The sequence below is a fragment of the Panthera uncia genome, chromosome D1 (assembly GCF_023721935.1).
Source record: "Panthera uncia isolate 11264 chromosome D1, Puncia_PCG_1.0, whole genome shotgun sequence".
Classification (NCBI taxonomy): Eukaryota; Metazoa; Chordata; class Mammalia; order Carnivora; family Felidae; genus Panthera; species Panthera uncia.
In genome coordinates this window covers 75,333,819-75,405,907 of record NC_064808.1, presented here as the reverse complement: position 1 = coordinate 75,405,907, position 72,089 = coordinate 75,333,819, and positions in this window count along the sequence as shown.

The following is a 72,089-nucleotide window of genomic DNA, read 5'->3' as shown; positions in this document are numbered from 1 at the left end:
TTTCATGCCATTTCCCTATCTGCTATTTGCAGAGTTAATTCACACTGACTTTTAATAAATGATACTAATAACATAAGTAATATAATAAATTCATTTACATTATGAGATAATATAGAACGTATGTATCTTTATGCTATATATTATCTCATAATGTATATGAACTTATTACATGCCTATGTTAATATATATGCCTGTTAATATATATTAACACAGAGAAGTAAGTGGAGAGAGATGAAAAGGAATTTCAACTATCTGAAAACAGGGTCATTCATATAATTAACTGTCAATTTTTTTGATAATATATTTGATAATTTAATATTATTTCCAAAAAGCAGGGGAAATTACCGAGGAACTTCACTGCTCTTTTGATCCTCATCTGACCATCAAGGAAAAACTGTCAAAGTTGAGCTGTCAAGAATATTAAACAAAAATGACCACTTCATTTCAGAAATGTGATATGGAGCAAAAGATTTGATGGAGTCATATATGTTCCCTAGTATTTTGGAAAGCTGGCCTTAAGAATTCACACGAAAGAGAGAGATGGTTTTTGCTACGAGGTTCTGAAGATAAGATGGATTACATTAGAAAACTCTCATAACAACAATCTTGACTATGTGGTTAATAATAAAATACAAATTAAATCAAAGAGGAGTTGGGGAATGTGAATAAAGCACCATGTTTCCTTCATCCAGTCAATAAATAATTAATGACTGCTATATGACAAACACTGTTTTTAGTGCCACTGACATAGTACCTTTCCTCACAGAGCTTATGAAAAATGGGGAATACAGAAAATAATGCAGACAGTAAAATAATAGTGTCACAGGTGCTGTGTGGGGAGAAGTTAATGATAACATGGGGCATGTACGTGAACTACCTTACTTGTACTTGAAAGAAAGATATATTTAGTGAATGGAGTGTACATGAGGGTTTGAGGAGTGAGTAAGAGTTAGACAAAGGCCACAGGAAGAATGTTCTAAGAGAAAATAACAACATAAGTTCATACCCCAAAAAAATAAGGTTTCAAGTGATATTCCAAAGATCTCAGATTGTTTTTAAAAAAACATGTACAAGTAATGGAATCAAGGACATAATAAAGTTTGGTGTAAATACAAATTTTATAGTAGAATAAAAAGTAAAATGAATGGGTTGATTAAAACAAAATTTTAATAGTGGCCAATAGGGAATTGTTTGTTTGTAGTTAGAGTCAGAGAAAGATCAAAAAATGGAGAAACCTAACGATGGGGACAGGTTATTGAATACTGACACTGACACAGAGAAGGCTAAACTTTTGCTTCTATCTCAAAGGGAAAAGGCTTCAGAGTGGAAAGGCAAGAATAAGCTATTTTAGGCCAGGAGAAAAGAAACATACGATGGGTGAAAATACATTAGGGAGACTTCTAGATTTAGTAAATGTATTCAAATCTCTTGGCCCATTCTAAATTCTTGTCATTGCCACTAAGATGCAACAGAACAAGAGTTACAGCATGTGTGACTGCTCATTAAAAAATAACCTTCGGCTAGAAAGACACTTTATTCAGCAAAATTAATCAGACTGCCCTTGAAATGATCACATATTTCTGTCTTTTGGTACATTAATTAGGATCCCTATCAGACATATAGGGGTCAGGGAGATCTTGGTGGATAGAAGGAGAAGAATTTACAAAATTTGGACATGGTATTGGTAGGCCTTTCTTTGAGAATACAGAGACATTTTCATTTCATTTTTTATATTAAGAATTGGCAGTTTTACAGTTTAGCATAACAAATAGTTATGTGACATCATTTCCAATGTATGCAGCCAATTTCATGTATATTTGAAGATTTTCAGGTAAGAGTACAGCATGATGGTTGTGTATGCAATCTCTGGAACCAGAATGTTTGAGTTCAAAATATAGCTCCTCCCCTTTCTGTGTGACCTTGGACAAGTTCACATTCAGTGAACCAGTTTCCTCAACTGGAAAAAATGGTTTTGATGATGATAATTATCAAGAGATTTTACCCTGCTTTCCAGATAACAAGTTAAAGAATCACATTTTCACAGGTGCTGGCAGAAAACCTGAAACTCTTAGGTCAGAGACAAAGTATTAATCAGGGCACGGGCAGCAGTATGAACTTCACATTCCCATATATTTTCCTTAGGACAACAGAACAATGGGTCCAGGTAAATGCTATGTACACAAAAGTCTATTTCACAACTGAGAAAATCTAAACTTACGAAATTCCTCCAACTTAAAGGGGGTTGCTAGCAAACCTGACCATTTGAGTTTTACTCAAATGTAGATTTTTTTTTTCTGGACAGCAAACAAATCTACTCTCTGCTTGTGAAAAAAACCATTATCTCTATATCCCAAGGCTGTTTTCTATACTAACATGCATGAACATATAGTCTGGAACAAAAGCTTTCACCACACATACAGAAATATGAGAGAACCACAGAAGATTATTTCCTAACATATCCCATAGGTTTATTGAAAAACATTACATAAGTTAATGAGCGTAAAGCATCTAGAACAGTGCCTGACATAGGCAATTTTAGGTAAATAACATTACTTTTGTAATAATCCAGATTTGTCTGGATATTACTTTGAGACACTGAGAAAAGTAGAGCACTCTTAAACATTCCCTAAACTGCATATGCTGTTAGATTTATGGTAGACAGTATACTCCCTGGAATATAACTTTTATTTCTTCTGCTCAGGTCTCAGCTTGCTTAAAAAAATGTCTGAAATTGGCCTGAATTCCCAACTGTAACCTTAATTATAATAGTGGAAAAATATAGAGCATTTTAGGCTAGATGTTGTTTTAAGTGGTTTACATATATTAACATATTTCATGCTCAAAACAATCCTTTTAGAAAAATATTATTTTTTTTTTCATTTTCTCAGTGATGAAGCTGAATCACAGAGAAGAGAAATAACTTCCCCCTGGTTGTACCACTGTTGATGTTACATGCAGCATTTGTCAGGTTTATCCACTATACAGTTATTCTCCCCCCAACCTTTTTCCATACTCTACTCTGTGGAAGAAATTCACAATGCAGAGCCCACACTTAATGAGTATGAAGTTACGTTTCACCTCCTTAAAGGTGTGTTCTCTACATAAATTATACTAAATTTCCTTTAAAGATGTCTATTCTTATTGAGTTGTTTATTTAATCATTCATATCAATATGGTCCCATGTTATCTGTTTTATACTTTGTTTTGCAATGTAATACTACTTTACTGTGTTGCTTACATTGTTCTAGCTTTAGTCACTGGAGCTCTTTCAGCTGTCTCTTGTATCGCCCCCATTAGTGTGTGTGTGTGTGTGTGTGTGTGTGTGTGTGTGTGTTAAGTGCTTACTTATTTCATAGTACTGCAAGATGCTCCAGGCTTATCATGTGCATTTATTCCCCAATCATATAATTATCCATTTCTCCTAGAAGCCCTTGTTTCCTTCATTGGAAAATAGTATTAGAAAATAAGATTTGGATGTTAGGTGTGCTCACCGCTATTGCATGCCATTGCTTCTAGACTCTTTTAGCTAATAGAGCAAGGAGGCACTGTGACTATACTAATCCATGTATTTACATTTCTAAATATTTTTATAAGCAAACACCTGTACCCATATTAAACTAAACACGAGTTAACACTGATGTCTCCAATGCCAATCAATTATCACAGGGGCCAGTCTAACCTCTTCTTGTGTGTCTGTAACCTTCAACTCCATCAGTGAGAAACCTGGCTTCCATCATATGTCATCACTTCAATTAATAGCTTAACTCCAGTATACATGTATAGTGGCTTCAGAATCATTAGCCTATACTCCACAGGAAACAGTTTTATAGACTAGAGAACAGTGTTTACGTACACATCTTTCTGCCTTCAGCTTTACATACTTTATGTATCTCCAGTGACTTAAGTCAGCACCTTATTCCACCACTCACTTTGGTGAGTTTGTTTAATATACTTAGATTCTTTCGTCACATTCTGAATTTCATCCTGAGATCTCCTTACCTCCTAAATGATTTTTCTAAATTAGCATACATTAAAATTACTCTTTGTGCTATAAAGCTTTCTGATTTCTGACAGATGCTTACTGCTTGTATCCACAAAATACATGAGTATATAGAATAATTTGACTACCCTAAAGGTATCCCATGTGATCCATGTATTAAACAACCCTGCTATCCCAAATCACTGGAAACAAATGATATTTTTATTTCTTATCTCTATAGTTAGCCTTTTCCAAAACTATCATATAGTTGGAATCATACACTATGTAGATTTTTAAGACCGGATTTTTTCACTTAAAAATATGCATTTAAGAATTATTAATGTCTTGTGTTTTTGATAACTCATGTCTATTTCCAGATGTGTAATATTTCATTGTACAAATATACTACAATTGGTTTATTCATTCACCTATTGAAAGATATCTTGATTGCTTCCAGGTTTATAATTATGAATAAGGATGCTATAAATATTGAAATTCAGGTTTTGCATGGACATTTTTCAAATCAGTTGGGTAAGTAACTAAGTACATGATATCTGGATCAAATGAGTAATACTATGCTTCACATCCTTACCAGCAATTGGTATTATCCATATTTTGAATATTAGCCATTCTAATAGATGTGTAGAAGTATTCCATTGTTGTAATTTGCAATTCTCTAATGACAAATTGTATCAAACATCTAATGTGCTTAACATCTGGAAATCTTCTTTAGTAAGGTATCTGTTCAGACCCCTTGAATTGAGTTTTAAGAATTCTTTGTCTATTTGGGGCACAATTATCCAACAAATATGTGTTTGCAAGTACTTACTCTCAGTAATAGTTGTCCTTTAATTCTCTTAATACTTAACAGTATCTTTAGCATCAAAGTTTTATTTTATTAAAATCTAAATTATCAATTATTTTTCATGGATGCCTTGGATGTTGTATTTTAAAACTAATCACCAAACTCTTATTTCCTACTTTTTGTCCTAGAAGTTTCATATTTTTCCAGTTTTCATTTTGATCTATGACCTATTTTAACTTATATTTTGTGTATGCAAGGACTCTTTCTAGATTCTTCCTCCCCAACCCCCAATTTGGATGTCCAGTAGTTCCAGTACCATTTCTTGAAGATACCATCCTTACTCCTTCGAATTGCTTTTTTTTTCTGTTGTAACAGATGAGTTGGCTTATTTCTAGGTGCTCTACTTTGTTCCATTATTTCATTTGTCCATTCTCTTGCCAATATCATATTGATTACTGTAGCCTTATACTAATTCATGGAATTGGATAGTGTGAGTTCTCTAAATTTGTTCTTCTAAAGAGGATTGTGTTGATAATTCTAGGTCTTTTGTCTTTCTACCTAAGTTTCAGAATCAGCTTGTCAATAATTACAAAACTCCTTGCTTAAATTTTGATTGAGATTGTATTGAATATATAGACTAGGTTAAGAAGAATTGACATCATAATAATATTTTGTCTTCCAATCCCTGAACATGGAATATTGCTTCATTTATTTAGATCTGAATTTTTATTAGTGCATCATAGTTTTGGTATATTGGCTCTGTGTTTATCTTCTGATATTTATGCCTAAGTATTTCACTATGTGTGTTATTATCAATACTATGTTTTATTTTAAAATATTGTTATTCATTGCAAATATATAAGAAATTAATTTTTCTGTATTAACCTTAGATCCTGTAACCTTGATATACTTGCTTATTCATTTCACAAGTGTTTGTTAGTGGTGGTATTGGTGGTGATGGTGCTTTGGTATATTCAACATAGACAATTCTGTCATCTAAGAATAGATACAGTCTTTTCTTCCTTTCTAACTGCATTCCTTTTATTTACTTTCTTGTTTTTTTCACTGGTTATGACTTCCAATATGATATTGAAAATAACTGATGAAAAAAATAATGCTGCCTTTTCCAGGTATTACGGGAAAATGTCCAATTGTTTCCCAATGTGTATATTGTTTGCTGCTGATTTTATTTATAGATTCTTAATCAAATTTAGGAAGGTTCCTTCTTTACCTACTTTGCTGAGAGATTTTTGTCATGAATAGGTATTGGATTTTGCCAGATACTTTTCTTTTCATCAATTGATATGATCATTTGATTTTTCTAAATCTATTGGCATGATTAATTACATTGGTTAATATTTGTCGAATCAGCCTTGCATACCTGAAATAAATCCCACTTGGTCATAGTATATAATTTTTTTAAACAAAATTTTGGATTTGACTTTTTAACATTTAGTTGAGGGTTTTTGTGCATATTTTCATGAGAGATATTGGTCTTTAGTTTTCCTTTGCTACAATGTCTTTATCTAGTTTTGTTATTATGATAATGCTGTCCTCATTTCTCTCTTTCTATTTTCTGGAAGAGATTGCAATGAATTGCCATCAATTTTTTTTTTCACTGAATGTTGGAAAAAATTACCAGTATAACTGTGTTTGCCTGGTGATTTCTTTTTTATTAAGTTACTAATTATATATTTAATTTTTAATAGACATAAGGCTTTTTTTTTTCTTTAATGTTTTTATTTATTTTTGAGACAGAGAGAGACAGAGTATGAGCAGGGGAGGAGCAGAGAGAGAGGGAGATACAGAATCCAAAGCAGGTTCCAGGCTCTGAGCTGTCAGCACAGAGCCTGACTCGGGGCTCGAACCCACGGACCATAAGATCATGACCTGAGCCGAAGTCGGACGACGTTTAACCGACTGAGCCACCCAGGTGCCCCAACATAGGGCTTTTGAAGTTACATATTTCTCCTTTGAGAGTTTTGTACTTGGTATATCAATGATTTGATCCAGTTCATCTAAATTATCAAATTTTAGGGCACATGGCTGTTCATGTATTCATTTATTATTACTGTAATGTTCATAGGATCTATAGTAATAACTCATTTCTGAAACTGGTAACTTGTGTCTTACCTATTTTTCTTCATTGGCCTACTTACAGGTTCATCAATTTTATTGATATTTTTAAAGAACCAGGCTTTGGTTTAATTTATCCCTCTCCCCACTACCCTCAGAGTAGACTTTTGTTCTGGAGAAGTCTCTGGGAATATTTCATAGAGATTACTGTCTTCCCGTGTTATAGCCACAAGGGTTTTTTGTTGTTGTTGTTTTTGTTTTGTTTTTCATCATGAGAAACTATAGGCTTCCTGGAAGTAAAACTCACCAAATTGTGGGGGTTCCTCAGTCTATAGCCACCAAGCTAGTCCACATTCAGTCTCTAAAAATTTGTCAAAATGATTATGTAAGTACTGGTACCACTTAATGCCTGCAGCAGCTTTTGCTTCAGGTAAGCACATCTCAACTGTGCATCTCTGGATTTGCCTATTATTGCTTTAGACTATTGCTTAGAGGTGACAATATGACCTGCAAACTCATTTCCCTGTTGGGTCCAAGAAAATTCATTAATTTTCTACTTGTTTAGCTTTTTCCTGTCATAAAGATGAAAGTGACAACTTCCAGACTTTTCACATGTTGGAATTTCAGTGGGACCAAAACATGATTTTTTGACAAAGCTTCTTGTAAACCAGGAAACTATGGTAGATAGACAGTGGTTTTATTGAAAAAAGAGATTGACAAGGTCTTTCATAAAATCTTTAAAAGCAAGATGAGGAAATATAGATAGGGATAAATAAAATGTAGGTGAATTTCCAATTAATTCAACAATTATACTTGAAACATACTAATAGATGGATTATGCTAATCTGAGAATAAGGTACTAGGGGAATTCCACAATGTTTATTTGGAGAATAAATTTGAAATGACAAATTGAATATCTCATATCTTGATATCTTTGGAACATACTTAAACTTGCAAGTTGAAATCCAGTAATATTTTTAAAGGTCCTAAAATATCTTTTTTTTTTTTTTGGAAAAAGATACCAGCTTTGAATTATAAACAATTGGCAAGTCACAACAATAACAGAATTTGTCAATACAACTTAGATGTTTAAGGTGACATCGAGTTCATTATTTGTTGAAAGTTTTTTGTGATCATAAGAGGCTAATGTAACTGTAATGGAATAATGTGTGCCTTGATGGTCTTACCCTATTATAAATTGATCTTATGAAATGTGGACTAGTGCTCTCAGTTCTGAAAACACTCAGTGAAGAAACTAAAACATTCAGCAGAGAATGCCAGGATGGTGAAAAGGAAACAATGCTTATGGGAAATTTTTGAAAAAAATCTAGAATATAAAATTTAGGGAAGAGATGAAAGTGCATATAATTCTTCACCTATCTAAAAATGTGAATACTTGAGAAGAATCAGATATCATCCCATTAAGAAAAATTAGGAGTTAAGTAACAAAGATAGGAGTAAATTTTTCATTTCTGTGTGAGAAAAAAATATAAACACAGAATGTGCTATAAACTGAAAGGGATATTTTAGAGGGAATTTAGGCATTGTATGAGCTAATTAAACTAGAATTTCCTAAAGATCATTTTTCACTCAAAATTTTATTAATCAGTGAAAAAGATTAAAGAGATTTTATCAGTTAGCTTTTGACTAGAGCTCAACATAAGTACCTTTAAGATTAACAGAAAACTAAAGCTTATTTAATGGTATGAAGATAATAAGGCAAAGACATATCTGTGTCATCATTCCCCATTCTTTCATCTTCCACCTCTGATAAAAAATCAGAATCCCTTATAAAAACTATTCATTATTCCCTTTCCTACAAATGCATATTGAAAGGCTTCTTACAGTAAAAGGATAACAGGTTTCCTTCTTTTCTATCTCAGGGAAGCTTTCAGGATAGAAATGATGTAGCAGATTTTATTTTACAAAAACGAGAGCAACAATATCTCTTACCCCATATGTTCCTGGACAATGTGACATTGCTACCTCATTATCAGAAAGTAGAGTATTTTACCCCTTTCCCTTGGATTTGCACTGGAGTCTATTCAGTAAACTCTGACAAGAAGAAATTAAATGCAATAAGACTAGAAAGGAAGAAGTTGTCATAGATGCTTTGCAAATGGCAAGAGGGGCCCACATCCAAAATTTGGTTAGATGCTGAGGCTGGTGTTTCCACACACACATTCACACACACACACACGCACACGCACACACACACACACACACACACAGTAAGAGGATATGAGAAAGTTTATTACCTACATAATTGAAGACTCTGTGTAGGGCAGAGAAGCCCTCTCAAAGCTTCTTTGAGAAGACTAGAAAGAAAGCAACTGATATTAGCTCAGGGTTTTGATTGTGATTAGGGGGCAGAGCTAAGGTGAATGTTGCTGCATGAGGGCAGGGGACTGTTTGGTTTAAGTCTCCCACTTGGACCTAAGGAACCCTCCCTGAGACTGTGGGACTGATCTTTTTTTCTTTCTTTTTTGTTTTTCATTTTTTATTTTTTTTATTTGAGTATAATTGACACACAGTATGTTAAATTAGTGCCAGGTGTACAACATAGTGATTCAACTTCCCCATGTTCACCCCAAGTGTAGCTACAATCTGTCACCATACAACACTATTTCAATATTATTAACTATATTCCCTATGCTGAACCTTTTATTCCTGTGACTTTTTCTTTCCATAACTGGAAGCCTGTATCTTCCATACCCCTTCACCCATTTTACTTATACCTTATCACTCTTCCCTCTGTCAACCATCAATTTGTTCTCTGTATTTACAGGTCTGATTTAGCTTTTCGTTTGCTTGTTTATTCGTTTGTTGTTTTTTTTTTTTTTTTTTTTTGAATTCTACATGTGAGTTAAATCATATCAGACCAAGATTTCTTATCAGCTTGCCCAAATGGGGGACATAAAGAGAAGAGGGAAGAAGAGAAGTTAAAAGCACTCAGCAGTCAAACATCAGAAAATGGAGTCTGACTCCTTATTACGGAAGAATAACTATATTTTCAATGACATAATCTCATGTACAGAAAATATTAAAAATATTTAAAAAATACATTTGAATGAATAAGTGCGTTTAACAAGATTGTAGAATAAAAAATAATATAAAAGTAATTTGTGTTTCCGTACACCAGCAGTTAACAATCAGATATATATTTTTTTAAAGTTTATGTTATGAGAGAGAGAAAGAAAGAGAGAGAGAGAGAACACAAGCAAGGGAGGGGCAGAGAGAAAGGGAAGAAAGAATCCCAAGCAGGCTCCCCGCTGTCAGCACAGAGCCCCATATGGTGCTCAATCCCATGCAACGTGAGATCACGACCTGACCAAAACCAAGTGTTGGATGCTTAACCAACTGAGCCACCCAGGCACCCCTAATAATCAGATATTGAAAGAAGTGATAATATCATTCTTTTCTTATTCCTGATCTAAAGGCAAAAGCATTTATTCTCTTACAGCTAAGTATAATGTTTATTGAAAGGTTTCATAAATATTTATTATTTCAAGGATGTTTTATTCTATTCCCAGTTTGCTGAAAGCTTTCATCAGAAGTGATCATTGGATTTTGTGGGATGTTATTTCTTCATCTATTGAGATGGTGAAAGGATATTTTTTTCTTTTTTAGTCTGTTAAAAAGATGAATTGATTTACTTTTAAATATTAAGCCAACCTTCCAACTTTGGGATAAATCTCCCTTGGACATGATATATTATTATTTCTTACATATTATTGGATTGAATTTGGTAAATATTTTTAGTATTTTTTGTGTCTATGATCAAGAAGGATTTTGCTCTGCAGTTTTCTTTTTTAATGATATCTTTTGTTGGTTCAGTTATCAGAATAACATTGGCTTCATAGAGTTGTGAACTATTTCCACCATCTTTGTTTTTAAAAGAATTTGTATAAAATTGATAGTATATATTTATGTTTTTTACTCTTTTTTATGAATATAATTTATTGTCAAATTGGCTTATGTACAACACCCAGTGCTCATCCCAACAAATGCCCTCCTCAATCCCCATCACCCATTTTCCCCTCTCCCCTATCTGCCAACCACCCTCAATTTGTTCTCTGTATTTAAGAGTATCTTGTGGTTTGCCTCCCTTCCTCTCTGTTTGTAACTATCTTTTGCCCTTCCTTCTCCCATAGTCTTCTGTTAAGTGTCTCAAGATCCACATATGAGTGAAAACATATATCTCTTCTCTCTGACAGACCTATTTCACACAGCATAATGCCTTCCAGTTCCATCCACGTTAATACAAATGGCATGATTTCATTCTTTCTCATTGCCAAGTTGTATTCCATCGTATATAAAAACCACATCTTCTTTATCCATTCATCAGTTGATGGACATTTAGGCTCTTTCCATAATTTGGTTATTGTTGAAAGTGCTACTATAAATACACTGGGGTACACATGCCCCTATGCATCAGCACTCCTGTATCCCTTGGGTAAATTCCTAGTAGTGTTATTGTTGGGTCACAGGGTAGAATTATTTTTAATTTTTTGAGGAACCTCCACACTGTTCTCCAGAGTGGCTGCACCAGTTTGCATTCCCACCAACAGTGCAAGAGGGTTCCCGTTTCTTCACATCTTCGCCAGCATCTGTAGTTTCCTGATTTGTTCATTTTAGCCACTCTGATCAGTGTGAGGTGGTATCTCGGTGTGGTTTGATTTGTATTTCCTGATGAGGAGTGAAGTTGAGCATCTTTTCATTTGTCTGTTGGCCATCTGGATGTCTTCTTTGGAAATGTGTCTATTCATGTCTTCTGTCCATTTCTTCACTGGATTATTTGTTTTTTAGGTGTGGAGTTTGATGAGTTCTTTATAGATTTTGAATACTAGCCCTTTATCTGACATGTCATTTGCAAATATCTTTTCCCATTCTGTTGGTTGCCTTTTAGTTTTGCTGATTGTTTCCTTTGCAGTGCAGAAGCTTTTTATCTTGATGATGTCCCAACAGTTCATTTTTGCTTTTAATTCCCCTGCTTTTGGATTAATCTTTCAAGTAAGAAATTGCTGTGGCTGAGGTCAAAGAGGTTGTTGCCTGCTTTCTCCTCTAAGATTTTGATGTTTTTCTGTCTCACATTTAGGTCTTTCATCCATTTTCAGTTTATTTTTGTGTATAGTGTAAGAAAGTGGTATAGTTTTATTCTTCTGCATGTTGCTGTCCAGTTATCCCAGCACTATTTGCTAAATAGACTGTCTTTTTCCATTGGATACTCTTTCCTGCTTTGTCAAAGATTAGTTGGCCATACTTCTGCTAATGATTCCTTCTGCTTTAGTTTTCTTCTTCAGTACTACTTTGTCTATTCAGGGTCTTTTGTGTTTCCATACAAATTTTAGGATTGCTTGTTCTAGCTTGGAGAAGAATGCTGGTGCTATTTTGATTGGGATTACATTGAATATGTAGCTAGCTTTGGGTAGTATTGACATTTTACAATATTTATTCTTCCAATCCATAAGCATGGAATGTTTATACATTTGTTTGTGTCTTCTTCAATTTCCTTCATAAGTTGTCTATAGTTTTCTGCATACAGATCTTTTACATCTTTGTTTGGCTTTATTCCTAGGTATTTTATGTTTCTTGGTGCAATTGTGAATGGGATCAGTTTCTTTATTTCTCTTTCTGTTGCTTCATTATTGGTGTATAAAAATGCAACTGATTTCTGTACATTGATTTTGTACCCTGCGACTTTGCTGAATTCATGTATCAGTTCTAGGAGTCTTTTGATGGAGTCTTTTGGGTTTTCCTTGTAGAGTATCAAGTTGTGTGCAAATTTGATTTCTTCTTCGCCAATTTTGATGCCTTTGATTTCCTTTTGTTGTCTGATTGCTGATGCTAGCACTTCCAACACTATGTTAAACAACAGCGGTGAGAGTGAACATCCCTGTTGTGTTCCTGATCTCAGGGGGAAAGCTCTCAGTTTTTCCCCATTGAGGGTGATATTAGCTGTGGGCTTTTCATGAACGGCTTTTATGATGTTTAAGTATGTTCCTTCTATCCCGACTTTCTTGAGGGTTTTTATTAGGAAAGATGTTGTATTTTGTCAAATGCTTTTTCTGCATCTATTGATAAGATCATATGGGCCTTATCTTTTCTTCTATTAATGTGATATATCACGTTGATTGGTTTCCGAATATTGAACCAGCCCTGCAGCCCAGGAATGAATCTCATTTGACCATGGTGAATAATTCTGTTTATATGCTGTTGAATTCGATTTGCTAGTATCTTGTTGAGAATTTTTGCATCCATGTTCATCAGGAATATAGGTCTGTAGTTCTCCTTTTTTTGAGGGGTCTCTGTCTGGTTTAGTAATCAAGGTAATGCTGGCTTCATAGAATGAGCCCAGAAGTTTTCTTCAATTTTTATTTTTTGGAACAGCTTGAGAAGAATAGGTATTATGTCTGCTTTAAATGTCTGGTAGAATTCCCCAGGTTACCCATCTGGTCCAGAACTCATTTGTTGGGAGATTTTTGATAACTGTTTCAATTTCTTCACTAGTTATGGGTCTGTTCAAATTTTCTTTTTCTTCCCATTTGAGCTTTGGTAGTATGTGGGTGTCTAAGAATTTGTCCATTTATTCCAGGTTGTCTTGTTTGTTGGCATAAAATTTTTCATAGTATTCCCTGATAATTGCCTGTATTTCTGAGGGATTGGTTGTGATAAATACATTTTCATTCATGATTTTACCATTTGGGTCCTCTCTCTTTTTTTTTTGAGAAGTCTGGCTAGGGGTTTATCAATTTTTTTTTTCAAAAAACCAACTCTCAGTTTCACTGATCTTTTCTACTATTTTTTGGATCCTATATTATTTATGCTCTGATCTTTATTATTTCTCTTCTGCTGCTGGGTTTGGGGTTTCTTTCTTGTTCTGTTTCTAGTTACTTTAGGCATGCTGTTAGATTTTGTATTTGGGATTTTTTTTGTTTCTTGAGATAGACCTGGATTGCAATGTATTTTCGTCTTTGGACTCCCTTTGCTGCATCCTAAAGGGTTTGGATTGTTGTATTTTCATTTTCATTTGTTTCCATATTTTTTTTTTAAATTTTTTCTTTAATTTCCTGGTTGACCCATTCATTCTTTAGTAGGATGTTCTTTAACCTCCATGCATTTTGGAGGTTTTCCAGACTTTTTCCTGTGGTTGATTTCAAGTTTCATAGCATTGTGGTCTGAGAGTGTGCATAGTATGATCTCAATTCTTTTATATATATTGAGAGCTGTTTTGTGGCCCAGTATGTTGGAGAATGTTCCATCTGCACTCAAGAAGTAAATTCTGCTGCTTTGGGATATAGAGTTCTAAATACATCTGTCAAGTCCATCTGGTCCAATGTATCATTCAGGACCATTGTTTCTTTACTGATTCTCTGTCTAGATGATCAGTCTATTGTTGTAAGTGGAGTATTAAAGTCTCCTGCAATTACCACATTCTTATCAATAAGATTGCTTATGTTTGTGATTAATTGTTTTATATATTTGGTTGCTCCAAATTCGGTGCATAGACATTTATAATTGTTAGCTCTTCCTGATGGATAGACCCTGTAATTATTATATAATGCCCTTCTTCATCTCTTGTTACAACCTTTAATTTAAAGTCTAGTTTGTCTGATATAAGTATAGCTACTCCAGCTTTCTTTTGAGTTCCAATAGCATGATAGATAGTTCTCCATCCCCTCACTTTCAATCTGAAAGTGTCCTCAGGTCTAAAATGAGTCTCTTGCAGACAGAAAACAGATGGGTCTTATTTTTTATCCATTCTGATAAAATGTCTTTTGATTGGAGCATTTAGTCCATTTACATTCAGTGTCATTAATGAAAGATATGGGTTTAGAGTCGTGTTATTGATAGGTTTCATGGTTATAGTGATGTCTCTGGTCCTTTGTAGTCTTTGCAACATTCACAGAGTCCCCCTTATGATCTCTTGTAGGGCTAATTTAGTGGTGATGAATCCCTTCAATTTTTGTTTGTTTGGGAAAACTTTTATCGCTCCTATTCTGAATTAGAGGCTTGCTGCATAAAGGATTCTTGGATGCAAATTTTTCCTATTCATCACATCAAACTTCCTGCCACTCCTTTCTGGCCTGCCAAATTTCAGTAGATAGGTCTGCTACTACCCTTATGCATCTACCTTTGTAGATTAAGGACTGTTTATCCCTAGCTGCTTTCAGAATTCTCTCCTTATCTTTGTATTTGGTCAGTTTCACTATGATATGTCATGCAGAAGATCAATTCAAGTTATGTCTGAAGGGAGTTCTCTGTGCCTGCTGAATTTCAATGTCTGTTTCCTTCCCCATATTGGGGAAGTTTTCAGCTATGATTTGTTCAAGTACACCTTTGATCCCTTTCTCTCTCTTCTTCTGAAACCCCTATGATACAGATATTGTTCCATTTCATTGAATCACTTAGCTCTCTAACTCTCCCCTTGTGATCCAGAATTTTTTTATATCTCTTTTTTCACAGTTTCATCTTTTCCCATAATTTTATCTTCTATTTCACCTATTTTCCCCTCTGCCTCTTCAATTCTCACTGTCACTACCTCTAGTTTATTTTGCACCTCATTTATAGCATTTTTAATTCATCATGACTATTTTTTTTAGTTCTTTGATCTCTGCAGCAATAGATTTTCTGCTGTCTTCTATGTTTTTTTTCAAGTTCAGCAATTAATCTTATGACTATTATTCTAAATTCTTGTTCAGTTATATTGTTTATGTCTGTTTTGAGCAATTCTCCAGATGTCATTACTTTATAGAATTTATTTTCTAGAGAATTCTTCCATTTTGTCACTTTGGCTAGTTTTCTGTCCCTTATGTGTTTCAAAAACTTGTTATGTGCCCTGCACCTGTGAGCACTTCTGCATTAAAAAGGGTCGTACACTGTCCAGGGCCTGGCCCTTCAGGAGGTGTTCTTTGGAAGGGGTTACTTGCTTTCTCTTCTTGTGACTTTGGTTGATTTATCTCCCTACTCATAGTGAAGTTTTGAACACTCCACTAGGTGTGCTTTGATTTGTTCATTGAAGTAGCTGTTGATGCTCTTATTTATGGCATGGAGGCAGAGCCTGGAGAAGTCTTGGATCTTTTATTGAAAAAATACATAATTAGCTTGGCACTGTATTAGATGCTGAAGATACAGGAATGAACAAGAGAGATGATATTCTTTGTTCTGAAGCTTGTACCCCACGTGCTGCAGAGTAGTACAGAATCTCAGAGGCCTTGCCACTCATTTGCACCTGAGGTGAGTCTCTAGAATACAGCTGAGCCAGCTATGTCCCTTCTTCCTGTCGATGGAAATTTTCTCGCTGGGGTATTTGCTTCCAGAGGATCTAACTAGGCAGGGTTCCCTTCTTTTTCCTGTGATGATGTGAGATGATTAAAAAAATCGATAGTATATTTTTCATAGAAACTACCAGTGAATTTTTCTGCATATGGCTTTATTTATTTATTTATTTTTTTGGTGGGAGTGGGAAGGAAAGATTTTAAACTAAAAATAAAATGTGTATAATACATAAAGAAGTCTTTAGATTATCTATTCTTTCTTGAGTGAGTTTTGATAGTTTGTGTCTTTCTAGAAACTTGTTCATTTCATCTAAGTTTTCAAATTTTTGGTATAAAGCTTTTTGTGATATTTTCCTATTATACTTTTAAGATATATGTATATTAAATGTCACCACTCTCATTCTTCATTTTTGTAATTTGTGTCTTCTCCTTTTTTCTCTACTAAGTCTGAGTAATGTTTATCATATTTACTTATCTTCCACATGAATCAGATTTTAGTTTCTACTTAATTTGGATTTAGTTTGTGGGTTTTTTTTTCTGTTTTCTTAAGTTGGAAATGTAGGCATTATTTTGAAGTTTTCTTCTTTTCTTTTCTCCTTTATTTAAGATTTATTTATTTAAGGGTGCCAGGTGGCTCAGTTGGTTAAGCGTTTTACTTTGGCTCAGCTCATTATCTCACAGTTCATGGGTTCAAGCCCCATATCGGGCTCACCACTGTCAGCATGGAGCCTGCTTCGAAACTTCTGTTCCCCTCTCTCTATCCCTCCCTCACTATCTTTCTTTTTCTCAGAAATAAGTAAACATGAAAAAAAAAAAAGATTTATTTACTTACGTCATCTCTACACCCAACATGGGGCTTGAACTCATAACACCAATATCAAGAATCTCTTGCTCTATCAACTGAGCTAGCAGGGGCCCATCTTCCTTTCTAATATTAGCAATAACTGCTATAATTTTTTTCTAATCATTGCTTTAGCAGCATGCTATAATTTTTAAACAAATCTTCATCTTCATTCAGTTCTAAGTGCATCCTATTTTCTGATTTGTAATTAATGTTTTAAAAAATCTTTTGGCAATCTATGCCTTTTAATTGGTATATTTAGATCATTATACTTAATGTGGTTATAGTTATGTTTGTTTTAACCACAAATTTGCTGTTCACTTTCTTTATGTCACCTGCTAATTCTTCCCTCTCATTCAGCTTTTTCTGTCTCTTGTACTAAATATGGTTTATGATTCTATTTTATCTCCTTTGTTGGCTTATATGCTATAACTGTTGTGTGATTTTACCAATTATTTTAGTATTTCTACTTTACACCTTTAACTGGTAAAGTGATATATTAAAGTGAAATAATACTACTTTCTTTTTTTTTCTTTTTTTATGTTTTTATTTAAAATCTCCTTAGTTACCATGTTAGTTCCAGGTGTACAATATAGTAATTCAATACTTCCATACAACACCTGGTTCTCAACACAGCATGTGCACTGTTTAATTCTCATCAGTTATTTTACCCATCCCCCCACCCACCTCTCATCTCGTAACCATCAGTTTATTCTCTATGGTTAAGGGTCTGGTTCTCAGTTTGCCTCCTTCTCTCTCTCTCTCTCTCTCTCTCTCTTTTCCTTTGTTCATTTGTTTCGTTTCTTAAATTCCACATATGAGTGAAACCATGCAGTTTTTGTCTTTCTATGATTGACTTACTTTTCTTAGCATACTATGCTCTAGCTCCATCCATGTCACTGCAAATTAGCAAGATTTCATTCTTTTATGGTTGAGTAATATTGCATTGTAATGCATTGTTGGATCCATCTTACTAGCATTTTATTGAGAATTTTTGCATCCATGTTCATCAGGGATATTGGCCTGTAGTTCTCTTTTATAATGGAGTCTTTATCTAAATTTGATATCAAGTAATGCTGGCCTCATAGAATAAATTTGGAAGTCTCCCATCCTTTTCTATTTTTGGGAATAGCTTGAGAAGAATAGGTACTAACACTTCATTAAATTTTTGGTAGAATTCACCTGTGAAGCCATCTGGCCCTGCGCTTTTATTTGTTGGGAGTTTTTTGATTATGGATTTAATTTCTTTGCTTTGCTTTTTCAAGTTTTCTATTTCTTCCTGTTTCTGTTTTGATGTTTTATATGTTTATAGTAATTTGACCATTTCTTCCAAGTTATCCAATGTGTTGGCATATGTTTTTTCATAATAATCTCTTTTAATTGTTTGTATTTCTGTGGTATTACTTATTTCTCTTCTCTCATTTCTGATTTTATTTATTTGGGTCATTTCCCTTTTCTTTTTGTAAGTCTGGCTAGGGGTTTATTAATTTTATTGATTTTTTCAAAGAACCAGCTCATGGTTTCAATGATCTTTTCTACTGTGTGTGTGTGTGTGTGTGTGTGTGTGTGTGTACGCATGCATGTGTGTGTGTTTGTGTTTTGTTTTGTGTTTGGTTTTATTTTCTAGGTCATGTATCTCTGCTCTAATCTTTATTATTTCCTTCATTCTGCTGGCTTTAGGTTTTATTTCTTTTTCTTTCTCTAGCTTACTTAGGTGGAAGGTTAGGTTGTGTATGTGAGAATTTTCTTCCTTCTTGAGGTAGTCCTGTATTGGTATATACCATCCTCTTAGGATCACTTTTGCTGTATCCCAAAGGTTTTAAATCATCGTGGTTTCATTTTAATTTGTTTCCATGTATTTTTTTTATTTGCTTGTTGACCCACTCATTGTTTATAAGCATGTTGTTTACCTTCCATGTATTGTGGTCTTTGCAATTTTTTTCTTGTGGTTGACTTCTAGTTTCATAGTGTTGTGGTCAGAAAAGTTGCATGGTTTGATTTCAGTCTTTTTATATTTGTTGAGGCCTGTTTTGTGATCTAATATGACATTTATTCTGGAGAATGTTCCATGGACACTTCAAAAGAATATATTCTGCTGTATTAGAATGGAATATTCTGAATATATCTGTTAAGCCCTTCCCATCCAGTGTGTCATTCAAAGCTATTGTTTACTTGGTTATTTTCTGTATATATGATCTGTCCCTTGTTGTAAGTGGGGTGTTAAAATCCCCTACTCTTATTGTGTTATTATCATTTAGTTCCTTTATGTTTGTTATTATTTTACATATTTGGGTGTTCCATGTTAGATGCCTAAATATTTCTAATTATCACATCTTCTTATTGGATTGTCCCCTTCATTTATATGGTGCCCTTCTTTGTCTCTTTTTTTTTAATTATTATTTTTTTTTGAGAGAGAGAGAGAGAGAGCATGTGTGTATATGTGTAAGTGGGGGAGGGGCAGAGAGAGAGAGAAACAGAAAATCCCAAGCAGGTTCTGCATTGTCAGTGAAAGATCATGACCTGAGCCGAAATTAAGAGTTGGATACTTAACCAACTGAGCCACTCAGGCACCCCCTTTGTCTCTTTTTAGACTTCTGTTTTAAAATCCAGTTCGTCTGATATAAGCATTGTTACTCTGGCTCTTTTGGCATACATTTGTGATATAAATTTTCTCCACCTGCTCACTTTCAATCTGCAGGTGTCATTAGGTCTAAAATGAGTCTCTTGTAGGCAGCAAATAAATGGTTCTGTGGGGTTTTTTATTTATTTTTATTTTATCTATTTTGATATCCTATGTCTTTTGATTGGAGCAGGTAGTCTATTCACATTCAAAGTAGTTATGGATAGATATTTATTTATTGTCATTTTATTACTTGTTTTGTCATTGTTTCTGGAAATTTTCTCTGATCCTTTCTTATCTTTGTCAGTTTTGGTCTCTTCTTTGTACTCAGAGTCCCCTTTCATATTTCTCACAGGGCTGGTTTAGTTGTCACAAACCCCTTAAGTTTTTCTTTGGGAAACTCTTTATATCTCCTTCTATCCTGAATGATAGCTTTGCTGGGTAGAGTATTCTTGTTGCAGATTTTTCCCGTCCAGCATGTTGAATATATCATGCCTCTCCCTTTTGGCTGGCCAAGTTTCTGTTGAGAAGTCTCCAGCTAGCCATATGGGTATTCCATTATAAGTTAAGGACTTCTTTTGTCTTGTTCCTTTTAAGATTTTTCTTTTATCACTATAATTTGAAATTTTAATTACAATATGTCTTAGTGCTGGCCTGCTTTTGTTGATTTTGATGGGAGTTCTCTTTGTCTCTTAGAACTGGATTTCTATTTCCTTCCCCAGATTAGGGAAGTTTTCTCCTATTATTTCTTAAAATAAATTTTCTGCCCCCTTTTCTCTCTCTTCTTCTGGGATATCTCATAATATGAATGTTATTACATTTGATGGAGTCACTGAGGTCCCTAAGTCTATTCTCATATTGCATAATTCTTATTTCTCTCTCCTTTGTTCAGCTTCATTATTTTCCATCATTTTTTGTTTTCTACATCACTAATTCATTCATTGCTTTTTCCAGTTTGCTGTTCATTGCATCAAGCCTGTTTCCAATCTTATTTATTGCATTCTTTATCTCTGATGGATTCTTTTTAACTCCTTTATTTCTATGGTAAAGTCTTCGTGATTTCTTCTATACTTTTCTGAACCCCAAGGAGTATCCTTTCTCCATCAGGCATGTTACTTATACCTGTTTCACTAAGAGATCTGGCTGTGGCCTTCTCTTGTTCTTTCATTCGGATCAAATTCCACCATCTTGGCGTTTTGTCTAAGTTTCTGCCTTCTCTGTGTTAGAAAAGCCAGTAATGTCTTCCACTTCTGAAAATAATGGTCTTATGAAGAAGAGGTCTTGTAGTGCCCAGGGCCTGGTGCTTGAGGGAGTTTCTGAGGTGTGTGCTCTGCTGTTGTGTTGTGGCTGCTCTATTCTTCAGACCAATCATCAGCAATGGCTCTCATTGCCTACTCTGGACAGTGTTTTGTCCCTAGTCTGAATGTGGTGAGTTTTATCTAGGTGAGTTCTTATCTGCTTGTGAAGTGAGACCTGACACCAAATCCACCAGACCTGTGTCTCTGCAGAACTCTCTGGTCAGTAGACATGTTGTGGGCAGGGGTTTGTGCTGGTCTTTGGGGGAGGGGCCCACCATGCTGGTACTGAGGCAAGCCTGACTGAGAAGAGCAGTCCTACCAGACCACAGGGCGTGGGGTTTGGTGTAAGCAAGTTAGGCAGCCATTGTCTTGACTGAGCTGCTTCTCTCAGGTGGCTTTGTTTCTATGCTGAGGGGCAAGGAGGGAAATGGCACCAACCAGCTTCTTTGTTCCCAGAGACAGGTCACTGAAAGCTGCTTCTCAGGGAAGCATTCCTAGAATAGAGAATAATCTCCTCCCAATGTGTCCCAAGCATTTTTCAGATCACAGATTCCATGACATCTGCTCTCAGATTGTTGTCTGCCTTCTCTCCAGGATTAGCACAGTGCCCTCCTGGCTCTATCCCAGCCAAACCTGGTGACATTTGAAATTTCAGGCTTTAAGCCCTGCTCATTGCAAGAATTCACAAACTTCAGCTCCTCTCGTTTTCCAAACCAGTGGCTTTGGGAAAACATTCTCCCTGTTCATTTCTCTGTGCCCACTTCTCTCTCTTGCCCTTCTCTGCAAGCACAGTACCCTTGCCTCTTCAGAACCCTCCATCTGTTTCTCCCCTAAGTCTCCATACTTTCCCACCAGTGGTCTCTTCTCTCCCTTTACTTGTGCTGTTTGTTCTGTCAGTCTTTACATCAATTTCTGGGGTGTTTAGGATAATTTGTTAGTTATCTAGTTGTGTTTGTGAGACAAGACAAGCCTATTCCACCATTTCCTCTGCTCTGATCACTATTTTAGATGTAATACAAAACTTTACAACAGTACATTTCTCCCCTCTTGATACTTTACCCTCATTTTATCATACATAGCAATTCTATATACACTGTACTTCTAATAACACTATATCCCTTATTTTCCATTTAACAAGTCAATTATAATTTATATAAATTTAAATAGAAATATAGTTTGTATCCATTTTGTTACCATTTCCAGAGCTCTTTATATCTTTACTGATACAGATTTTCATCTGGTATTATTTTCCTTCTGCTTGAAAGACTTCTGATAATATTTCCTGTAGGACTGAAGTTAATGAATTACCTCATCTTTTATATTTGAGAAAGTTTAATTCTCCTTCTTTCTTAAAAGAGTTTTTCAGGGTTTAGAATTCTGGATTCACTTTTTTCCACTTTCAGTACTTTAAAAATGTTGTACTGCTGCCTTCTGGCTTTTATTGTTTCAAGCAAAAAGTATGCTATAATTATATTTGTGTCTCAGTATATATCTTTCATTTGTGTCTCAGTATATATCTTTCATATCTGCCTGCTTTACATTTTTTCTCTTTATCCTGACTTTAGGCAGTTTACTTATGATGTATTTTTATTTGATTGTCTTCCTTTGTTTGTGTGTCTGAATGGGTGTGTGTGTGTGTGTGTGTGCGCCTGTGTGTGTGAGGTTTAGCTTCTTCTATATGTAGGTTTGTAATTTTATCAATTTTGAAAATTGTTGCTCCATTATTTTCTTAAATAATTTTCTGAAGCTTCCTCTATCTTCTTGACCTCAGGCATCCAAATATACATATATTAAATCAACAGCTCACTGAAGCTTTGTTTATTTTTTCAGTCTTTTTTTCTATGTTTCATATTATTTACTTTTAATTCTATCCTTCACGTTCACTCATCATGTCCTCTGTAGGGTGTAATCTGCTGGTAATTCCAGCTAGTATAAATTTCACCTCAAACATTATAGTTTTTATCTTTACTAGTTTAACATAAAGTCTTTTAAAAAGTATCATCTATATTTCTACGTGCTATGCTCACTTTGTATGTGTTTAATGAATATATAGAATTATAATAACTGTTCTAATTTTCTTAATTACCAATTCCATTAACTACATCATTACTGGGTCAGTTGCAGTTGGCTGTTTCCTCGCCCCCCCCTCCCATGATAGGTTTTCTTTTTTCCACTTTGTATGCTTAGTAATTTCTTTTATTGGATTTGAGTGAAACTTTAATTTTACTTTGTTAGGTGTTGGACATTTTTGTAATTGCATAGATATTCTTGAGCTTTATTCTTAGACATAACCAAATTACTTGGAAGCAGTTTTTAGATCTTGCTTTTAAATTTTGCTAAGTGATACTAAATTAGTTTTGTCTAAGGTTGATATTCTCAACTACTGAGGCAAAACTGGAGTCTTGTATATTATGAGGTTTTATACTCTAGCTGGTAGAAACATCTAGTCCAGCTCTGAAAAATTTCTCCTCATGCATACACTGATTCGTTCTCAATTTAAGACACGAGAGTCACCCTCTGCAAATCTCTGAAAAATTCTCCCTTTGAAGTTTTCTTCACTTTGGTACTCTGCTTTGAACCCTTCAGCCACTATGACCCCCGCCTTGATCTTTCATCTCTTCAACTAAAAAAGACCTATGATCCTGCCTAAGTGTCCTCCCCTGGTACCACGGCTTAGAAATTCTCCAAGTAGTAAGCTAGACAATGGAAAAATCTTATTACCTTTTTAGTTTTTAGAGACCACTGATTTTCATTGCCTCGTGACCCATATCTTCACATTTGCTATTTATATATTCACGTGGACTTCTTTTTTTGTTGTTTTGCTTTTTTGTTTTGAAAGAGAGAGAAAAAGAGAGCACAAATTGTGGAGGAGGAGAGATGGAGAGAAAGAGAGAAACTCAAGCAGGCTCTACACTGTCAGCATGAAGTCTGATGTGGGGCTTGAATCCATGGAATGTGAGATCATGACCTAAGTTGAAGTCAAGAGCCGGAAGCTTATCTGGCTGAGCCACTCAGGTGTTCCTCTATTTGCACTTTTATTTGTTTGGAGTAGAAGAGTGAATCTGGATGCTATTCAGCTTGGCTGGAAATAAAAATAAATATGATTTTTTTTCATATTGTATAATGCAGTGCTTTAACATTTGGAAATCTGCATAACTCTGCAAACCCATGTTTTCTCAATGGCTAAAGCATGTTGTGTCAAAACCATGCAAGAGGCGCCTGGATGGCTCAGTCAGTTAAGCGGCCGACTTCGGCTCAGGTCATGATCTCCTGGTCCGTGATTTCGAGCCCCGTGTCGGGCTCTGTGCTGACAGCTCAGAGCCTGGAGCCTGTTTCAGATTCTGTGTCTCCCTCTTTCTGACCCTCCCCTGTTCATGCTCTGTCTCTTCCTGTCTCAAAAATAAAAGGTTAAAAAAAATTAAAAAAAAAAAATCATGCAAAATATCCATTCAGATTACAAGATAGCCTGACTGATTTTAGGCGGCAGAGTCTGAAATATTAATTCCTCTGGTATCATATTTTACATTCAAAGAAGAATATCCAAAATTATCTGGAGGCAATTAAAATTCATTTCTCTTTTCCAAAAACATATGCATGTAAGACCATGTTTTTAATATATAACTTCAATTAAAACCGTATACATAGCAATATATTAAATTTCCAGAAGTATAAAATGTTGACAAAATTATAAAATGCCACTTTTCTTACTACTTTTTGTTTGTTCATATTGGAAAATAGAGTTCATTTTTCCTAAAAGTATGTTATTTAGATTAACATGTAAGGAATTTAGCTTTGTTTTAGATATATTAATATATATACATGATTTTTCAAATTTCTCAATTTTAATATCTTAATATGGAGAATATAAATAGATACAATCAGTGTAAACAAAAACACTCTAAAATCTTCAATAGGCTTTAAGAATATAGAGTCTCGAAATCTCAAAGTTAGAGAATTGCTACATTAGAAAACTGAAAGCCTCTTACTAATTTTTTTTCCCCAAAGCTGTTAAAGGAGAAGAAGGCAACTTATCTTTGGTGGGTCGGTTTCCTCCTACGAACATGTTAGGGCAGTATGCCTGTGTATATAATAGAATGGGGTGGAGAATCTAGTCATAGAGGTAATTGTTTAATTACCTACATGGCTAAGAAAGACAAATCTAGAAGTACTATGTATGAAAATAGGTCTAGCCAAAGTACAGTTACTGGTTACCTTTGTTTTATGGTACATTTTGAATCAAAATGATTACTACCTGAAATCTCACTGTAACAGTATTAATTTGTGTGATGTTTTCTAAGAAGGAAAAACAAATAACATTCAGGAGCTGAAAAAACATTGAAATATGTTCACCCTCGTTTCTACTTTACCAAATGACAATGTTAGAGTATCACAAGCAGAAATGCCTTCAGAATACACTTTCAATAAATTGATTTAGGAAGTATTTATTTAGTAACATTTATGGTTGTAGGAATTCCCAGACAGAATCCCTGCATGTGAGGAGCTCAAAATCTGAAGCTTACAGAAAGTTATACAAAGAGAAACATTAAAAATGCATGGAATTATGGTATAGAAAAGCAGGAATACTTTAAATTTAATCATAAAATACACCTGGAATAAATCCTCATTTAATCACAGCCTTTAGGTATGACTGCTATAATAAGAAATTTTATCTTTTCATGACTTTAAAAAGTTCTACACAATAAAAGTGTTGAAAATTGGCCTACTGGAAGTTGACCTCTTTTAGTTTTTAAGAGGGGTAAAAATCTAGGAAACAGTCCTACCTTTATAATTTAAATATTGTTCTCTGCTTCTGAAAATGTTTTTTAAAATGTTTTATACCAAATCAACAATGATATTTAAATGAAATCTGAACTACTAAGAAAGGGAATAAAAATATTTAGGAAGCAAAGTGTTATTTTCACTTTAAATCACACTTCAGTTCAGAATATTTATTCTACTGGTTAGCTAATCAGGAAGAAAAGCAAGTGTACGGGTCAGCAAAGCCAAGAGAATGAGCTCTGTGTTTTATTGTTTTGTCAGTTTCTCTGGCTAGAAATAGAAAGAATGTCATTGTACTTTTAGGGCTATCTTTAGCTCACTGAAAAGACTTACTCCTTTTCTTCTAAAGAAATACCATGCATCAGGTAATTCCCATAGGAACTTTAATGAAATAAGAAAGTGTTTAGTTTTATTTTTTATCTCTTCACCTTGAAAGTTGGAAATAGGTTTCATCTCAGCCTCTAGTCTATTAGGATTGTGAGTGGCATTTACCTTTTGTTTATTTTATTTGTATATTTGAGGACATAAGCAGCAGTTATTTTAGAAATTGCCCAACCATTTTTTGATATTATAAATATGCTATTTATTTTATTTTCACTGGATATATTTGTGTTTTTAATTTTTTTTAATGTGTGTGTTTTTGTTTTTGTTTTTGTTTTTTTTCCTGAGAGAGCGATAGAGAGAGCACTAGCAGGGGAGATGCAGAAAGAGGGAGACATACATAATCTTAAGCAGGCTTCAGGCTCTGAGCTGTCAGCACAGATCTCTATGTGGGGCTTGAGCTCATGAACTGTGAGATAGTGACCTGATAATCAGTCTCTAATTATCAAATAGCATTTGGTAAACTAATATTATTTTCTAATATTGAATATTTTCAGTGTTCTATACTTTATATACATAGCCAGGCACCAGTCACTATATAGCTTCATTTTGAAATGATAGCTTATACACACCCTATACACATACTGATTTTATTCTAATGTAATATTCTACATTTGTTTGTTTCTAATTTTAAAAAAATCATAGAAGTGTGAGTCCTGCAAATTAACAAAACTACCTTGAAATTTATTTTATACAAGAAAAATGTTCTTAATTCACACAAATAGTGGTTCCATAATATGAAATGAGAAAAATATTTTATACTTGTGCTAGAGTTGAAGAAAATAGATAACCAAAATATACAGGGACTGGTTGGACTGAAAATTTTAATCATAGAATCACAAAATGTTCCATCAGGAATGGACTTTAGAGAGCATTCCAATTCTTGTGTTTCACAAATGAAGTAATTAAGGTTCAGAAAAGAGCCTTGTTTAATAACATATAGCTAGTCCTCATTTATCTCTCTCTTTTTCTTCTTTTTCTTTTAATTTTCTCCCAGTTTCTGCTCACAATCTCTTTTGTACTGGGGTCATGGCCAATATTTATGAAATAATAATAGGCCCTGGTACTCTCTAGCCTTCTTCTTTTTTTTTTTTTTTCTATAGATTTTATCACTATTTGACTTATTTATTTATTTATTTATTTTATTATTTTGCCCGTTTAGAATATAGTTCCAAGAAGACAGGGCTAAATCTAATTTTACACTCTCATTTCTAAGGTTGCCAGATAAAGTACAGAACACTTAGTTAAACTTTAATTTCAGATGGCACCAAATAATTTTTAATCCAAATATGTACCTGATATTGTATACTTCTACTAACAAATTATTTGTGGTTATCTGAAACACAAGTTCAACTGAGCATCTGTTTGCTAAATATGGCAACCTCAACTATAGTTCCAGGGCTGAGACAGTAACTGACATAAAGCAAGTGCTAAGTACTTACTTTGTTGAGTGAATAAAAATAATAAATTATGATGCAGTCAGATAAGGTGCACTGTCCTCCTCCTGTCTCAGGATAAGAATGCAAGAAATTCTCATGAGAAGCTAGCCTGGCTCATATAATCTTGAAGGTACCTTGGCGAAAAGGTTTGTATACTATGGTAAGAAGTAATAGAAGTTTATGGCTGGGCCACTAAGGAATGGTTGAGAGGCTATCATAGTAATGCACTTGCCAGAGAGCATCAGTCAACACAGAAACCTTAAAAGTCACATGGTTTCCCATGAAAGAGCAAGAATTTGAAAGCGGGCTGTGGCAGTGGGCAGTTAGGGCTGAATTATAACAATATCACTCATTTAAGCATTGTCTTTATTTATCTACCATTTTTGACCCTATGTCTTATCTAGAGGTTAGGAAGCAAAACAGGGCAAGTATCAAGGAGACTTAAAGAACAGATCACATCTTTCTATCCATGTTATAAGTTCCTGAACTATAAGTCAAAGTAGAGCTAAAAGGACAAAAAAAAAAAAAATACTTTTAACTGAATATAAAACTGAAATTGTAAATAAAATTGTACTTGTGCATGTGAAATTTCATCATATTTTTAATATGATGTATTGTTGTCATATAACAGTATTATTAAATGAGACTATTATTAGAGACTATTATATCTGAGTGACTGAAAACATGAAAACTTGTAAAATTTTATTATATGGATAAATAAATGACAATATGGTTGTAGAAAAAAATAAAGCCATTTCTTGTGTTTAATTGAACCAGTATATTCAATATTAGTTAATAACTTTGGTAATCATGTGAAAAACCAAGAGGAAAGTAAAAGCCATATGAAGATTGAAAAATACATGGTAAAGAACTTGAACATATCTGTCCAAGGAATTTAACTATAATTCACATATTACATATCCTAACTAGAGTAAAACATGCACAAAACACCACATTAGCATTTAAGAAGTCTAAATATAATTATAACACAGATTAACTGCTCTCGCAGAGCAGTTAAATGTCAGAAAAGTGTAATTATAATTTAAGGAAACAACAGATGAGGTGTCACAAAGATGTGCATGGTTACTTGCTGGATGACTTGCACAACAATGAGCAGTTTTGAAGAAGGAAATAAAAGTTAGGCTATGGTGGATATTCTTATATATATTCTTAGATACATTATGAGAATGTGATATTTTATTTTTAAAGAAATTTTAATTTTTTTTAACGTTTATTCATTATTGAGAGACAGAGAGCATGAGCATGGAGGGGCAGAGAGAGGAGGAGACACAGAATCTGAAGCAGGCTCCAGGCTCTGAGCTGTCACCACAGAGCCTGACACGGGGCTCGAACTGACAAACTGTGAGATCATGACCTGAGCTGAAGTCGGAGGCTTAACCGATTGAGTCACCCAGGCACCCCAAGAATGTGCTATTTTAAATGTGTAATTAGTAATAAAAATGATTCTAATGGAAGACATAAAGGGGGATCACATATCAAGTGTGGGGAATAAGCTTAGGCATTCCCTGGGCTTGCACCAGTGGGTTAACAAGGTATAAAGAATTAGAATGCCATAGGATGCTCACACCCAACTTTGGGTAAACAAGATTAGGTAAATAAGTAGAGAGAGGGTGGGGCAGAGGTCCCAGTATAGAGAGGGTGGGGCAAAGCCCCAGTGTAGAGAGGGAGGGACAAAGGCCCCAATATAGAACAAGGTATATGAGGTAAACAAGATTAGGTATTCAGGGTAGAAATGACTCCCAACTTAGTATAATAGCAGAAAGCTGCCTTCCCAGGAAGGAAGGACCAAATTAGGTAAACAGTTAAATAGGGCTATAGATCCCTGCCAGATGAGGTCACCCAGAGGGGAGCTAATTAACAAAAGAAAGGTGCCTTGTGGACTCTATGTGTCTTATCCCCTAGGCTAGCTAGGATAAACAGACATGGTGCCTCATGTCTGTATTAGCAACCATCTGCCTGGTGCCAGGATTTTGTTTTACATTCACCTAAACTCCTAACACCATATATCTTTAAAACCTCCTTTCCCTCACGCCCATGAATTAATGTTCACAGATTCATTGTCTATTTGTGCATGTCCATCACGCTTGTAAGCCTTCTGATCCTAATAAATACAGAGCAAGGACCCTTAATCCAGGCTCTTGTCTTCTCCCAGACATTAGCCATGTCTCGCATTTTAATCCTGCATACCGCTTTCTACTAGACAAGAAAGAACTTTAGACCCAGAGTCTACGACAATCAAGAACTCAACATGACTAAAAGGATAGGGTGAAAAATGTCATTAAAGTAGTGAGATCATACCTGTACCAGTAGACCAATAATTAATGTAAGAAGTTATTGCACTTCAAATAAACAAACAAAACTAAGTGTTGAATAAATTTTAAAAAGAAAAATACATTTTACCCACAGTAAACATCAGATTCCATGGGGGAAAACTGAGAGCTTTTCCCCTAAGGACAGGACAAGACTCCTCTCTCACCACTTTATTCAGTATAGTACTGGAAGTCTTAGCCACAGCAATCAGAAAATAAAAAGAAATAAGAGGCATCCAAACTGGTAAAAAAGAAGTAAAATTTTCACTATTTGCAGATGATATGATACTGTACATACAAAATCCTAAAGATTCCACCAAAAGATAAATTAATTCAGCAAATGGCAAGATATGAAACTAATGTACAGGAATCCTTTGGATATCTATACAGTAATACTGAAGCAGCAGAAAGAGAAACTAACAATCCTATCTACAATTACACAAAAAATAACAAGATACTTAGGAATATACCTAAATAAAGAGGTGAAAGACCCATACTCTGAAAACAATAAAACACTGATAAAAAAGAAATTGAAGATAACACAAAGAAATGGAAAGACATTCCATGCTTATGGGTTGGAAGAACAAATATTGTTAAAATGTCTGTACTACCCAAAGCAGTCTACACTTGAATGTAATCTTTATCAAAATACCAACAGCATTTTTCACAGAACGAGAAAAAAAAATCCTAAAATATATATGGAACCACAATGACCTTGAATTTTGTCAATGCGATTTCAAAAAAGAAAAGCAAAGCCGGAGGCATCACAATTCCAGACTTCAAGTTATATTATAAAGCTACAGTAATCAAAACAGTATGATAACGCCCCAAAATAGACACACAGTTCAACAGAGCAGAATAGAAAACCCAGAAATGAACTCACAGTTATATGATCAATTAACCTTTGACAAAGCAGGAAACAATATCCAATTGGAAAAAAGCAGTCTCTTCAGCAAATCGTGTTAAGAAAACTGGACAGCAACATGCAAAAGAATGAAATTGAACCACCTTCTCATGCCATACACAGTAATAAATTCAAAATGGATTAAAGGCCTAACTGTGAGACATGAAACCATTAAAATGCTAGAAAAGAACACAAGCAGTAACCTCTTTGACATTGGCCATAGCAATATTTTTCTAGATATATCCTTGGGGGTAAGGGAAACAACAGCAAAATAAACTATTGGGAATACAGCAAAATAAAAAAAACTTCTGCATAACTAAGGAAACAATTAAGAAAACTAGGAAACAATTAAGAAAACTAAAACTAAAAAGAAACCTAGTGAATGGGAGAAGATATTTACAAAGGGCATCTCTAATAAAAATTATCAGCATTCAAAATATATAAAAAATTTATACAACTCAACATCCTAAAAACAAATAATTCAATTAAAAATGGGCAGAGGTCAGGTGCCTGGGTGGCTCAGTTGGTTAAGCATCCGACTTCGACTCAGGTCATGATCTCATGGTTTGTGGGTTCGAGCCCCACATCAGACTCTGCTGACAGCTCAGAGCCTGGAGGCTGCTTCAGATTCTGTGTCCCTCTCTCTCTCTCTGCCCCTCCCCCACTCATGCTTTGTCTCTCTCTCTCACAAAAATAAATAAACATTAAAAAAATTTTAATTAAAAAAAAAAGGACAGAAGTCATGAAATACATTCCCCCAAGAATACAGACAGATGGCCAACAAACACCCGAAAAGATATTCAACATCATTCATCATCAGGGAAATACAAATGAAAACGCAAAGAGGTATCACCTCACACATGTCAGAATGGCTAAAATCAAAAACATTTAAAAAAAAACAAAACAGTGTTGACAAAGATCTGGAGAAAAGGGACCCTTGTGCATCATTTGTGAGAATGCAAATTGGTACAGCCTGTCTGGAAAACAGTATGGAATTTCCTCAGAAATGTAAAAGTAGAACTACCCTGTGATCCAGTTATCACACTACTGGGTCTTTATCCCAAAATTCAGAAACACTAATTCAAAGGAGTACATGCACCCTTTTATTTATAGCAGTAGTATTTACAATTGACAAATTATGGAAGCAGCCCAAGTGCCGATTGATTGATGAATGGATAAAGATGTGATATACATATATATATATATATATATATATATATATATATATCATTCAGTCATAAAAAGAATGAAATCTTGTCATTTGCAATGAAAGGGATAGAGCTAGAGAGTATAATATTAGGTGAAATAAGTTAGCCAGAGAAAGACAAATACAATATGATTTTACTCACCATATGGAATTTAGGAAATAAACAAGTAAAAAAAAAAAGAGAGAGAAAGAGACAGAGAGAGAGAAACCAAGAAACAGACTTTTGACTATAGAGAACTGATTGTTACCAGAGGAGAGGTGAGTGGGGGGATGGGTGAGATTAAGTGATGAAGATTAAGGAGTTCACTTGTGATGAGCATGAGATGATGTATGAAATAGTTGGCTCACTTTATTGTATGCCTGAAACTAATATAACACTGTATGTAAAAAAAGGAATCCTTCCAATAAATAAATAAATAAATAAAACCAATATCAAACACATCATTGAACCTTCAAGAAAATAGGGTAAATCAGCATAATCCAAAATTTTAGCCACCAAGAGTTTAAGTCAAAATGTGAAAGCAACTAGATGTCAAAAGTTATCCTGGGAGAAACAATGTGTAACTGGGAAAATAGAATTTGAGAGGCTGGCAGTAGTCTGAAATATTGGTTTTTGGGCTTTGAGCCTGCACGCAGTTCTGGAGCTAAATCTGAGATATCTGAAAAAAGGTGGGATTCCTGAAGGGACTACAGCTTCAGTGAAACAGTGAACTAGAAAGAAATATGTCAGTCAGCTACATGAAATTGCAGGGCAAAGTAGCTTTACCACAGGTCGAGGAAGGGAACATTTAATAACAATAATCATAATAATATCTCCTCCGAAAATTTATAGTCATAAGGCTGCATTTATATGGATCTGAGAAATAAATTTGTAAAACCCATGCAGAAAGAAAATCTAAGATGAAAATTATGTAACAGAGGTTAGCATTTTCCCTTAAAAAAAGGAGGATTAAAAAAAACCTTTCACCAAATTTGTGGTGAAACAGTATAATATTTTACTTAAATTTATAATATTTACTTTAAAAAAGGCAAAGATACCCACTTTTTCAATAATGTATGGAAAGTCTTTGCTAGTCCAGAGTCCAGTAAATATGTTAATTTTATAAGACTTTATTTATATATACCTCTACCTATCATCTATCATCTATCCATCTATAATATATAGGGAGAGAAGGAGAGAGAAAAATCTACTATCTCATTATTACAGTTATTGAAAGAGTTTGGCAAGGTGGCTAAGTGAACGACTAATAATGAAAAAAATTGAATGTATTTTCACACAGCAGCAACAAACGTTAATACAGTTTAATTTTAGAAAAAAACACATATTCTTTTTATGTGTATGTGTGTATATATATGTATGTGTATATGGTATTTAGTAATGACTCTAGTAAAAGATGGACAAAACTTTACAGAGAAAAATTTAAGCTTTGTTGGAAGGCCACAAGTTGACCTATTCAAATGGAAAGATGTATTGTGATCATTGAAAGGAATCATAGCATTATAAAATTCTTCATTATCTCCACAGTATCCTATAGATTCAATGTTATTACTGAAAGCAATATTTAAATATTCTTTAGAAAACTAACAAGTTGATTTAAAGTTTATACAGAGAGGTGCTTGAAGTGGCTCAGCTGGTTAAGCATCTGACTTCAGCTCAGGTCATGATCTCAGGGTTCATGGGTGTGAGTCCCACATCTGGCTTTGTGCTGACAGTGTGGAGCCTGCTTAGGATTCTCTCCCTCTCTCTCTCTGTGCCTCCTCCACCCATACTTTCTCTCTCTCAAAAATAAATAAACTTTTTTAAAAAATTAAAAAAGAAAACTTTAGACAGAAAAGCTAAAGGCCAAGAAAAATTTTAAGAATGATATCATGAGGAACTACAAAAGTCTCCAAAGATTTTCATAAGCTGATAGAAATTAGGTTAGAGACAAAGAGGCACTAAGAGAAATAACCCTACAGAAAAGAGAGAGATAGCAGAAACAGAACCAAGCATATATGACAACTTGATATCTCAAAAGGTGGCATTGGAGATATGTGGGGAAATGATGGTTATTAAATAGTACTGGGAAAATGGTTTCATATGGGAAAAGAATTAAATTGTTTTCTTACTTGACAATAGTCACAAACATTAATATCAGGTTTATTTTTACTGAAATTAACATATATGTAAAAAAAAAGCAAAAAATGTAGAGAAACATCTCTATGGCCTCCATGAGTTAAGAATGCATTAAAAAGACACAAAATGTACAGGGTGCCTGGGTGGCTCAGTCCTTGAGCGTCAGACTTCAGCTCAGGTCATGATCTCACAGCTCGTGAGTTTGAGCCCGGCGTCAGGCTCTGTGCTGACAGCTCGGAGCCTGGAGCCTGCAGCCTGCTTCAGATTCAGTGCCTCCCTCTCTCTCTGCCTCAACCCACTCGTATTCTGTCTCCGTCTCTTTCAAAAAATAAAAATAAAAAAGACACAAAATGTACAAACCAAAGAGGAGAAAATGTAAGTTCAACCATATTAAGAAATTTCAAGTCTATTCAAAGGACACCTTAAACAGTGAAAGTCCATCTATAAACCAGAAAAAATATTTGCAATGATAACTGACATTAAATATTTAGAATACATAAAATCTCAAATATTAAAAGAAGACTTATTTTTTATTTTTATTTAAAAAATTTAATGTTTATTTATTTTTGAGAGAGACAGAGCATGAGCAAGGGAGGGGCAGAGAAAGAGAGGGATACACAGAATCTGAAACAAGCTCCAGGCTCTGAGCTGTCAGCACAGAGCCCCACATGGGACTCATACTCAGAAGAGGCAAGATCATGACTTGGGCTGAAGGTAGATGCTTAACCAACTGAGCCACCCAGGCACCCCAAAAGAATATCTATTAAGAAGAAACAAATGGGCACTTCATAGAAGAGGAAATATGAATTGCCAAATAAAATTTTAAAAATGTGTTCAGTTTCATTAGTTAGGAAAATTTAAAAGAATAAAACCACCATTAGAAATTTTACAAGCTCTAAATTGGCAAAAATAAAAGTCCGATAACCCAAATACCATAGGCGTATGGAACAAAGGGATCTTGTTTATTAGTGGTGAAAATGTAAGTCAAAAAACAGTTTGGAAAACAAATTGGCATTTGAAAATGAATGTACTATAACTACAGGCCTCTATATGGATGAACTTCAAAAAGATAATTTTAATGAAAAAACAAGGCAATGAATGCATAACAGAAGTAACTTAACTAATAGTACCTCTCCTTTTCAAAGTATCAGTGAATACTCATTCACATGATACATGCAAAGTGCATAGAACCCATACACAATACCTGCCATATAGTATGCATTTAATTAATTTTATTTATTGTTGCTGCTGCTAATGCTATTATTCCAGCTATTCAAGAGGTTAATTAATGCTACTCAAACATTTGATTTAGGGGAAAGAAGACCACAGAATAATTATTTCAAATATTTGCTGATATTGCACTGTTTTTAAAGAACTGAACTTAGGGAGATAGGTATGAATTCACAAAATGAGATATTTTTTGTACATATAAGGAGTGTAGCTTATGTGTGAAACCCACCCAACTTCTATATGGATTCTGGGTTCTAGTTAAAATTGTAGGAGGGGAAATGCTAAAGCAACATCTTTTTTTTTTATTTAAATTTTTTTTCTTTTTAATGTTTATTTTTGACAGAGAGAGAGAGAGAGACAGAGCATGAGCGAGGGAGGGGCAGAGAGAGAGGGAGACACAGAATCGGAAGCAGGCTCCAGGCTCTGAGCTGTCAGCATAGAGCCCGATGCGGGGCTTGAACTCATGAACCTTGAGATCATGACCTAAGCCGAAGTCGGATGCTCAACTGACCGAGCCACCTGGGCGCCCCAAACATCTTTATAGCTTTTATATTACACCTTCCATAACCCATTAGATAATTATTATGATTATTTCCATATTAAATATGCAGAAAATAAAGCACAGAAAATAACTTACATAAAGTTCTATAGTTAGAGTGACAGATCTAAAATAAATTCCCTGTTCCTTGAACATGTCTCACACTCCCTTTATAATTACTAAATTTCAAAGCAACCTCAAGATGCAAATCACCTAATCAGATAGGTTTCTTCTTTTCTTCTCTGAATTGTATTTTAGTGAAATGTGTATTTTTATTTTTTATTCAATGGTATAGTTACCACGAGCACAAATAATTTTGTCTTCTTTATAATCCCTACATTACTTAGTGTATTATTTAGTCATGAATGTTTTATATAAACATTTCCGTTCGGGTGCCTGGGTGGCTCAATGGGTTAAGCATCCAACTTCGGCTCAGGTCATGATCTTAGGGTTCCTGAGTCCAAGCCCTGCATGGGGCTCTATGCTGACAGCTTGAAGCCTGGAGCCTGCTTTGGATTCTGTGTCTCCCTCTCTCTCTGTTCTTCCCCTGCTTGCACTCTGTCTCATTCTCTCTCTCAAAAATAAACAAACATTAAAAATTAAAAAAAAATTCTGCTGATTAGTTGCTCTTAAACAAGACGCAAAAGGCAAAATGAGTTGGGACTTCTACTTAATGCCTTTTGTTCTATTGTGCTGATAGGAAGATTGAGGATGTTCCACTAACCACTCTCCAACAATTTTATTATATGTATTATCTTTGTGATAATCAAGAAAGACGCAAGAACTTTCTTAGTGAAAAAATTATAGGTAATGTTTAAAAATAGTACTCAGACATTAAGATAGTTATTTCTTTCATTGCGGTGATAAAGGCCAGTACTTACCCTAAATCCTATAGCACAAAATTCACTAATGAAATGTTCTTATATTTCCACAAATAAGACTTCAGAATTATATTAATATTTGAATGTCCACATTTAATATAATATCTTTCGAGAATTCTGAGGCCAGAAGATTAAAAAATTGTTTCTTTTCTCTCCTCTTCTCTCCTCTTCTCTTCTCTCTTCTCTTCTTTTTGTATGTGTGTGTAATTCAATAAATGAACTGATAATAAAATTTATAAAGTCCACATATTTGAGAGTACCCACAACACCATGAAAGAAAAATTGTCCCCAGATCAACATAGCTTGAGTATTCTGATAACTTTTACTTATACATACCTCAGGCCATATAAAACTTGTTTTTGTTTCTTTTGTGTTTTTGTTATTTTGTACTTAAGTTTTTAACTACAAGGCACAATAGGAATGCCAGATTGTAGAATTTGCCAGACCATTGGGAAAGGAGATAGTACAAACTGCCCCTTCTTTATGCCAGTCCTCTACCACCACCTGTTCTATCACCATCAATAATCTAGTAAGTACTCTTAGAAGTCACTATTGGTTATCATTCTGTTACTGGCTCAATAAACAAAGAGGTAAATTAAAACGTAATTGAATACTGTGGGCGGAAGGAGAAAGTAATTGGGTCTTAACTTGCATATTCTAAACAAATCTTCCACAAGAAATAATTAAAGGTTTATCCATGAGTCACTTAAAATGGAGTTGGAGAACAGTAACAGGGTGCACAGGCATTGTGATCTAAATATCTTTGCGTGGTGCTTCTCTATGCACACTATGAGACATAATTAGATCGTTGCCATATATGCATTCCTAATGTCAGCTAATGGCTAGCCTAATGAAGTAACAACCTGATAAATTATAAATTATTTCCACTTTGTTAAGGCTCCTCTACTTCTTGACGTTTGAGGTCTTTAAAAATTAATACGGACAAGAGTTGATTTCATACTTGATAACATCAGTACCCAAAATTTAGTTGTTTACAAATACTAACATAGACTATAATATAAAATAGGCAAAGAGCTTGCACAAAATAACTCAAAGTAACAATTTTTATAATTCCCTTCTCTAAAACTTTTTGAGATGAGAAATAAACAAATACAAAGAAAAAAACAAGAGAAAAAATAGTGAAACTATGGAACACTTCCAAACCTATTGCTCCAAACCTATGGGTAACTCATTTATAATAATAATACTAACTATGGCATATAGTAACAAATGAAGGGAAATTGGTGGAAAGTAGCATACATTCCTTTTCTTTGAGATTACAGGATAATGGGCAGAAATTAAGAGGAAGAAATTCAAAATGACCTTTCAAAACTCAAACAAACCAAAGAAAATGAAATTCTGTTTAGGCGAATGATGGCTCAAAATATAGGTGGAAACAAGAACACGCAGCAAAATCCTTTACTTGGTTGGGGCTCTGTGGACTAAAATGTCTGAATGAATCCAAAGATTTTCCATTATTCTCCTATAACTTCTAACTTGAAAAAGGAAAGACCTGGAGATGAGCCTTATTGAGATGAGAAACGCAAAACAAGAACCTGGGGAACCAAAATGAGCTACTGATTCATAAGAATGATGAAAGCCAAGAGTCCTCATGCCATCTGAACTCTCTCAATGGTATGTGCAATCCCATCTAAACAGAGGAAATCCCAAGGAAAAACAACATTCAACATCAACCAACATTGTAATAATTAATGGTATATGACTATTACTATCTATTAGCCATAACCTAGAAAGAGACAGAAAAAGAGTCAAATAAGTTTACTTAGGCTAATTTTCAAGCCTCGCATAGGATGCAAATAATATCAATGAAATGAAAATGTTATTAATGTTCCTAAAATTATCTACAAATATAAATAAAACCAAATTGTGTGTTCTCTAATTTACTTGGGACAAGAATAGGAAGGGTAGAAGAATTAAAAACAAATAGAGGTCAAAACTCAACAAATGGCAGAAAAGGAAAATAAGATCAATATTATAAAATGTCACTAAAGAAATAAATTCAAATATGTGAATAACATTTAGAATGTATTTTTGTCAACATTTTTATATACATTGCACCTAAGAGGTTAAGCACTGATGTACATTCTGGGTTACAGCAGTGAACAAAACAAGTCCTTTATTTATAAAATTGAAAAACCCAGATTGAATGAAAACAAAGAAATCGAGAAATCTTGTCAATGAAATATTAGATTAAAGGGTATGAAATAAATGGGAAAATAAGAAATATATTCAGTATTAATAACAGATGACATTTAATCTAATGTGAATATTGAGTTAAATAAAGAATGAGTCCTCTAATGATGAAAGATATAATCTACAATAATGTCTTTAAGTGAGCAAATTATACAGTTAGATGACCACAACCAAGGTCCAAATACAGATTTTCCTTTGTCATAGCTTTGGCAAATCATTTTATCTTTATATATCCCAAATTTTTCTTTTGTAAAATGAATATAACAATGGTGTCTATTTTATAGGTGTTTTGTGAAGCACCTACAAAAATGCCTGCCATATAATATATGAAATGTAAATGTTTGGTGATAGATAACATTATCTAAATGTCCACAGCAAAAACTATAGAAAACTTGTAAGAATGAAAATCATAGCATTGTGAAGGTATTGGGAGGTTCAATATAATTTATGCAGCAAATAGAATGTTCTTTATTTTGAGTAGTTCCCCAAATATTTTTAAAACTGCAAACGTATTAACCTCTAAAAAAAATTCTCAAAAATATAAAAGATCTGGAAATAACACAAAGATTTTACTAGCCACATAGTAATAAATTGGTCAATTAATCAAATAAATTATCCAGGTAAAAATAGATAGGAGACATTTCTCCAAAGAAGAATACAGATGGCCAACAAACACATGAAAAAATGCTCAACATCACTTATCACCAAGGAAATGCAAATAAAAACTGCAATGAGATATTCCCTCACACCAGTCAGAATGGATAAAATTAACACAAGAAACGACGAGTGTTGGTGAGGATGTGGAGAAAAAGGAATGCTTGTGTTCTATTGGGATACATGCACCGCTATGTTTATAGCATTATTATTATTTATTTTGAGAGAGAGAGAGAGACAGAGACAGAGAGAGAGAGAATAAGTGGAGAAGGGGAAGAGAGAGAGAAGAGAGAGAATCCCAAGCAGGCTCCATGCTGTCAGCTCAGAGCCTGACACTGGGTTTGATCTAATGAACCACGATATCAAGACCTGAACTGAAATCAAATGGTGGGCACTTCTTGAACTGAGCCATCCAGGCGCCCTTTAGCAGTATTATTTACAATAGCCAACCTAGCACAAATGTCCATCAGCAGATGAATGGATTAAGAAGATGTTCTATATACACAATGAAATTTTATTCAGTCATTAAAAAAAATGAATCTTACCATTTGCAACACCAAATGGATCTGGAGAGTAAAATGCTAAATGAAATAAGTCAGTCAGAGAAAGACAAATACCATATGATTTCAAATAGGTGGAATTCAAGAAACAAAACAAATGAGCAAAGGAAAAGAGAGAGACAGAGAGAGAGAGAGAGAGAGAGAGAAACCAAAAACAGACTGCTAACTGTACAGAACATACTGATGGTTACCAGAAGGGAGATGCATAGGGGTATGTGGGAAACAGGCGATGGGGATTGAAAGAATAAATTACAAAGTATAAAAACAACAATTAATTAGGAATATTTTTAATGGAACTATTACATAAAATGAAAAACCATTTAACAAATACAGAAATAAACTGCAACATTGGGATGAAAATGCTACAGGTTTAAATCCAAGGGCCACAGCTAAACTGAAAAATACCCATAGGTTAAAAATGCTATTGCTAAATAAGAAAAGCTGAAATTCGTGTATCAGTAAAAAGAAAATTAATAAAACTGATAAATAAATTCAGGAACAAATCCCTTGACTAAGAAAATATATAAATAAGAAAGATATATCAAAAGTCATTTTAATAAAGAAAAAAGAAAAGCATAAATACCTAAAGTTAGTCAGGACCTAAGAGAAAAATCACAGATATAGAGGAGTTTTTATTATTTTAAACGTTTATTTACTTTATGCTTTTATGACTAAGAGGATATATCCCACCAAGAGCTGCAGCTTCCTATGGCTATGGGAACAATGAAAATGAATATAAATAGAAGCAGGAATTATTGGCACTCACAATCTCAGGATATTCTCTCAGCTACAATAAGACATGCATTAACAATATCCTGGATGTTAAGCAATATCTTGATCCTAGCAAAATTCAACACAGGAACATTCACAGAGACTTTTCAAATAACACTCTGTCCCATTACCATTATTACCAACAGCAAGTACTAAAATGTTGTTCACAAAAATGCTGGTAATGGTTACCATTAGAGATGGTAATTTTTGACATACTGTTTTATTGTACTACATAAGTTGTTTTAAATATCTTTATTATCTAAAAACAAAAGGTTTATTATTATTATTGTTATTATTATTATTATTGAAAAACTAAGAACATCCCCCTGAAAGCTAACAAGGAAAAACAAAATAGGAAGACATAATCATGGGCAGGCATTGCTCACAGCTTTTATTGTGGCTTTGCTGCTATTCAGAATTCTACAAAAATTTTTGGATTTATTAGAATTTACAGAAAGTTTCCCAAAACAGAAAGTTAAAAAATTTCCCAGAATTTTTGTAAGACTTCCTTTTAGGAAGGATAGCTTCTGAATTGAACCGATAAAAGTTATTTTTAAAGTAGGAGTTCATGGTATGGTGTAATTTAATGATGCAATATATAGTATTAATTGCATGTGTTATCATTAAATAATTTTACATTAAACAATATTAAATGCATTGGATATCAGTACAATTGAGTCATGTCCACACAGAGAAAAATTACTTAGCTTGTTCACATACATTGGGGTAGGGTGCCCTCCCTAAGGAGAGGGAGAAAAAAAAACAACCTCAAGGCAACCTGGCTATACGTGTACATGACAACATCTCTCATGACCTTGCAACATGAGACCCCTTAATCAGACTGCATGTTTGTGTGTGTTACCACATATGGGAGACAAAGAAATAGAAAATGTATAAAAAACCATGCCACGTGGTGTTCGGGACTCCATTCTTTGAACCCACTGAGCAGTGCTGGCACCAATAAAGTTGCTTCCTTGAAAGAAAAGCCTCAGTGTCACAACTTTCTGTGTGAGAATTTTACTACAACACAACTAGTTTGACAATTTTGACTTACTTAACCAATAAATTAATTAAATGGAAGTTTAGTCAAATAACTAGATTGTGTGTGTGTGTGTGTGTGTGTGTGTGTGTGTTCATGCGTGTGTGTACATGTGTGTTGGAGAATGGATTCTAGTATAAAGCAAAGGGAAAACTAACATCTGTTTTATATATAATAAGTACCTAACAGTGTTATAGACCCCTCTCACATATTTTATCTCATTTTGTACTCCTAACACAGCTGTTAAGTATTATAATTCCCTTTTTATACATGATGAAACTGTAGCTCAGAGAGTTTAAGTAATTTGGCCAAAGTTAAAAAGCCAGCAAGGAGCAGAGTCTGAATTTTAATCTTAAATTACTGATTAACAAAGAACATTTTCTTTTCATTATACCACTACATTTATAGATTGAACTAATTTGATTTAATCATTCAATGACTTTAGAGACTAGTCAAATCTTTCACAAATGAAAGAGCTATTTATAGACACACCTAAAAGAAGTAGCCCAAATTAGAACATATCCAATCCTCTTGGCAAGATAAATTTTGACTTTGCTTTACAAAAGAATGAGAGGTTGTTTTGTAGAAGACAGAAGATTGGCTAAAGCAAAATCTATTTGAATGATGGGATAAGCATGGGAACTCATGAGCAAAAAGGAAGAATAAAATAATGGTATAAGATATCAAATCACTTTGATTATTGGTTATTTGTCTAAACAATCTAGTTCTGCTACACCTTTGTCTCAAGATGACAAAAGATTCAAATCAATCTCTCAAAAAGAATGTTTCACTGAAGAACTAATATGAATACACTGAAAATTAGCTATATGTTTATGAATTATATTTACCAAAAATCAAAATTTCAGCTCTCTTTGCATTTACATGGAATCCTATGCCTAATTCCAGTCACCTTTACTCTTGATGCTTGCATGAACTGGGTGTTGTTAAGAATCTTGCCAATAAATTAAACATTTTCCAAATTACATCTTAACACACTTAAGACATATCGCTTCTTTCCCTTCCTCCCTTCCTTCCTCCCTCCCTTCTTTTCTTTCTTTCTTTCTTTCTTTCTTTCTTTCTTTCTTTCTTCTAAACCTGGAAAGTGGAAAAAATGACAAATGGACAATCCTAGGTAAAGGATGGACTTCAAATACTTAAAACTGGAACACAAAGAATACATCAATAATTATATGGTATACAAAATATATATGACTCATTTTTTTGTATTGGCATAAAAATTCAAAATGAGTTGCAAATTTTCATGATGCAAGCATATTTTGGGAATCTTATGAGAATCATAAATAAATTAAGAAATGTCTGTTCTCATTTATGCTGTATGCTAGCCACACTTGTCCTATTTGACCCTTATCCGGTACTAACATCTGTTAGTAAATTTTTAGCTTCTATGCTTTAAAGTTAAGCTAATATAATAGCAGTTCTATTATAACTTCAAATGCATTTCAATATTTCAATTTTCCTTGAATGTTTCAGTTCTATCTCAAGGCCAACTTATTGAAAAATTTTTACCTGAGTTGTCATAAGTTAAGTTGTAGTTAATTTTAAAATAGAAACTATTTTTATTTAAAAAGATTTTTTTAATGTTTCTTTATTTTTGAGACACAGAGAGACAGAGCATGAATGGGGGAGGCTCAGAGAGTGGGAGACACAGAATCTGAAGCAGGTTCCAGGCTCTGAGCTGTCAGCACAGAGCCCGATGTGGGGCTCGAATTCACGGACTGTGAGATCATGATCTGAGCGGAAGTCGGATGCTTAACCAACTGAGCCACCCAGGCGCCCCAAATAGAAAATATTTTTAGATTAAAATTGAGAAAACTACAATTGACAACATCCCTTGCACAGAAAACAAGTTTATTCTCCTTAACAATTAACAATTTTAGAAGTGCCAAAGCTGATGAGAAGGAACCATGTATAGTTTATTCAAAGTCAGACTCAAGTCTTTGACTTCAGTGGCATGCCTACGAATACAAGTTTTCCCAAATGAGTTAAAATGATTAGGTAGTAAATAATACATGTAAAATGACTGGGTAAATGGACTTTAAAATAGTGAATATTAAATGGTGAAATCATAAATCTGAGGAGCCAGAGGCAGAAAGCATATGTGATGGTGAAAGAATCATAGAGTTCAACAGTCCCTATAACTATGGGCAACATGGGCAGCTCTTTCCTCACCAGAAAGCTAGAAGCCTAGAAAACCTTCCTGTCACTGTCATATGCCTCAAAGGAATCTGAACAATAAAAAGATCCATAAAGAGTGAATAGGAAGTTACACATGAAGGTTTTAGATATAGAGGGTGCACAGACAAATCAAAAGGAATGCTACAACTGAGATTGATATTTCTAGCCCCTAAGAAGCAGCAATGGTTTTGTGTGATGATTTAAGTTACATCCATTAAAACAGTCATAACTGTTTACAGGAATAAGTGTGACAGGAATAAAATCAATTCAGATTTTGTATTTAAATCTGAACTTTGAAGAGTTTCAGGAAAAGAATATAAAATTCTCACCTGTAAGGATTAAATAATCCAAGCAAGAGAGGCTACCCATGAGAGCACTTTTCTGGAAGAAATATCCTGGGACCTGGATCGGGCCAGGAGGTTTCTGCTTTGAAATCATGTATATATATTTTGAAGAAAGGAAAGGAAGATAAGCTTTCAAAGAGAAAATAGTTATATCAACAGCCCAGATAGAGCCAAATCTGGAGACTGAGATAGAACCTGAGCAGGGAGAAGTCCGGTATGGAAGGTGAGCTGATGGAGGAATCACTACAGGTTGAAAGCATCAAGCTGTGACAGACATAATGTGTGGGTGGACTAAGCCTGGAATTTCAATACTTAAACTTGAAACTCTGAGGGGTCAGGAGGAGGTTCTAGGGATTTCCTTCTATCAAGACACTGTGCAACTTTGTCTGGCAAAGGTAATTAAAATGTAATCAGACTAAGTGAGGAATGGAGTGGAGAGGGGGTGTGAATTCGCTGCAATTAGCATCACATATCCTGAAACAACAAAGTAGTAATACAGCGCAACCTAAATAAAGTGAGTGGCATAGACTGTATGAATACACCTCGAAAGAAAATGCAGAGCCTAGGCTATTTAAGAAAAAGCAAATTAAAACCTAGATAAGATACATTTTCCTTATTTTCATCTAAAAATTGGTTTCTCCAATTCCTCAGACAGGAGGAACTGTTGGCATAGTCAATGAACTCACTGTGTATTTGTAAGTTAATTTACCAGAAAACTACTAATTTTTCTGCTGCTTAAAGTGGTCCAAACAAAAATTGCATTTGTTGCCTTTATAACGCACAAAATTAAACAAATAGTTCAAGTATTTTGATACTATTCATTCAACAATATTCAGCAGATATTTTGGGGCCCTTACTATGTAATAAGCTCTATTCTAAATCCTGGGAATAAGTCAATAAGCAAACAGCCAAAGGTTATTTTCCTAAATAAAGCTTACATTTTAGTGAAAAAAGAAAATCCATGAATTAATAAATACGAGGTACATTAAAATAAATGGGAAGAAGTGAAGTAGAGAAAATTAAAGCAGGGAGAAAAGGTATGGAGTCCTGGGGGAGGCTAACGTTTTTAATTGGGAAGTCGAAGAAGCCCCTATGTCCACTGTGACATTAGTAAAAATACCTGAGGAATGTGGAGGAATTAACCAAGATGATTTTTGTTGAAAAAGAGTTACCAGTGAAAATAACAAGGGCAAAGACCCAGAGACAAGAATATCCCAGGAACCTTTCAATGACACAAGGGGAGCCACTGTGGCTGGAGCACAGTGAGGTGGTCCCTACAGGCAATTAAAGGAAAAATTTTGTACAGAATGGACACGACTGTTATCTGAAAAGAAGATTCTCATGCCCACAGTGAAAGTGTTAAGTAACTGGGCTATCTGACAAGATACACTAACAGAGTTTTTTTGGTTTTTTTTTAACCTGTTTTGATACAAAAGAACTTGTGATATGCTTTTTCTCTTGTATTTAAATGGAACATGTGAGGGGCGCCTGGGTGGCCCAGTCGGGTAAGCGCCCGACTTCAGCTCAGGTCACAATCTCGTGGTCCGTGAGTTCGAGCCCCACGTGGGGCTCTGGGCTGATGGCTCAGAGCCTGGAGCCTGCTTCCAATTCTGTGTCTCCCTCTCTCTCTGCCCCTCCCCCGTTCATGCTCTGTCTCTGTCTCAAAAATAAATAAAACGTTAAAAAAAAATTAAAAAAATAAAAAATAAAAAAAAATAAATGGAACATGTGAGTGTGTAAACAAAACGGAAAGGAAAAATACTAAAGATTTCTAAACTAAGAATTTCGCTCTCATTTTTTACTTCTCACATCCAAAAATTAAAATGGGTCTCTGAAAAATTTCAAAACAAAGATAGATTTTCGTTTCAAATTACTTAATAAAAAAGGAATCCAGCAATTTTTAACAAAATATGACCCACCTGAGAGAAAGCCTGACTCCCAGTCTACGTCTTTTAATGTATTCATAGATGATAACATATGACAGAAACACAAGAAGAACCATATCCATGAGCTTAATTTTTCACATATTTGATCTATGATATTTTGACATGTTTTACTTCAAACGGAACCACATCTGAATGAAACATGATCACCAATTTTAACAGGTATAAACTTTGCTTAACAGTTCATATAATTTTTTGTTCTTCATGCTGAAACATTTTGAGAGAGAGACATTCTAATAATTTTCAATACAAAATATATTGATTTACCATCAAATATACTTCATCCTGGAGAAGAGAAAGGATGACTGTTTGTATAGCTTTCATTTTTTCCTGCAAATCAATAGTGCATTAGCCTTCCAGGGAATTCAAAATTAATTTGGGAATATATTAAATTGGTTTCTAATTTAAAATTACTTTATTTTTACTTCTCTTCCCCAATTTTCCACATAATTTACAATAGGTTTACAAAGAGTATTAAGCTTATATGAAATCTGTTCTAAGATTTCCCAAAAGAATCCGATTCTCTTCCTCCAGGTAAGAGTTCAATTCCCCCTTTTCTATAGACTTTAAAGACAAATTATATATTGACCAGATGTGCAGCAATTGTTTTTTAGGCATTTGACTTAAGGACGCAAGCATTTTTTTTTTAATAGCTTAGAGTACTTTTAATCATTAAAACATTTTTTTCGTTTGAATGGCTTCAACAGAAATCCAATGCTCAGGTGGTTTCCTGATTATGCTTACCAAAGAAGATGTAGAAATTAATTAATGAAGTTTGTAAAATTGACGATTTATTTTTGCCTTACTCAGAAAATTCAGAGAGACAGCAAGAGGAAGTGTGATCTCATTAAGTCTCTTTAAGTCACATCAGCCTAAGTGAGCCCTTATGATGGATGAAAAGGAGGAAAATTTAGTTTTACAACTAGAGACTTTTTTTTTTTTCATTTTGGATATCATTCAAAAAAAAAAAAAAAGAAGAAATTTGGTACCTGAAGAAATTAATAATCTTTTCACACTACATTCACACCCTCACCTAGTTTGTAAACCCTTGCTTCTAACTTTTCAAAATATCCTGAAATCTCTGCAGTTGTGTTGCCAGTGAATAGCTCAGGCTCATATAGAGTGTACCTAGTATTTTGATCTAGATTTCAGGAAGATATTTGCCTATATGGAAAAATAAAGTTGATGAAGAAGAAAGAATATTTTTGTAAGTGGCATCACTTGATCAACCTATAATTGGCTCCTCTAAACCTTTCTGTAATATAGTTCACATCGAAGACCTTATAGGAATAGAATTGGAGAACTGGAGATCACAAGAACTAATGTGAAAACCTTATAAATACATTCCATTTTCATAAAACTAAAATAAAGACATACTCATTACAAATAGAACATTTATATTATACATATCTTAATTAGCACTAATTGGCAATATGCAACTAATTTTTATTTGTCACCTCATCTTTTTTAGAAAGAGCAAGATAATTTTATAAATTGGTCGTAGTTATTATGAATGTGAGAGATCAAAAATAATAACAGTCATTTGACACACAACAGATGTCCCATAAATATTGGCTGAGTGAAATTAATGAATGAGCCTCCATTCGGATGCAAAATGCTATTTTGAGTCTATAGCTCAAAGACTGTAACTGCTTCCCAGAAGCACATACTGAAACAAAGTTCAGATCAGCAGATCCCCTGTTACAAGGTTCATCTCCTTCACTCCTAATAGACAGGAGTGTAGTTCTAAAGGGCATCTTGACTTTCCCTCTGTTTCCCTTATCTCTCCAAAGGTTTCATTTCCAAAATCTTTAGCCATACCTTGCCTTTGTTTTATCTCCCTTGTCTAATCCAATTTATCAGCTTCTTCTTTAATATTCCAACACTACGACTCAAAATTAACCATTGCTGAAATTATACTTACCAACATTATAGAAAAAGCATAAAGATGTAAAACCACATATAGTGTGTTAAAATTTTGCCTATAAGTTAATCACAATCAGAGAGGATTTAACCTTGATTACTATATAGGTATTAAAATCTTTGTACTTACCCTAAAGAAACTGAAAATTCAGTATATGCTCCCACCTTCTGACTGCTTCATTTGGGCCACCTCTTTTAACAGGTGTGTTCTCAGGGAACACAAACTAATTGCAATTTGACCAGACATAATTAAAATGGCAATTACTCCCTACCCTCCCTCCAATATATAATGTATTTTTAATTGATTTTGGATTACTAGTGCTACTGATTTTCCCTTAAGGAGATAATATGGAAGTAAGTTCATATGGTAACATAGGAAAGGAAGTACATATTTAGTATTTAGATACAGGCCGAATTGTTTACAGAAATTTGAATTTTCTCTTCTGTTTGTTCACTACGGCACAGATTTGCTCTTACCCTCACCAATTAGTAACTGCTAGTTCTTAAATAAAGAAAATAGTTTCATTAGTATTCAGCTTCTAAAATAAGACTTAGATATCATGACATCTATCTACCTAGCTCTCTTCTTAGCTCACTTGTTTTGGAGAAAACAAGCTTCCATACCTGCAGAACACTCAAATATCCCTATAAAGGTGTTCTTATGGCAAAGAACTATGGTGTCCTGAAAACAGCTAGTGTTAACTTGCCAGGTGTGTGAGTGAGTCACTTTGAAAGTGAATCCTCCAGCCCCACTCAAGCCGTCAGATGACTAGAGCCCCCAACCGACATCTTGACTGTGATTTCATAAGAAATTATGGGCTCAAGCCACCAAATTAATCCATTCCCAAATTCCTGATCCATAGAAACTATGAGATATAAATGTTTTGGTTTAAGCTGCTAATATTTGGGAAAACATTGCCACAGATATCTAATAAAAGTTTTGCTTGAGTTAGGATAGCCATTATGCTATCCATCCTGGGATATGGTCTTGGACTTTAGCCTGCCTCCCTGCTTCATACTGATATGGAAAATACATGTGAGTATGAGTGTCTGTGCCAATATGGGGACTACATTTGCTTTGTACCCTCCTCACTGTTTTAACCATTTCAGGGGAACAACTTCAGAAAAATCTATATCTCTACAATTTTATGCTGTTTTATTCTTTCCATTAATATACTTCTAAATACCTTATTTTTTAAAAATCTCATAAAAATATACCCAGGAAATTTTGTTGTTTATGAATTATGCCAGAAGCATATTCCCGAAAGTTGTTATGAAGAGATAGCAAGGAAAGTAATGCATCTCTTCCTGGGAAGAAATGCCATTGGAAACAAGAACAGATCATTGGATGAGAGAAAAATCCTTTCTGTTCAATCTCATAAATCCCCATGTTCTTTTAGACAGGGACCTTGGATCATTACATTTTCTTCTTCAGAGAGTTCCTTTTTTGCGGCCCTGAAGAAGGGAAATAAATCAGTTAAGTGAATGGGCACTTAATCTCTTTCTAAGGCCAGGGGAAAAAAAATGGGGAGGAGATTAGGATTCATGGTTACTTCACTGAAAAGATCTTGACCATATAAATTTGTAATTTTCTGAGGATAGTGTCATTTAGTTACTGTTAGATGAAAATAGCTAAGCTTAATAATAAAAGGTGGTAAATTTTAAAAAAATGAATTTCAGAGGCTAAATATCAGCTTCATTAAATCTCTTATTTCGGATATTATTTAAGCAATTGTGATATAAGATAAAATAATTTCAGTTTACAAGTTTTCTTCTGCCACTAATTTATTACCACTCCCCCAACTTCACCAGAGGAAAGCTGGTGTCATATCTTTCTTTGTGAACTGATGTTCAGTTTTGACTCCATGAAAGATATGATAAAGAAAGTAATAGGAGAATTTTGGCTCATTCAGGAAGAATGTCTGCCTTTATGTAGTACACCCCCAGGTAATGACGGTAACAAGCAAGTACTAAACTCACAGAGAAGCTTGGGGCAATAATAGCATGAAAGGAGACGAGGAAGATGTGTAAGAGACTGCATTTTCTAGGCCCCTTGTTTTCAGAGGTTAAACTGACGGATGTGGGACATGTGGTCATTTTCACAGCAGGCCGCACTTGCCAGTTATTCCCCTGTTACTGACTCCATGAATCAACTTAATGAGAGGAGGTAGAGTTTAGAATTTCATTAAATGCCACTGCACAGCACTTTTCAACATGCCCTATTACCCATTTAAACTGTGCTGAGACTCACTTCCTCTCCTTCCCGTTCCCTCCCCAAAGAGAATATGAATACCACCTCTTTTTGCCCCTTTTAAGCTATTGCTATTTACTCTTTTACAAATCACCTATTTTAATATCCATAATCTTTTTATGCTTCTCTCATCCCCTAATGAATCTATTACTCAGAAATCAGGAGACTCATAAAGACTAAGAATTTTGCTACTTTGCATATATTGAAGTTTCATTCAATCACATTGTCATTTTTGGAAAAATATATACTCTTCCTTATTAGCAAACCAGCCATGTTTTAGCCTACTTTCCATCACTAATACTGCTTTGCATTTGAAAAATGCTAATACCCAATAAAATTAAACCAAGCCAAGCTGTCTTTTAAATTTTTTTTTTTTCCTTTCAGTCATGCAATGCATAATACTAAAGCTGATTGCCTGGCTGACTCCATTATTAGATAACCCCAAAATGTCAAATGGTGCTGTTTAAATTAGGTGAGCAAAGCAGAAATACCGGTCCCACACAGGAAAACCGTGAACCACTATAAAGTCACTGAAAAGAAGAAAAGAAGCTTATAGGAATTTCACAGTTTGAAATTAATAATCAGGTTTTAGCTCTTGTATACACCTTTCTTTTTTTTTTTCACTTTATTTCCGTTTGGGTGCCACAAACCAATACACTCAGAAAGAACAATTAAACTCTCTTGCCATCATGAACCTTCCTGCAGTTGGGTCACGACACTGTGGGCACTTAGATGACCAATGTAGATCATTCAAAACATAATCCTTTACCTTCTGTTTCCTTAGAAGAGATACAAAATACTCAGAAATAATCACCAATGTTTCTTGGTTCGGTTCAGTTCATTTATTTTGGTTGTCTTAAAATCCTCCTCAGTTATGCTTCCATTCTTAATAACGTCACCTGGAAAATGAAAGTTGGTTTTGTTCTTTCTACTTGTGTGGGAAGCAGAACATACCCTAAACAGATGCTCAAACTGGAATGTTACCATTAGCGCTTTATTACTACTAAGATTATCTGACTTTTTCAAAGAAAATAGATTATTCTAATCAGGTACTGCTCATTCAAAAGAGCAATGTTTCATGGGACATATTCTATTCCAGGTGGTTCTAAAAATGCCTGCACTGGGGCGCCTGGGTGGCGCAGTCGGTTAAGCGTCCGACTTCAGCCAGGTCACAATCTCGCTGTCCGTGAGTTCGAGCCCCACGTCAGGCTCTGGGCTGATGGCTGGGAGCCTGGAGCCTGTTTCCGATTCTGTGTCTCCCTCTCTCTCTGCCCCTCCCCCGATCATGCTCTGTCTCTCTCTGTCCCAAAAATAAATAAAAAACGTTGAAAAAAATAAAAAAAAATAAAAATGCCTGCACTATAACCGCCCCAGCTAATAATAGAAAGTAAGTTAGAAAAGTAAGCCTTAAGAGTTTAGTGACTACAGCAGCTATGAGTAAGTGCAATTTTGTACCCAAAATAGTTTCCTAAACAATAGAAATTGTTAAAATGGGAAAAAGTTGGCAAGATAAAAAGGCTTAAAAAACGTGACTGCAAAGTAACCATAAATTTTCCAAGGGAGCTATTCTATAGTCATTTGCCTTTTGGCAATGCTCCCAGGTTGTGAACATCCTTTTATAATGCCAAAATGAAGGGATATTAGAATGAAATTTCGGCATTCGATATTCTTTAGGTGTGAAGTAACTGGCTTTCTGAAGACATTTAAAGGAAAGGGGGCAGGGGGAGCTCCAATCCAAACATCACTGTTCAGGAAGTCTTTCCAAATGCCCCTACTCACTGTTAGTTCTCCCTTTTTGGGGCTTCCTTAGCACTCTTCTCAAGCTTCTTTAAAGGCATTTTTAATGCTGTGTGATTAGTAATTTACCATTTTACCTTCCCTTCTAGATAGGTGCTCAACTCTTTAAGTATAAAAATCAGTATTAGTCAATTTTGTATATCCAGAGCCTCATTCAGCATCTAGAATTCATTAAATTCAACAAAAAATCTATATATCACCTATCAGAACTCATAATGTAGCAGAATTCCTAGAAAATGCTTTATTTTTTCCAATTCCACATAAGAAAATATCAGCTTGTACATGATCCTAAGACACAGATTTTTTAAAAACTTGTTCTCATAATTAACTTTAACAAAAAATTAATTTCAAGTGGCAGTGTAATGATGCAACTAGACCAACATGCAGAAAACCGAGGTGTCTGCTCATGACGAGGGCAAATTTTTTTCTCTTATATTTAAAGTATTCATCCTAAAAAATAAATAAAAATAAAGTGTTCGTCAGCTGAAACTACAAATATTCAGTATGTGAACTATTTTCCCTATATCAGTATTAGAAACACATCAAATATTTATTTCCATATAGTATATAAGAATAATTCCTTTATATTTTAGAGTTCTGGTTCATAATCATAGGGTTACAATCTAAGTTATGAGTCCAAACTAATTTATACATCTTTCTAACATGCATATTGCTAATGGTTCAAAGTATGTGGAAGCTAATGGTTCAAAGTACGTGGAAGTAATTTGAAAAGTATAAAGTACCACACCACTGGGCCTTCAAAATAGGATGGAAGACCTAAATTTAAGTCCTTGAGAACTAGACATGAATAATAAAGTTTCAGCTACCAAATCCCAGGGAATAATCAGCTATAAGACTTGATCTATTACTCCAATTCATTTCACGTGTATTGCTATAGATCTGTCACTGAATATACAGCATATTGGCCTGAGTTACTACAGTTGTGAGCCCTTGTTTTTCATGAAAGAAATGGCTTACATTCTAGAAACTATTGCCACATCTCTGGGGAAATCATACAAGATCTGAGCTGTGAGCAGAAGTAATCCATGCATGATGTAAAGAAGAATAAATATTGTTAATGATGGGTCAAACAAGGTTGCTAATAAGTTAGAGATCATTAGTATACAATAAATAAAAGATCTATGGCATTGTTTAATTACAAATGGAAAATAGATCTCACAGTATTTTGCCAATCAACGACTTCCTAATTAGTAGAAGTAACCTATATGCTTTATTAAATGGGATCCTGATGGAAACTTTAAAACACTCAAAAAATATGATGACTTAACCCAGAATAGAAACTGTACAATGTAATTTCTTAAGTATATGTATCCAAAATTTCTTATTTTCACAAATTATAAAAACATGTTAAAAGGAAAAATGAAAAGAGACCAAAAATATTTACAGAGCTGTTTTCTGAGGAATTTAAGTTTGAAAAATATCACACTATGTATGTAGCAGAAAACAAGTTTAAGTCTTACTGATTTCATTGTTTTGTTTTGTTTTTATAATTTAAACTTCTAGAAGAGCTGTGTAGTTTTTTCCCTTGGTTGGAGTAACTTGACTGCAACCTACATCAACAATGAAAAAGCAGAATGTCCTACATGAACTTATTAATAATTCCTCCTCTCCTCAACCTCAGAGTGGGGGGGGGGGAAGATGAGAAATTGCATCCACATGCTTTTTTATGCAAGGCATTTCACTGAAAATAGTCACTAAAGATCAGTCACTTTATGCTACATTATATTAAAATATTTTAAGAGATTGGTGTAGATTTTTCAGGTTAGATCTTTTTCAATAAAAAATACATAATTTTTGTTCTTATTTTATTTTAAAGTAAAGTTTGGTCAAACCAACTGAGCCACCCAGGTGCTCCTATTGGTTAAAATTCTTAACCCTTAGAGTTCTTTATTCCTGGTGGAAACTAAGAAGCAAACAACTATGGACTGCCACACTAACATTCTGTGCACTGGCAAAATTTTAAATACACTTTACAATTTCTAGAAACATATACTTCCTTTTAGTTAATTTTTTAATGTAGCACAAAACATGTTTACTAATTGACCCATATATATTTTGTTCTTCTATGAAAGGAAGACAAAAGTGTATAAACCTGTGTTCTGTAATTAATGCCACAGTATTTTAATTTATTTGGAAATAATCTAGATATTCAATGAGTATTCATCATTTAACTTATTATAACTCTAAGATTTCAAGTTAGCAAAAAGATTTTAGAAACTTTTTTTGGAAATTATTTGTAATTAGACATACCATAAAGCATTATTATTATTGAAAAGTTTATCTATAAACATCAATCTTACATTTGTTTAATTTACTTGATTTTAATACTTATGATTAGATTACTCATGAGAGTTTCATAAGACATTTTGTGGCTAACCATCATCCTATCTGTCTTTCTGACAAACTCTGTAATGGAGAAAGCATGATCTTATTTGACTTTTCATAAGCCTATGGAGAATAAAAGTTTATGTCAGCATTATATTTAATTCTGGTAACTCTAAAGATAGGACTGTTAAATCAGTTAGAAAACTACGTTTTGTTTATCAAAGATTATCTTAGATCATGTGAACCTGAAAAACATTTTGGTTAGTTTCTGTATTTCTGAAAATGTACTTGATTTATATAAGCATTTAATTTTCTTTAAGCAAACTAAATAAGGTTCATTATAAATTAATTTTGGCAATACAGTCTGGAAGTAGAAAAATCACACATTTATAACATACATACATACGCATACACAAACATACGAACAGATCTTATAGCTTTTATTTTAAAAATTTAACCATGAGACATTATAATAATGCAAAACTCACTAATTTGTAAAAGAAGAGTTGGATACAAATTGTGTTTCTGGGAGATGGAATAAGTTAGGGTTACCTGCTCAGATTGCTTAATGTTTTACCAATATTTGTGGACAAGACTTTAATTTTCTTTTCTTTTGTCTAGTTTCCAAATAGACTTTCTTTTTTTCCCTGAAAATTACTTCCCTGAAGTGTGAATTTCAAAGAGATGTCTGGATAAAAGTTTCTAGAGGCTCCTGGGTGGCTCAGTCAATTAAGCATCCAAATCTTGATTTGGCTCAGGTCCTGATCTCATTGTTCTGAGATTGAGCCCTGCATCAGGCTTCACACTGGGCATGGAACCTGCCTGCAATTCCCTCTCTTTCTCTCCCTCTGCTTCCACTGCTCATGCTTGATATCTATCATTCATCTATCTATCTATATATCTATCTATGTATCTCTGTCTCTCTTTTTCTCTTAAAAGAAAAAAAAAAAAACAAAGAGTTTCTAGAGAAGACCAGGTAGAACATTTAATCTCAAAGTCACAGAGAAAAAACGCAAGTTCCTCCAAAAATTACTTTTGTTTCCTAAATTCAGATTTTCGCAATAGTTACAAGCCTTTTAAGATACATAGAGAGAGAGGAGCCAAGATGGCGGAATAGCATGGAAGCTTTTTGTGTGTCTCAGGTCCATGAAATACAGCCAGACCAACTCTAAGCCATTCTGCACACCTAGAAAACTGATCTGAGGATTAACACAACAATCTGCACAACCTGAACCACAGAATTCAGCAGGTACGTGGCACGGAGAGGTGAACTTGAGGAGAGAGAAGCTGCGAAGTGCAGGGAGCCGCTTTTGCATGCAAAGATAGATAGGGAAAGTTTGGGATTTGTTAAAAGGATAGGTGGGCTTTGACAAAAAGTTACTATAGGTCAATATTTCTGATGAACATAGGTGCAAAAATCCTCACCACAATACTAGCAAACTGAATCTAACAATACATTAAAAAATCATTCACCACAATCAAGTGGGATTTATTCCCAGAATGCAAGGATAGTTTATTATTCACAATTCATTCAGCATAATATATCACAGCAATAAAGAAAAGATAAAAGCCATATGATCATTTCAATAGATATGGAAAAAGCATTTAACAAAGTACAACATCCATTCATGATAAAAAAAAAAATGCCTCAACAAAGTAGGCTTAAAGGCAACATACCTCAACATAATGAAGTCCATATATGAAAAACCCACACTTATCATCATACTCAATTAGGAAAAACTAAAAGCTTTCCCCTTAAGGCCGGGAACAAGACAAGGTTGTCCACTCTCACCACTTGTGCTCAACACAGTACTGGAAGCCCTAGTCACAACAATCAGACAACAGAAAGAAATAAAGGGCATACAAATTAGTAAGGAAAAAGTAAAACTTCCATTATCCATAGATGATATGATACAGTATGTAAAAAACCCTAAGACTCCACCCAAAAAAGTACTAGAACTCGTAAATGAATTAAATAAAGTCACAGGATACAAAATCAATGTACAGAAATCTGTTGCATTTCTATACACCAATAATGAAGCAGCAGAAAAAAAACTAATGTGTGTGTGTGTGTGTGTATGTATATCATTTACAATTGCACAAAAAATAATACAAGCCTAAGACTACACCAAACAAACGAGTAAAAAGCTCTACTTTAAAAACTACAAAACATTGATGAAAGAGATTGAAGATGACCCAAAGAAATGGAAACACATTCCATGCTCATGGATTGGTAAAACAAATATCATTACAATTTCTATACTATTCAAAGCAATCTACAGATTTAATGAAATCTCTACCAAAATAACACCACCAGAATGAGATACCACTTAAGACCTGTCAGAATGGCTAAAATTAACAACTTAGGAAACAACAGATGTTGGCAAGGATGTGGAGAAAAGGGAACACTTTTGGGGTGCCTGGGTGGCTTGGTTGGTTAAATGTCAACTTCAGCTCAGGTCATGATCTCATGGTTCGTGAGTTCAAGCTCTGCATTGGACTCTGCGCTGACAGCTCAGAGCCTGGAAACTGCTTTGAATTCTGTGTCTCCCTATTTTCTCTGCCCTTCCCCTGCTTGAGCTCTGTCTCTCTGTCTCTCTCCAAAAAATAAAATAAACATTAAAAAAATTTTTTTAAGAAAGGGGAACACTTTTGCAGTGCTGGAGAGAATGCAAACTGTTGCCACCACTCTGGAAAACAGTATGGAGCTTCCTCAAAAATTAAAAATAGAACCACCCAGTGAACCAGCAATTGCACTACTAGGAATTTATCCAAAGGATACAATAACTCTGATTTGAAGGGACACATGCACCCCAATGTTTATAGCAGCACTGTCAACAATAGTCAAATTATGGAAAGAGTCCAAATGCCATCAACTGACAAATGGATAAAGATGTGAATATTATTACCTGGCAACCAAAAAGAATGAAATCTTGACATTTGCTACAACGTGGATAGAACTAAAATATATTATGCTAAGTGAAATAAGTCAGAGAAAGACAAATATCATATGATTTCACTCATATTTGAAATTTAAGAAACTTAGCAGATGAACATAGAGGCAGGGAAGCAAAAATAAGATAAAAACAGAGAGGGAGACAAACTGTAAGTGACTCTTGAATACAGAAAACAAACTGGGGTTGCTGGAGAGGAGGGGAAGATAGGTTAAGTGGGTAATGGGCATTAAGGAGGGCACCTTTCAGGATGAGCACTGGCTGTTACATGTAAGTGATGAAGCATGAAATTCTATTCCTGAAATCATTATTACACTATATATTAACTAACTTGAATTTGAATAAATTTAAAAATTTTTTAAAATAACAGAATCATACCAACACCATTTTTTATAGAACTAGAACAAACAATCTTAAAATTTGTATGGAACCACAAAAGATGTTGAATAGCCAAAGCAATCTTGAAGAAGAAAAGCAGAGCTGGAGGCATCACAATTACAATCTTTAAGTTATGTTACAAAGCTGTAGTGATCAAAACAGTATGGTACTGGCACACAGATAGGTACATAGATCAAAATAACAGAATAGAAAACCCACAATTATGTGGTCAATAAATCTTCAACAAAGGAGGAAAGAATGTACAATGGGAAAAAAAAACAATCTCTTCAAAAATGGTGCTGGGATCCCGCAGCATGAAAAAGAATGAAACTATACCACATTCTTATACAATACCCAAAAATAAACTCAAAATGGATTAAAGACCCAAATATGCAACCTGAAACAATAGAAATCCTAGAAGAGAGTACAGGCAGTACTGTCTCTGTCATCAGCCATAGCAACATTTTTCTAAATATGTCTCCTGAGGCAAGAAAAATAAAAGCAAAATGAAGTATTGGGACTACATCAAAATAAAAAGCTTCTGCACAGTGATGGAAACCATCAACAAAACTACAAGGCAAGCTAGTGAATGGTAGAAGATATTGGCAAAGTATATCTATGATAAAGGGTTAGTATCCAAAATATGTAAAGAATTTATGCAACTCAACACCTAAAAACCAGATAATCCAATTAAAAAAATGGACAGAACACATGAACAGATATTCCTTCAAAGAAGAAATACAGATGGCAAGCAGACACATGAAAAGATGCTCAACATCACTCATCATCAGGGAAATATAAGTCAATACACAAAGAGATATTACTTCACACCTGTCAGAATGGCTAAAATCAAAAACCTAAGAAACAAGTGTTGGTGAGGATGTGGAGAAAGGAGGACCCTCTTGCACTATTGTTCAAACTGATGCAGCCACTGTGGAAAACAGTATGGATTTTCCTCAAAAATTTAAAAATAGAACTACCCTACAATCCAGTAATCACACTACTGGGTATTTACTCCAAAATATAAAAACACTAATTCAAAGGATACATACACCCCTGTGTTTATAGCAGTATCATTTATAATAGCCAAATTATGGAAGGAGCCCAAGTGTCCATTGACAGATGAATGGATACAGAAGATATGTGTGTGTGTGTGTGTGTGTGTGTGTACACAAACACACACACACACACACACACACACACACAATGGAATGTTATTCATCCATAATGAAATCTTACCATTTGCAGTGACATGGATGGAGTTAGAGAGTATAATGTTAAGCAGAATAAGTTAGCCAAAGAAAGACACATATCATATGATTTCATTCATATATTTCATATAAGAAATAAAGAGAAGAAAAGAGAGAAGGAGACAAGCAAGAAACAGACTCTTAACTATAGAGGACAAACTGTTGGTTATCGGGGGGGGGGGGGGGGGGAGGGGGGGATGGGTGAAATAAGTGATGGGGATTAAGAAATGCCACTTGTGATAAGCACCAGTGTATGTATGGAATTGTTGAAACACTACATTGTGTACCTGAATCTAATATTACACTGTAAGCTATATTGGAATTAAAGATTAAGAAAAAGTATAGGTAGGCTTTGATTTGCTTCTAGAGCTGCACTTATGCTCTATAAAGATTAAATTTATAAGACATGGAGTTTTTAATTACTAAAAGAACCTTTGGTTTGCAACCTGAATGATATGGAAGGGTTGACCCACCCATTCAACTCCATTATCTTCACTTTGCCTCTTTATATCATGGATAATATCTTCAACTAAAATAGAAATCAAAAGATTCCTTGTTCTGGGATGCTGGGGTGGCTCAGCCTTTTAAGTGTCTGGCTTTTGATTTTGGTTCATGTAATGATCTCATGGTTTGTGGGATTGAGACCCATGTGGGGTTCTAAGCTGACAGTGCACAGAACCTGCTTGGGATTCTCTTTTTCTTTCTTTGCCCCTCCCCTCAGTCGTACTCTCTCTTTCTCTCAGAATAAATGAATAACCATATTTTTTTAAAAAAGATTCCTTGTTCTAAATTTATAGCTATTTGTTGGGGTATGTTTTTCTTTCCCTCTTGGTACATAGTTTCATTGCCACCCAACCTAGTGAAAAAGGCTTTTTAAAAAAGTCCTCATCAGGTTCTGAATATCAGCTTCCAACTAGACCAACTTTTAAAAAATAATTCTTTCAAACATTTTAAATACTTTAAATGCTTTAAATACTTTAAATTCTTTTTTTTAATGTTTATTTATTTTTGAGAGAGAGAGAGAGAGAGAGAGAGAGAGAGAGAGAGAGAGAGAGAACAAGCCCAGGAGGGGCAGAGAGAGAGGGAGACACTGAATCTGAAGCAGGTTCCAGGCTCTGATCTGTCAACACAGAACCCAACACAGGGCTTGAACTCACAAACCACCAGATCATGACCTGAGCCAAAGTCGGACGCTTAACCAACTGAGCCAGCCAGGTGCTCCAATTTAAATACCTTAAAATGTTTCTTTCACATATTTTATCCATTTTCAGCCAGGACAAACAGTAAATACTCCTGGCAGTACTGAACAACCTCATGGATCCAGAAGATATCCTCAAAGAAGTTTCAAAAAATATTACCCTCCAAAGATTCAGAGCCACTTTCTAAGTTAGCAAAAGGAGACAGAAAGATTTAGACAATTCCCCTGAATGCTGGCAAATTCTGCAGGATCTCAGCTGCAAATAAGACTCAACCCACATTTCTGTCTGGCCCTATTTTGAGGGCCCCCAACCTGATGGTTTCCAAGTCAAGTTCTTAGGACATATAGGAGACAAATAAGAAGGCAACAGTCATTTATGGGAAAGGAAGGGTTAACAACCAATGGGTTTCCCAAAACCAAATTCATAGAAGTCTGAATTTTGAGAGGAAAGGCAGTGTGAAATTTTATTTTCCTCTCTCAACCGGGCAATACAGAGATCCAGGAGAGTTGAGTCTGGTAAGAAGCCTCACCCTTCACCAGCTTCAGCCAGTTTTCCCAGGATCCCACCTGTTGGCTCCAGCATGAGTGGTTTATGAAGAGAGTATATAGCTCCAGTATGTGCCAGAATTTGGCAAGGTTTTTTATTCATTTTAATTTTAGTTTCCCCTTGGCTGTTTAAGGGAAAAACTAGTAGCAGTTTACCAGAGAATCACTCCAAGTACTCTCAACCCTGGGAAAGGCCCATATAGAGGCCTTCCTTTGAGAGCAGACATATAGTCTTTCAAGTTGGTGTGGGAATATTTGACTTTTGTTTACAGTCTTGGTGTCCATTCAGAGTAGAAAGTCAAGTCAGACAGTGGTTTAGTAGGCTAAATACTCAGGTAAACTAGGATAGAGGGGTTAGTAGGTGTCATGTCAATCTTATAGTCTTGTGTACCTCTTGTCTTTAATTTTGCACTAGCTTTTTTTTTAATGTTTATTTATTTTTGACAGAGAGAGAGACAGAGCATGAGCGGAAGAGGGGCAAAGAGAGAGGGAGACACAGAATCCGAATCAGCCTCCAGGCTCTGAGCTGTCAGAACAGAGCCTGACACAGGGCTCCAACTCATAGACTGCGAGATCATGACCTGAGCTGAAGTCGGACACTCAACCGACTGAGCCACCCAGGCGCCCCTTGTACTAGCCTTTTGTAATGAATCTTTTAATGAAGCTATTTTAGAATCTTAAAGCCTTTTGGAGGCTTCTGCATTCCAGTTAAAATGGGTATCTTATTCTGTTTCTTTAATTTTGGAAGCCTCACTCTAAAGTGCACTTTTTAAATAAATAATCTTGTCTAGTTGAAACATTCTGCATAATGGTCATTGTAATTCTTGGTTGTTTGGTAAGATTTTTGCCATTTTTATAGATATCTTCGGTTGCCAGGATGATAGCTCTTAGACATAAAAAATTAGGTGTTCCAGAAAATAACATGCTTGATTCTTTGCAATTTGAGGATCCCACTTCATTAGCTAAGCCTTGGGTCTCTTAGAGCCAAATTAGTAACTGGGAGGAGTATGACACTGAGTTTGGCATTTTGTGGTGCTTTAGAGTGTACCTCATTATACAGAATTTTTTTTCAGGTTGCTAGGTGACCTAATGCCAATCTAACTTGTTCTGTGACCAACTTATCTTAGCATGGGAGTCTTAGACTAAGGAGGTGAGCATCTAACAGCTTTTAAGTGTTTAACTTGCGCCCACCAATTTTGCAGCTTTGACTTCCAAGATTCCTACTCACAATCAACCTATTATTCCTTTCATGAGAAGATTTTGAACTTGTGCTTACTTAGATTTTGATGTGTCATTGGTCATAAAGATTCATTTTTTGTTTGTTTGTTTTAATTCATTTCCCCCCAGCTGCCTGTGGTTTATGTGGTAGGCTTACCTCTTTCTCTAGATTGAGGGGTTCTTGTTACTTTTCCTTGTTGAAACAATCCTTCCACACTCAACCAAATTTACTGTTTTTGTCTGCCTGTGCACAATACCTAAGACCTGTCAGGACTTCCAAAGGGTGTTCACCTTGTACGTGAGATTGGCCGCGAACTCAAATGTTGTGTTCTGGTAAGTCTCACCATAAAAAACCTGGAGTCTCTCGCACTCCAACTTTCCACCCAGAATGATTAGGACAAACAAACTTGAAGAGCTCAGAATGCAAAATAAACAGAACTCAACTTGAGAGAAACTTATCAGAGATCTTCTTTGTGGCCAAAGAGACAGCACCCAAAAGGGCTCTGCAGTTAGCCTCACCTGCATCTAGAAGCGGGCCACAGAATCTTCAGCAGCCATCCTCAGATGCCATCTCATGACCAAAACCATGAAAGGACAAAATTATGGCAATTTGGTATTGAGTTAGATATTCTTTATTCAAGGGAAGACAATCCACGGATTGGAGTAGTACAGTGCCTCAGAAGCAGTGGAGCACTCTTCCAGAGGAATTTGGGGAAAGAATGAGGTTGTTTTTGTGTATTTGTTTGTTGTAACATTTGTCATTTTATTGGAAAAAGCTAGTATTAGCATATTTATAATTTTATTTAAGTTAGATAATCTGAGATACGAAAGGAAACAAAAACGCACACATGAGTTTCAGAATTCGAAGTGACCAGGTCTGTTTACCTGGTCTACCACCACATATCAGATACCACCAAAAGCTCAGTCCTCAGAGTATTCAAATAAAAACAAAAACAACCCAATAACTTTACAATGACCATGTGAATGTCCATACATTCAAGAAGAGTAGAAAATTTAAACAGTAGGAAGCAGTTTTTGACAATTTTACTGGCCCGTTTGTCACTTCTAATTTTGCCCGCCCCCTCAATTCTGTTCTCAACATATTTTATTAGTCACAGTTCATTTTGACATCACTATTTTCCAAGGATCCTAAAGTATGATTTTCTGCTGAGAATATCTTTTTTTCTTTTCCTTTTTTTCTTTTTTTGTGGTTTGGTATCCAAAGTGTAAAACAGAAGTAAGGAATCAAGAACTATATTAAGACCTCCTTTTGAATTCAGTGTAAGAGTTGTACTTTGCAGATGGTAAATGTGGAATGTACATCTGACGGTGACCTCTAGCTGCAAATGCAAGTTTTCTCTCAGCCTCTGAATCACAAAGAGAAATGGATTGTGCCAAATATCTGCATAACTGTGTAAGGGTTTCAGAGCTGGATTTTGGCTTCCACAAGACTTCTATACAATTTACCACATTCGGGGCAAGAGCAAGTTTTATAGTGTGTTAGAAGGGGCAACATGGAAACAGGGCATGCTTGGCTAGGAGGTTGAGAATTTCCTCATAAGGCCAGCAGAACCTATTTTCTTTAAGCTAGCTAAGGCTGTGGTGAAGGATTATGAATGGTGTTTGTTTAGTTTCCTTAATAGGTGTTTCCCATCAGTGCTGACTGTCTTAGGTTTAGATTTCTGATGTGGGCTAGGCCACCGGGGTGGTTTCTATTTTGTGGTTCCCTATACGAGTTAAATGTATCAGATGTTAACAATAGCGACGCTGGAATTGGGGTACATAGGAATTATTTATATGAATTTTGCAATTTTTCTGTATTGTAAAACTATTTTCTATAGCCTAGAGCTGTTCTAAATAAAAATATTACCTTAAATAAATATTTATAAGCACAAAGTGATTAGCAAAAATGACTAAAAAGTAATACGGGATAAGAACAAGATGTACTATGCTGTAAACTTATACAGCACAACCCTTTTTCTTTTTAATGTTTATTTATTTTTGAGAGAGAGAGAGCCTGAGCACAAGAAGGAGAGAGGCATACAGAGAGAGAGAGACATGGAATCTGAAGCAGGCTCCAGGCTCTGAGCTGTCAGCACAGAGCCCCAACGTTGGACTTGAACCCACAAACCGTGAGATCTTGACCTGAACCAAACAGACGCTTAACTGACTGAGTCAGCCAGGTTCCCCTATACAGAACAACTTATGAATCATGTGTGTGGAAGTCAAGTAAAACCAGTTTCTTCCTAGTTAAGTGTTGATTAAAGCAGTCCACTTCTCATTTAGGCTGGTGTTGTCTAATATCTGCTAGACTTCTGTGTTTCCCAAGTTATGCTTGCTAAACAGTTAATCTACTGAAGATATACTGTTTTCTTGTGCATTGTCTATGTTCTTCATCAAAAAATAAAGAAAACAAAGATTTGTTTTTTTAGAATTACACTCTGAAAACGACATCTGATTGTGCACTTTAAAGATGTGCAGGGTGCCTGGCTAAGAATGCAAAATGTTGTGAGAATTCAGCCAACCTTTGCATCCAGTCTTGGTCTTGTATATCCTAGAGGATGGAGTGTAATCTACTAATTGGCATAAAGAAAATATGTAGCCAGGCTGTGGTTTTGTACTACTTTGTTCTTAGTTTTGTTTGTTTGTTTGTTTGTTTTTGCTTTATTAAATAAAGACAATCTATGTTTGCTCAATGTTGCAAATCTGTCAAATTGATGATTCAGTGTTCCCTCTTTTAATTTTTTAAAAAAGTTTGTTTTGTAAATGCCGTATAAAAAAAACCACATATGTAAAGTATAAAGAATAATAATAAAAATAAGAGGTCACTAACCAGTATAAGAAACTAAAAATGTAACAATTTTGAAAATCACTGTATACCACTTGCCAAACAGATCCCTTTTCTCCTCACAGAAGAAACTACTAGCTTAAATGTTGTGTTTCTTATTAATTTATTTTAATAATTATACTGATGTATATATACATATATACATATGATCAATACATTGATTTTTTTCCATTTATACATTATAAATTTTACCTTACTCTATATTGTTTGCAACTAGCTTCATTTTATATAATATTATGTTTCTGAGATAAATCATTCTTAGTCCATACAGCAGTACATTTATTTGCACTAGTGGGTCATATTCCATTGCATAATTGTACCACAATTTTTTTTAATCCAATCTCCTGCCAATGGATATTTCCCCCTATGATATATTTTTCCTTCCTAGTCACGATTATTATGAACTCTCTTTTCCAGTTTTCATTGCGTATGTGCAAAACTTTCAGTTAACTCCATACTTATGAAAGCAATTATAGCATTGTATGCTAGACTCTTTTCAACTTTGGTAGGTGATAGCAAATTGTTTTTTGAAGTGTTTTAGAAGTATTATAAGAAGTTCACTTTGTCAAATGTTTTTGCCAATATTGTTATAATTACAGAAAATTTCTGCCAGTAAGATATGTGTAAAATGGTGTTTCCTTGTGATTTCCTCAATTGCTAGCTAGACCAAAAAAAAATATATATATATATATATTTATATTTGTTTACTGGACATTTGACATTGGAAAGCCTGTTCATAATTTTGCTTTATTTTTTATTGGGGTTATCAATCTTTATTTATAATTTGGAGAAAAAAAAGTATATAGTACTATTTGCCCAAATATATGTATTGTAGATGCTATCATCTGTGAGTTATATGCATTGGAAATCTCTTCTTCAAATTTTGTACTGTCCTATCTCCTTCTTAATACTGTATTTTGATGGGCAGGTGTTATTATTTTTAATGTAATATAATGTATCAGTTTGTGCTATTTCAGGGTTATTAAAAACACCTTCCTATCATGACATAATAAAGAAGTTCTTCTATGCTATATTCTAAAATTTACAGTCTTACATTTATATTTAAAAAAGTCTTTCATCTGCCTAGAATCTTTGGTATGATTCAATATAATCAACTGCCCAATACAATTTAGCAAAGAAATATCTTTCTCCTAGACATCTTGTCATGTGTGGGTTTGATTTTTGTTTCTGGGATCTCTATTTTCATCCATTGTGTCATGCATCCATCCTTGAATTGTCTTAGTTCAGCTTTACAGTAAGTCTAGATATTTGGCAGACAGGTTGCTAACCTTGTTAATTTTTGTCAGATGTGTCTTGGCAATTCTTTTGCTTTTCTGAAAAAATTTAAGAATTAGTCTTACATAATACTACAAAAATAGTTAAGATACCCTTCAGTAGACACTTTATGCTTGACTTGGCCTGTGTTCCTTTTCCTTATCTTTGCCTCAGAAGTACTTTTAAGGCTCCAACAGACTGCAGTTTCTTATCTATGATTTGTGCTATCTGATGACATTCCTTTTATCTTAAACTATTTTTAGTCTCTTTTTGTGATTAGAGAACATCTAGAGTTGATTAAGACCCCTCTTATAGCTGAGACCTTCTTTTAGCATTCCCATATCAGTCATATTGGATTTGTTTAAATTATGTATCTGTGTTATCTATGATGTATGCCAAGGCAGAGGCTATGCATGGACTTAAGCATATCTTTGCTGTTAGGGGTTAAAGTATATAGAATCAATAGGAGGGTTTTCAATTACTAATAATTGAGCCAAATGTACCAAAACATGTCCAGGACTTTCAAAAATATGATATTCCTTGGGATTGCTAAGGAAAATCAACTTCAAATTAGGAGTGATGCTCACATTGGCATCCTTGAATTGGAAACTCTCCTACTCATTACTGATTATGATTATATAGATTGGTTTTGTCTCAGGAGAGTGCTGATCTGAAAGAAGAACATGATAATGTTGATACTTGATAAAGGGCTTTATCCATTTTTTAGGCTGAGTTTGAGGTATTGCGTCATAAGCTCTCATAATACTAGAGAATATCACAAGGACTATAAAGTTTCCTAGGATTCTTTGAGTCGAACTTTTCTTTACTTTGACTATAGTACTCTAAAGACCCTAGTGGAAGAGGCAGAGAGGATACTGGAGGAACAAAACAATAGCAGTAGCAATGTGTAATACATCAAATATGTGCAAAATTAATTTTATGACAGGAAATAAAATAAAGTGTTATTTTTCATGGCTCAACTCAGGCCTCCCCTCCCTTTTTTTTGCATGTTTATGATGCAAAAAAAGTTCAACTTTGAAAATTAATCTTATCCGTTACAGGGAGAGAAAATGCCATTTATGAAGTTTTAATATGATGACTTTTTGCCTTGATTTCATTGATCTTTTCAAATAATCATTATTTAATATTTTCATCAATTTTATTATGTTACTTTCATTTTTATTCTTTCCACTATTCATTTATGTTTAATTGGCTGTTAATTGTTCTTGTTTCCTGAGATGGATGTTGAGCTTATTGATTTTAAACATTTTCTTTTTTCTAAAATATACATATAGTGGTATAAATTCCACTCTATGAACATTTTATCTCTATTTCACAAGTTTTGATACATTGAATTTTTGATATATCCAATTCAAAATTGTTTTCTAATTTCAACTGCCGTTTTCTCTTTAACATAGTGTTATTTATTTTTAAACATACAGAGGTTTTATGTTTTTCTTTTTTTTTAATTTTATTTGAGAGAGAGAGAGCAAGTGGGGAGAGGGGAGGGGGAGACAGGGAGAGAGAGAGAGAGAGAGAAAGAGAGAGAGTCTTAAGCAGGCTCCATGCTGAGCCTTGGGGCTTGGAGCTTGATCTCACAACTGAGATCATGACCTGAGCTGAAATCAAGAGTCAGACGCTCAACAAACTGAGCCACCCAGGTGCCCTAAACATAAGGAGATTTTAGACATCTTTGACTTCTAGCTTAAGTCTACTACGGTTAAAGAATATGTACTTATAATTTAAATCACTTGCATTTTATTGAGACTTGCTTTCTAATCCAGAATACAATCATGTTTATAAAACTTGTGTGTGAACTTAAAGTAATGGTAGTATGCAGTTCAGGGGAACAACATTCTATATAAGTCAATTATATCAAGTTTGTTAAATGTGATCATCAGCCTCCTATAGTCTTACAGCTTTCACGTCTGCATTTTTCAATCAGTTCCTGATATATGGTTAAATTCACCAAGAATAATTATAGATTTTTCTATTTTTCTTTTAATTCTGTCAAATTTTACTTCATATATTTTGAGGATATGCAATTAGATAAGTAAAACTTTTGAATATTATATCTTCCTGGTGAATTTAGTTAATGATCATTATGATGTGTTCCCCTTTATCCCTAGTATGCTTTTTGCTTGAAAGTCTAAATGTTTCTGATAATGGTACAACACCAGCTTTCCTTTGGTAAGTGTTTGTATGGTATAACTTTTTCATCTTTTTACTTCCAAACTTATTATTTTAAGTGTGTTTCTTATATGCAATATAAATGTATTGTTCTTTTATATTCTGCAAAATTGATAGAAACTACTTGGGCAAAATGAATTTTTCATATTTATTCATCATATTTATTAGTAAAATAACATCAGGAACTATTTATATCACATGCACCACATTCCTAAAACATAATGAACTATTTACCATACTTGTTTTTACAACTTTGAATTTTATTTAGTCTTCAATCAGTTTTTATTTTTAAAAACAAATTTGTTTCATTAGTTCATTTTACAACTTTAATAGTTCTTAAATATTTGGCCTGATCTGTATAGAACATTAAAGCCGGCACTAGGTCTGTATATTATAGAGGGGGTAGTGATTTGTAGAATTAATATAGCATAACAATTTAGAACACAGATTCTGGAGTCAAATTCTGTTTGTTCCACTTAGTGGTTGTAATGCCATTGGGCAAGTTATGTGGCCTCCTTATGTTTCAATGTTATCATCTGTAAAGTAGGGTAGGCAATAAAGATAGCTACCTCATTCTGCTGTTGCAAGGATTAAACAAATTATTATATAAAAAGTGTTTAGAGACCTTCCTGACATGTAAGAACCATTTTTACATATTTGCATAAAGCAACAAAATGGTATTACTTGTTATTAGACCTAATAATATTATAATACGTGCTTAGCTATTAAAACTAGTCTTATTTGATCTTCAATGACAATTGTAAGGCTGTGGCCTCATATGTGGAACTTCTGCCAAAACCCTGGATGCCTCTGTGCTTTTGCATATGTTGTTCCCAAGTCATTGATACTCTGTCTCTTAGATCTGGGAAGTCTTCAAACTCTGAGATCCAACTCACTATCAAATTATCTAATATTCCTTTAAATTCTGGATTTGTGTTTTCCAGTGTGACAGCCACTAGCTGTATGCTGTTATTGAGCTCCTGAAAGGTAGCTAATCCAAATATAGATTTGCTTAGAAGTATAAAACGCATCCTGGATTTCAAGGCTTTGTTTAAAAAAAAGAGAGAGAGAGAATATAAAATATCTCAAAATATCTCATTAATGACTTTTATATTGGGCTAAATAAAATGCATTGTGAAGACCATTTTCACCCATACCTTTTTACAGTTGATCATTGAACAAAAATGAAGGTTAGGGGTGTTGACCCCCATATCATCAAAAATCTATGTAGAACTTTTGAATCCCTCAAAAAGTTAACCACTAATAGCCTGCTGTTGACCAGAAATCTTCTTTTTTTTTTTTTTAATTTTTTTTTTTAACGTTTATTTATTTTTGAGACAGAGAGAGACAGAGCGTGAACAGGGGAGGGGCAGAGAGAGGGAGACAGAGAATCTGAAACAGGCTCCAGGCTCTGAGCTGTCAGCACAGAGCCCGACGCAGGGCTCGAACTCACGGAGGGTGAGATCATGACCTGAGCCGAAGTCGGACGCTTAACCGACCGAGCCACCCAGGCGCCTCGACCAGAAATCTTATTAAAAATACATGTGTAAGTGGGGGCGTCCGGGTGGCTCAGTCAGTTAAGCATCTGGCTTTGGCTCATGTCATAATTTCATGGTTTGTGAGTTCGAGCCTGCATCGTGCTCTGTGTTGACAGCTGGGAGCCTGGAGCCTGCTTCAGATTCTGTGTCTCCCTCTATCTGCCCCTCCCATGTTCCAAAATAAATAAACATTAAAAAATTTTTAAAAATCCATGTATAAGTAGACTCTTGCTGTTCAAACCCATACTGTTCAAGGGTCAATTGAACTTTTTAACATAGCTACTAGAAAATTAAATTACATATGCCTTGTATTATAATTCTGTTGGGGAGTGCTGACCTACACAAATCATTTCCTTGCCATCCATGTGTTCCCACAGAACTTAATGGCCATTTCTCTATCATTACATATTATATTGCTATATAATTTTGCTTTACTTTGATATTCCCTTACCAGATTATTAGCCCTTCAAGGGCAGGACCTGTATTTTATTCACTTTTAGATTTGTATAGTTGATGACATGACTCAGAGTTGGTCTCAATAAATATTTGTTGAATAAGGTAAGATTGATAAAATACATATGTTTCAGTGAAAGTAAGTGAGTTAAGATCATAAGGATAATCTGGCTGGAAAAGAAGAACAATCATAAGTAATATGTGATTCTGTTTGCAAAACAGTCATAGCTCCACAATTATAAATACAGGCAGAAGAAGTTAAGAATGAATTCTTTAGAGCCTAGTAGAGCTGATGAGATATGATCTTCCAAAAATACAGAGCCCATATAACCAAGAAAGCACCGAAAGGACATATGTCCTTGACCATTCTGTCCAAAACCATACAGAAATATTTGGAAGAAGTCAGGAACCACTTCACTCTACTACCACCTCCCATTTCCCCCCTGGGGATATAAAAATCTTTATTGATTTGTAGACTCTTAGAATAGCATTGGATCTTTTGTTTAAGATAAACAATCTGTGTTCTTTTAATCTTTTCTAAAGTATTCCATTTTCCAAACCTTGTGATCACTATCAATGTAATTTAATTTAACAAGCTTTCTCATATCTCTGAGGCACTGTGCTAAGTGCTATGGAGGACACACAATAAAGACATGTGTCTGGCTTCAACAACTTAATAATAAGTAATGAGAAATACATAAACTAACCTTAACTCAAAACAGAACAAAGAATAATAGCTTTAGAATGCAAATCAAGAATTATAAGCATGCAGGAGAGAGATAAGATGAGGAATGGGGCAGAAGCCTTTTCCCCTACAATTTGGAGACTTTATGCAAAATAGAGCCAGAGTTTAGGGGGATCCATCTGTCCTGCAGAAATTTTCTCTCAATGGAACATGAAAAACAGATTACCTGAGAGGATACATCAGGAGAAAAGGAGCATCTTGCATATAAGCAATTGTCTCATTCTATAAATAGACTTCTAATCAAATGTATCAAACATCTACTATGTGATAGATATGATGCTAGACACAGGCATGTGAAAAAGACTAGGAAACAGACCCTACTTTTAAAGACATAAATCAAAACCTCTGGCAAATGAGCTTATGGAAAGCTAGACTGCCATGTTGGAGTATGATAGTAACTGTAGTTATAATAGTAAGCTATATAGCTAAATTCCTCTACTTGAGTTCAGGACAACCTATGTGGTCTAATGAATAGATTAAATGTTTGAGGTTTTTCTATTTATTTGTTTTTATTTTCTATGTGCTTGTCTGTCCTTTACCTTCTGTCTTTAAACACCACAAGAATAAGAAATATAGCCACTATATTTTTTTTAATCACAGCTCTATTTCTTTGTTTTAGGTTCCCCCACTGACCACTCAAATACTAACACTCTTTAGGCTCCTAAACAAAAAATAAACTCTTACTAGAATCTTTTCAGTATTACCACAATTCTTGAATAATAGCAAGCAACTGAAAGCAACTTATGTCTGTGACCT